Below are 52,047 nucleotides of genomic sequence, written 5' to 3'. Positions count from 1 at the left end.
TTCGAATGAGATGTTAAACAGGGCTCGTTTATCTGCCAGGTGCACCTAAAAGATCCCATGGCACTATTTTGAAGAAGAGTAGGGGAATTATCCCTGATGTCCTAGTATCCATCAATCAACATTACAAAAACAGATCATCCGGTCACTACCACATTGTGGGAGTTTGCTGTGCACATATTGGCCGCCACATTTCCTACATTAACAGCGATTACACTTCAAAAGTACTTCACTGGCTGTAAAACTTAAACATATGGTTTTCATGAAAAGCATCACAAATGCAGTTGCCTGACGTGAATATTTTGATTTTTATTTCAGATTTTTAGCATCTGTAGTATTTTACTCTGGTATAAGCTGGTACTTTGGAGTATGTAGTAATTGGTGGGACTATCAAACCATTACAGGCCTGTTGCTTCTTGACTATCAATACATTTGGTTTGAATCTGACAATTTTTGAAGAGGTGTCTAAAGTAGTGGATGGAAATGTCTAAGGATGTTGATTATGTGGAGTTCCAGAAGTCATTCAATAAAATCCCTTGTAAGAGACTGTTAGCTAAAGTTGAAGCCTGTGGAATTGAAGGCAAATTGTTGACCTGGTTAGGGAATTGGCTGAGTGGAAAGAGGCAGTAGAAATAATGGGCAGGTACTCTAATTGCAAGGATGTAACTAGTGTTGTCCCACAAGGATCTGGGTTGGGGCTTCAACTATTCACCATATTAACAGTTTAGAATGATGGGAAAGAAAGCCACATACAGATTTGCCACAAGGATAGGTAGCGTAGATGGAAGCTTAAAATACAAAGGTCTATTGATTAAGTGAATGGGTAAACTTGTAGTAAATGGATTTCAATGTAGGCAAATGTGAAGTCATCTTTAGAAAGTACCTGGTTCCATCATTTTTAAGAGTGATAGGCTAGGACCAAAGTGACTTCGGGTTCCAGGTATGCATAGTTGAAATATCATGAACAGGTACAGGTACTGAAAATAACCAGAAAGGCTAATGGAATGCTGGCCTTTAAAGTTAAAGGATTAGTATGCAAGGATGTAGAAGCTACAGTTATGTAAAGCACGTGAAGGACTGTGAGTAGTGCTGGACATTACACCTTAGGAAGGATATAATGGCCTTGGAGGGAGTACAGCATGAATTTACGAGAATTATACCAGGGCTCAAATTAACATACAAAATAGGAGCAGAAGGCAGCCATTCGACCCCTCGAGCCTGCTCCGCCATTCAATAAGATCATGGCTGATCTATTTGTGTTTTGACTTCTATGTTCCCATCTACTCCCGATAACCTTTGATTACTTTGCCTAACAAGAATCTATTTAGCTCTGCCTTAAAAATATTCAGGGACCCTGCTTCCTTCTGAGGCAGAGTGTTCCAAAGTCTCTCAACCCTCAGAATTTCTCCTCATCTCTGCCCTATAAAGATGCCTGGATTCACCCACAAGAGGAAACATCCTTTCCATGTCCACCTTGTCAATACCATTCAGAATCTTATATACTTAAATCAAGTCACCCCTCACTCTTCTTAACTCCAGTGGAAACAAGCCCTGTCTGTCTAGCCTTTCCTCATAAAACTGCCTGCTTATTCCAGGTATCAATTGAATAAACTTCCTCTGAATCACCTCCAACGCATTTACATCCTTCCTTAAAAAAGGTGACCAAAACTGCAGACACTATTAAAGATGCGGTCTCAATAAATACCCTGTATAACAAGCATAACATCCTTTTATGCTCAATTCTTCTTGCAATAAAGGAGAGCATTCCATTAACGTTCTTGATTACATGCTGTACCTGTTAACTTTTTGTGACTCATGCACGAGAACACCTGGGTCCTACTGCGCCTCAGATTCTGTAGTCGTTCTCCATTTAAGTAATACTTTGCTTTTTTTATTCTTCCTGCAAAAGTAGACAACTTCACAATCTTTCACCTTATACTCCATCTGCCAGATTTTTGTCCATTCGCTCAACTGATCTATATCTGTCTGCAATACTTATGTCTTCTTCACAGCATACTTTCCTACCTATCTTTGTGCCATCTATAAATTTAGCTACCGTGCCTTCACTCCCCTCATCTAAATCATTGATATAAATTGTGAAAAAATGAGCCCTTGCGGGACGCCACTAATCACATCCTGTCAACCATACAAAGATCCATTTATGCATATTCTTTTCTGCCAGCCAATCTTCTATCAAGGCTAAATATTACCCCCTACACCATGAGCGTTTATTTTCCACAATAACCTTTGGCACCTTTTCAGAAATTACAGTACATCTACAGGCTTCCCTTTATCCACAGCATGTTACTCCTTCAAAGAACTCTAATGTAGTTGGTTAAACTTGATATCCCTTTCACAAGACCATGCTGACTCTTCCTGATAACCTGGTGTTTTTCTAAGTGCCTAACTATAACCTTCTTAATGAACAACTCTAAGATCTTCCTCATAACAGACGTCAAGTTAACTATAGTTTCCTGTTTTCTACCTCCCTTCCTTAAATAGGGAAGATATATTTGCAACTGTCCAGAATCTCGAGAATTTTGGAAAATTAACACCAACACATCTACTACCTCATTAGCCACCACTTTTAAGGCCCTAGGATGAAATCCATCTGGACCGAGACGTGTCAGCCTGCAGCTCTATTAGTACCACTTCCCTAGTGATGGTAATTTCACCAAGTCCCTTTCTCCCCTCCACCACATCCTGATCTCTTGAACCAAGGTCATCTTTAACTATTGCACAAATGCCATCTTTGATTAACAGTGCTACCTCTCCACCTAATTTCCTATTCTTCTTGAATGTCATATACCCCAAAATATTCAGGACCCAATCCTTGTATCCAAAGTTAAGATACAAAGAGACTGAACAAACTATGGTTGCATTCCCTGAAACTTAGACAGTTAATATCTTAAGGGGTGATTTAATTGAAGCTTAAAGGGAACCAATAGGGTAAAGGGAGAAACTATTTCTGCTGGTGGGGGAGTCTAGATCTAGGGTTTATAATCTAAAAATTAGACCAGGTCTTTCAGGAATGAAATTAGGAAACACTTCCTCACAAAAGGTGGTAGAAATTTGGAACTCTCTCTTGCAAATAGCAATTGATGCTATATCAATTAGTTTTAAAACAGATTGAAAGAAGTATTAGCCAAAGGTATTAAGGAACGAGGCACAGATGGGCAAAGAAGTTAATCCAAAGATTTGCCATGCTCTCATTAAATGGAAGAACAGGATTGGGGACTAAATGGCCTTTTGCTGTTCCCATGTTGCTGCATAGTGCTAAAAACAAAAAAAACTGCAGATACTGGAAATCCAAAACAAAAATAAAAATAGCTGGAAAAACTTAGCAGGTCTGGCAGCATCTGCCGAGAGGAACACAGTTAACGTTTCAAGTCCATATGACTCTTCAACGGAACTAAGTAAAAATAGAAAAGAGGTGAAATATAAGCTGGTTTAATGGAAATCCTGTCGGAGAGAAGGGCAATACTTCTTCAAGGTAGGCATTTCTTGAAGAGAAGTGGCAGTCAATTAAACACTAATAAAAGCAAAAAAAGGTTGATGTTGTTCTGACTGACACCACAAGGTGGCAGCAGACAATGGATAATCACAATTCAATTCACTGAGATGAATAAAGACAAAAGCCTGGAACAAGCATAAAACTCACCTACATCTGGAAATAACAATGAAACAATTGAGGTGGAGACCCCTTGGTGGAACAGAAAGAAGAGCAGGGATACCCTTAAAAGATCAGAACAAAAGTGAGTGGGTGGGGGAGAACAATACATGTGAAGAGGGGGAGATAATGGTTTTAATAGCCTGTAAATAATTTGCAAATATGGCGCTAATGGATTGAATAGAATCATGGAGCACCGAAGGTTGTCATTCAATCCATGAAACTGTGCAAGCTCTTTGAAAAGAGTTCTTCTGTTCTTTCATCCTGCAAATTTTACCTTTAAAGTATATATCTAATTCTACTTTTGAAAGATAGAATTGAATCTCCTTCTTTGCCCTTTCAGATCATAATCACTCTGCTTAAAAAGAAATCTCTCCCCACCAACTCCCTCCACCCCCAGCTCTTCTGCCAATTAACTTAAGTCTATCCTTTGGTGACCTACCCTCATGCCAGTGGAAATAATTTCTCCTTATTTACTCTTACCAAAAACCTTCATAATTTTGAACTCCTATATTAAATTTCCCCTTAACCTTCTCTGCAATGAGTTATGGCCGAACAGAAATTATTTGAATAAAAGCAAGCTGAATAAGGCGAAAGTGCTCAATAAAATACAAAAGATTATCTCAGTTGAGCCACCAGGAGGTATCATGATGAGATGTGGAAAATAGCTCCACAGCAGAAACAGGAGACACTAAAAACCTTCACAAAAACAGAATTACCTGGAAAAACTCAGCAGGTCTGGCAGCATCGGCGGAGAAGAAAAGAGTTGATGTTTCGAGTCCTCATGACCCTTCCACAGACCCTTCTGTGGAAGGATCATGAGGACTCGAAATGTCAACTCTTTTCTTCTCCGCCGATGCTGCCAGACCTGCTGGGTTTTTCCAGGTAATTCGGTTTTTGTTTTGGATTTCCAGCATCCGCAGTTTTTTGTTTTTATCACTAAAAACCTTCAGGTCAGGCTAACAATGGGCAGAAAACAGACAAAACACTTCAAGTACACATCCTGTAGGATACCTGACACTGCTTGTCTGCCTGCACCACAGATAATGTGGTATTTTGCTTATTGTCCAAATTCAGTGGAATAATTGGTTATTCAGAAGCTTTGTTTATCCTCAACTACAACCGGAAGAAAAAAAATAGGAAAACTAAAATGTGCTTGATCAGTTCACTTTTTATTATTGCAAGAATTTTGATACAGATTTCATCTTATGACCAGCAAAGACAGCCTCAAATTAATTAAACAGCGCAGATTCTTGCTCCATTTTCAGTAAAAGAAAAATCCTAAAGTTTAAATTGACAAACCCCTGAGGATAGTAACTGGGACTTGCCCAAGGCACCATATGCAGCATTCAAAAGTAAAGCAATTCACTGAGTTCAAGACTCCTGTACCTTTAAGAGTACCAGGCAATACTACATAATATTGTTCGGTACATAGAATATAATAACAGGGTGATACCCATTTTGACATTTTTTGCCTTATGGAAATCATGTTGCGTTAAGCGAGGTGTATAAGAAAGACTGGCAGGACAATATAAGGACTTGCAGGTTTCAAAGAGATTAGTCCAGTGATTCAGACAATCTTCAAATCTTTCAAATCAGCCTCCAGGGTCTGTGGGGGAAAAAATATAAAACAGCTTAGTGAGGTTTTAAAAATAAAGAGGCTGCCAATGTATCCTTTAAAAAATATTTTTTCTGTGCTGTTTTGTAAGAGGTGAGGGATGCAATAATGTTGGGTAAATGCAGCAATCTCCAAGTTTGGCTCCCGGTGTCAGCAATGAGCAGACTCAGGCTTAGTAGATCACAGGCCAGATACCAAACAAAACTTCTCCCATTCCATTTTAAAAACATTAGAAAAATATCTCAACTTCCAAGAACAGTGGGATTTTTTCAATTTCTCTAACCGGCCTCCAGCCCTATGGCCTTTTGAGTTATCCCAGCTTGTGCCGAGCTGTAAGCAGCTTTGCACTGTAGTCCCAGTCACAATACTAATTTAATACCAGGTGCAGCCCATAAAGCTGGTTGTGAGAGGGGAACTTTTGCTTCTTCAATTGGGAAGATAAAAAAGACTCAATCCACTAGTGGCCTGGTGGCCAAATGGTTAAAGTCAGCAATGTGGCCTGATTTTTAAGGGGATGCTGTAATGAAGATAGCAGGGGTGGTATTTGGAATACATGAGGTTCCAGGGGCCAGTTACACTTAACGTGAATAGTGAATGAACCACAACATAAATAGTTTTATTAAATTCCTGTAACAGTTCTTTTTAAAAATAACGCAACAGCCAGCAACAACTTGCACCTTTAACATAGGCTGCCAACATATGGAATGTTTTTCTATTTCATCAAGAGGGACTCCTTTTTTTTCACCCTACTTGCACGCACATATCCTTCTAGGTGGGAATACTGACTCCTTATTCTTCCATCTTACTAGACCAGGGGTGCTGAGGCAAATCAGAGCAGGTTCCAAGTGCTTCTTTGGCTGAGATCAACTCACTTAAATGAGATCATGGATCAAGTCTCCTGCCCTATGAGGCCCAGTACCACACTCAGCAGCACACTCATGCATTACACTGTGATTCTACAGGCTGTTCCTGAACTTGATATCAGGTGGAGGAAAGAGGTCAGCATAAATTTTACCTTAATATCCCAGAGAGCCATTCCACCATCCATACCAGTGGTGCAAAACTTAGAACAATTCTTCTTTCCACCCTCAATAATGGAGATTTGGCTGTAACAAAAAATGAGGAGTTACGGTCAAAGTTCTGATTTTCCTTTCATATAATTGAAAAATACAGAAACCAGGCGGAAGTTTTGTTCATTGTGACATCCTGTAACTTCCTACATTCTTCACATGGAGCCCAGGGCATTGCGATGTAGTGTAAAAAGGCAGTGGAACAGCACGTTGTGTACCCGAGTGACAGCGAATCATTCATCTCAGCTGAAACGCACCAGTAGATGGTGGTGACCTTGCTGTCAAATAGTAAAGTAGCTGCTTCCATATATGAGTTGTTGGGAGAGACATGACAGTAGAGTCAAGGGGAGGGCGAGACAGTCTGATCTGCTTTCTGGTCTGTTTGTGCACTCAAAACTTCAGCAATGGGCTGGACAGCCCACTCACTAACAGTAAAATAAAAGCAGTAGCAGGATCAAAGGTTTTGAGGCCAGAAGCCAGACTTAAAGGACTGTCTTGCCTTTTATAATAGATAATGCAGTGTTATGGAGAGCTCTGGTTGGTCTAGTTGGTTCTAACCGCTGAACAGAAATCCAGGAATTCAGCCAGTTAGCATTATACCTTAATTTTGTTAAGATATAATTAATGGGCCATCGAGTCAAAAAAACATCCTTGTTTTTAATTCTTTCAGAATTTGTACTAGAATGCTATGAAATTTAGTACCTCAAACGTCAATTGGTTTCTCAAGTGACAAACTGCTCATATGTAACCTACTCAGTGGCAAACTGCAAGCCATAAATTAAGGTAATGTGAATAAATTTAAGGATGTTTGTTCTCATTGCAGGAAGCTAGTTCAGAGGCAGGCAAATAGCAAGGTATACAGAATCAAGGTGAAGAAGGATACTATAAAATATCATGCAACTGAGGAACATAGGAGTAGGTCATTCAACCGCTCAAGCCTGTTCCTCATTCAATTAGGTTATGGCTGATCTGTACTGCAATTCCATTTGCCCCTCTCATTTTCACATATTCTCTACCTTTGTTTCCAAGACCCAATTCTATGCCTTTGTTTTGCTAACAGTGTCTTGCGTGGAACCTTATCCAATGCCTTCTGGAAATCCATAAAGAGGATATCTATAGACATTCCCATATCTATTACATTGGTGACCTCAAAAAATTGAAATAGGTTAGTTTGATAGGATTTATCATTTACAAACCCATGTTAGCTCTCTCTGATCAGTTTACATTTGTTCAAGTTCTCAGTCACTCTGCCCTTAATAACCTTAACATGGTATTTCACAGCCAAATGAATTATATTTGGAGTGCACTCACTTTTGTTAGATAAGCAAACTAAGGAAGGGTAGGATGGTCCTTTGCAAAGGCCCCAAGGACAGATGAGAAGCTTGTTCACTGGGGAATGATTTGTAGGTAAAAGAAGTGCTCAAAGTGGCAAATAAAACATCAAACTTGGGCAAAAATAAAACCCTACAAAATAATGGAATCAATGGAAAATGCAATATTAGACACTACGTAATGAATGCAAGTGGGAACTTGTGCTCAAGCCAGTTTCTGTGGATGTAAAGTTTCTGTGGGTGTGGTGTATTGAGTCACCCAGAATGTTGGAATTCATTACAAGAAAATAAATAAAGTTTAAATCATGTTGGGTGGAAAAAATATATAATCCAGACAAGTTGAAGGTCTCAATATCTCATGAAGTAACATATTTTCATTAGTCTTAGTGATCTCCTGAGCTCATTTTTAGAAAAGTATGCTCAGTATTGCTGAGAAAAAGAGATATGTCGAAGCTTTTCGGCTTGCACTCATCAGGACACTTCACAAGAATACCAATATAAGGAGAAAACAATAATTTATAGTGTGTGAAGAGATTGCTGATTGGTAGAGGCGTTGCCATGAAGAATGCACCAGTGATGGTGAATTCTCCATGGTAACATCTCTACTAGAGTCCACTTGCCAACCAATCAATATTCTCTTCACATACAGTACAAATTGTTTTCCCCTTATATTGGTATTCTTGTGAAGTGTCCTGATGAGAGCAAGACGAAAAGCTTCAACATGTCTCTTTATTCAAGTTCTGTACTACCAAATAACTATTTATATGTTGTGTTGCATAGATAATTAATTTTGTGGTACTAATTTTTCGACTTAAGAGGCACACCAATAACTAAATTCCCTTTCACATGCAAGTTCTGCCCATCTGAGTCAATTTGATTTCATTGTTTCTCGTTTCCAAAATCCAATTTCAGTGACCTTCCCCATTCTTTCATCATTGCTGAACTGTTTCTCTCCCTGTTCCTCCACATCAGTGGCCCTTCCTTTCAGTCCTGCCTTCCACAATTCTCCCTCTAAGTCACTTTGTTTCATCAGACTGATTCCTCGGATGGCAGGATTGTCGTATGAGGAGAAATTGGGTCGACTAGGCCTGTATTCCCTGGAGTTTAGAAGAATGAAAGGGGATCTCATTGAAATGTATAAAATTCTGACAGGGCAGGACACAGATGCAGGGATGATGTTTCCTCTGGCTGGGGTGTCTAGAACAAGGGGTCACAGTCTCAGGATATGAAGTAGGTCATTTAGGACTGACATGAAGAGAAACTTCTTCACTCAGAGAATGGTGAACCTATGGAATTTCTACCACAAAAGGCTGTGGCGGCCAAGTCACTGAATATATTTAAGAAAGAAATTATCAGATAGATTTCTGGACTCTAAAGGCTTCAAGGTATATGTGGAGAGCGCAGGAGTAAGACGTTGAGACAGAGGGTCAGTCATGATCATACTGAATGGTGGAGCAGGCTTGAAAGGACTACTCCTATTTTCTAAGTTTTTGCTACGAGAAACCCTTCTCGTCCACTGCACCTACTGAGCTGCACAACCTTTTCATTCCCTTTTTCCACGCTTGATGCCAACTCCCTTTTTCCCACCTTGCTCAGTGTTCAGAAGAATTTTCTTTACCCTTTTGCTGACTCAGCTGTTCCTTCAACCTCTTGGGTCCTGCTGCGCAGTGACATTTCTCCAGGAAAACTTCTTGAACAACATCTGCTCTCTCTCGCCCAAACTATAAAGATGGGACTGTGGTACAATGGGGTGGGGATCCGTAGTCAGGTGTTGTAACTGGCCACAATGGAGCAGGTGCAGCAGAGAGTGCACATCAGAGATGGGAGCTTTCTGAAACAATATACTGACAGATGAGGAAGGCATATTTATCAGAGAATTATCACCAGGAGCTTTTTTTGAAGTTGTTTGTGAACAACCTACAAAATTATGGGGAGAAGATGGGAGAAAGCCACTAGGCGAGTTGCTCATTCAGAGAGCTAGTGTTGACATGATGGGCCAAATGGCCTCCTTCTTTGCCGTAACAATGCTGTGATTCTGTTACTTGTAAGTTGCAAAATCTCTTTGCTTTCCATTGAAAATGGAAAATGATTCCTCACAGATCACACTGCAACTGAATTTCCCTCAGAAGCAGGTATGGTAGACAGCTGATGCAGGCTTGTTTCATTACGGTGATAACTCTGATGGTTCAACTTTGCCACTTCCATGCGACACAGCTGTAGATAAATATATATTTTTTTTAAACAGTAAAAATGTGTGGGGGAAATAATGGTAATCAAATTGAGTTCAGTGAATAGCTGTCTCAGTGAGCTGGAACAGGTATGATGGGCTGAATGGCTCCCTCCTGTGCTGCATACTTTATAATTCTACATTGGCTGCTCAGGTTTTAGAATTCGAGCTTGGGTCACCTAATTACTTCTTTTCATTGTATCTGATTCAATCTCTCCATTTTTTTTCTTCCCCTCAAATTCCTTCACTTAAGTCTCACACCAAGGGTCAGTTTTAGGCTCGTTGTTCTTTTCAATGTTTATAAATGGACTAGACTCAGGTATGGAGAGAAGCATTATAAAATTTGCAGATGATACAAAACTTGGCCAATAATGGTAATGATGAGGATAGTTGTAGACTTCACAATAGTACATTGGGCAGAAGCATAGTAGATGAAATTCAATGTGGAGAAGAGTAAAGTGGTACGTATTTGGGAGAGAGAGAGCGTGCTCCACTCCTTACCTGATGCTGTTCTTGTGTAGGGTCTCAAGGTTGGCATTGTTGACATCAGCCGATGCATGCTTGTCCAGGTTCCTGAACTTTGCCAAAGCTGACATTCCACGCTGCACGTTCTGCTTGGGAACATCCAGCTTCTTGCCAAATATCACTGTGTCTTTGCTGCTGTCGTAAGTGAACAGCGCTGGGTAGCAGTCATGACCCTGTGAGAAGACAGCAGACAAAAAAGTGAATCCTCAGTCCATTAAATTGCAATTTACTTACATCCAGGGACTGAATGTTACAGCTCACTGCCCCAGGTCATCTTCTGTTGATGTGCAGATATTCAAAACACTACACTCAAGTGATTCAATGTAACACTTAGAAAAAAATTCTGCTAATTTCCTTCTCTCTAAGGCATCAACCCATGTTGGGCTGAGGCCATCAGGTACTAGGAGTCTTTCAGTAATTCCCTCAAGGGCCATCCACCATGTGTAAGCCTAGTCAGCTGGGCTCACTTCCACAGGGTATCAAGTGTGAAACCTGGTCCCGTCTTCAGCTCATGTCTACACATGCACATCAGGGATGACTTGGCAGCAGTCTGGAATGAGCATTCTGACTGATGTTTCCCCTCTTCCTAGCTGGGGTGCTAGGCCAACTTACTTTTCCAAATGCTACCCAAGGTAACTCAGCCTGGGGCAGTCTCTTCAGGTTGGTATCAGCTTAGCACAGGCTATGTGCATACCCACTGAGCCATTTCTTATCTCTCCTGAGCACAGTCTAGCACGTGACTGCAGAAGGCACTGACACATCATGGTCTACACTCATTGGCATGGCTATTCTATTACCCATTACACTCCCAAATATATATCCAATTCCCTTTTGAAAGTTAGTATTGCATCTTCTTCCACTGCCCTTCCAGGCAAATCATAACTCACTGTATAAAAATAAAATTCTCCCCATCTCACCTTTAGTTCCCCTATCAGCCTTGTGTTCATTGAATTAGGTTCCAGTCAAGCAACACCTTGATTTTAAAATTCATATCCTTGCTTGCAAATCTCTCCAAAGCACCCCCCCCCACCCCCACCCCCCACTACCCCACCACCACCACCAAGGGGCAAAGTTTAATATAGGTGACTTGGGTCTTGCCCGCAAGCTGAGCTCTCAGTGGCCACCCTCTCACTTCCCAATGTCGGGTCCGGTTCCCTCGATCAAACACCAAGTGCATTTAGATGAGGCCCCCCCGCCCCCCCCGCCACTCCCCACTAAGCAATCCGGACAGGGTTCGCTTTCTAGGCTTCCTGCATGGAAAATCCACTGCCTGCCCCTGGTTGAATACCAGCAATGCCAGGATGAAGCCCTTAATTGGGCCCACTTAAAAAACTTCAGTTGGCAGCTGGGCAAGAAGGCCACAAACATTCCCACCAGGGATTTAATCGAGGCACAGGCAGGAAGGTGGCGGGCTACCCTCCCGCCCAATTAAATGCACACCCTGTCACCAAACTCACCATGGGGGAGGGCATTAAGAACATAAGAAATGGGAACAGGAATAGCCCATTCGGCCCCTCGAGCCTGCTCCGCCATTCAATAAGATCATGGCTGATTCTTCTTGTGTTTCAATTTCCACATTCCTATATAACCTTGATAATCTTTGATTCCTTTGCCTAACAAGAATTTATCTTCCTCTGCCTTAAAAATATTCAATAACCCCGCCTCCACCACCTTCTGAGACAGAGAATTCCAAAGTCACACAACCCTCAAAAAATTTCTCCTCATCTCTGTCCTAAAGGGTTGACCCCTAATTTTAAAACAGTGCCCCCTAGTTCTGGACTCACCCACAAGAGGAAATATTCTTTCAACATCCACCTTGTCAAGGCCGTTCAGGATCTTGTATACTTCAATAAAATCACCCCTCACTCTTCTAAACTCCAGTGGAAACAAGCCCAGTCTGTCCAACCTTTCCTCATAAGACAACCCACTCATTCCAGGTATCAACTTCCTTTGAACCACCTCCAATGCATTTACATTCTTCCTTAAATAAGGAGACCAAAACTGCACACAGTATTCAAGATGCAATCTCACCAATGCCCTGTATAACTGAAGCATAACGTCCTTACTTTTATGTTCAATCCCTCTCGTAATAAAGGATAACATTCCATTAACCTTCTTAATCACTTGCTGTACCTGCACACTAACTTTTTGTGACTCATGTACTAGAACACCTAGATCCCTCTGCAGCTCAGAATTATGCAGCCATTTTCCATTTAAGTAATATTCTGCTTTTTTGTTCTTCCTGCCAAAGTGAAGAACTTCACATTTTCCCACATTAAACTCCATTGCCAGATCTTTGCCCACTCACTCAACCTATTTATATCCATCTGCAACCTCATGTCCTCTTCACAACATACTTTCCTACCTATCTTTGTGTCATCGGCAAATTTAGCTACCATGTCTTCACTCCCCTCGTCTAAGTCATTTATGTAAATCATAAAAAGTTGAGGGCCCAGTACAGACCCCTGTGGGACTCCACTCGTCACATCCTGCCAATCAGAAAAAAACCCATTTATGCATATTCTCTACTTTAAACACCACCCTCTCTCTAATCTAACTGCAACGTTCTGAGATACCTATGCTCATCTAATTCTGGCCTTGAACATCCCCGATTTTAATTGCTCCCAACATTGGTGGCTGTGCCTTCCATTGCCTAACCCCTAAGCTCTGGAATACCTTCCCTACACCTCTCTAGCTTGCTTTTCTCTTTTAGGACACACCTTTAACCTACCTCTGACCAAGCACTTGGTCACCGACCCAAGATGTGATTGGGCGTTATATATTGTTATTTTACAACGGTGCAGTGAAGTGCCTTGGAACATTTCATTAAAGACAAGTTGCTGCTGGTTCTTTTGCAAATTATCTTAAATCTGTACCCTCTGATCACTGACCCTCCTCCAATGGAGACAGTTCCTCATCGTTTACCAAAACCCTTCATAATTTTCAAGGCCTCCTATAACTTTTCCTGTTCCCAGGAGAAACATTCCTGCTTCTCCTATCTCTCCATATCACAAATACCTTAACCCTTGCACCATTCCAGTAAATTATCTCTGCATCTGCATCTTGACATCCTTGTTGAAGTGTAAAATCACTTCTTTAAATGTTTGAAAAGAATTTGCCTCCAAGCAACTTGGTCCTTTCTGTGGCAAGTGGACACAGGGACACTCTGCTACCAGATTCTGTTGGAGGGACACTGGTGTATTTCTACCACATGACTTACCGCTGCCACTAAACTGCTCTCCGTGATAAACGTAACAGTCAGGAGAGGTAAAGACTCTGTGTCAAGGGTAGCAACCCTGTAGGCAAGAAAAAGTAGCTTGAGTCAGTAGCAAAGCCAGGAAAGAAATATGATTAACACATTATAGGAACATCTAGATGTTGATAAGCTGAGTCAATAGTGTCATTACAGCACAGAAGCAGGCCATTAGGCCCATTGTGTCCATGTTGGTTCTATGTAGAGCAATCCAATCAGCCCCATTTCCCTATTCTATTCCCACAGCCTTGCAAATTTATTTCCCTCAGGTGCCCATTCAATTTCCTTCTGAAATCATTGATCACCTCTGTTTCCACCACCTTTGAAGGCACCAGGTTCCAGGATATTACCATTTGTTGCACAAGTCACATCTCTTCTCTCTGCCCCGCCCCCAATCCCCCCCCCCAACCCCCGCCCACACCAACATCCCCCGCAACTCTTACCAAAAACCTCAATTCTGTGTCCCCCACATCCTCATACCATCTGGTCTACCTCATCTAACCCTGAATAATCTTGTACAACTCTAATCAAATTTGTTCTTAACAAATTGCTTTCTTTTCTCCCCTCACCCACTCTCTTGTGCTGGGGATGAGCCATCCACTCGGACCTTAGCCCGACTGCCATTCTTCACCCACACCTCGACTGCTGCTCAAGTTGAACACATCACAGCTGTGCCCAGTGCCATCCTTCACCAACATCCACTCATACACTTTGCAGCAGAGAGTGCGGGGAAGTCTAATCAAATAGTACTCAGCAAAGGCCAGGAACACCGACGTCTATTGTAATGGTCCTCGTCTCAGCTGTGATTGGTTAACTCAGCAGCGAGTAGTTTTAGGGATTTGGAACGCTCCTAGTCTGTACCGCTCAACACCACAATGGGCTGCACAACTACCAAGAGACCAGGTTTGAGGATAGAACAATGTTAAATATGGTCATAGCCCTTTAAAAGCAGAAATGTGCATCACAACACTTTACTCATCAGTAACTGAAAGGAACACATGAGTTAACAAATCACCAGTGCCTGATTTCAGGCGTGAAAGACCATGACATGCGCCTGGACAAGGAGGCCAGAGGCTGGCCTGAAATTTGGCTTAAGCCTCGTTTAAATAATCTGGGCCAGCTACAGGCACCTGTTGCACCTCCACAGGCAGCTTTTCCGCTGTGTAAGAACAAAATTTGGGCTGGTAGCCTTGTTGGCGAGAGCCTCAGGTGAATGTCAAATGGGAGAGGAGGTCATCTGGAGGGAGGGACAGACCAGAACCAACAGGATTGCTGAGGAGCAGGGAGAAGCAATCCTGCTCTCCCTGGCTCCATGTGAATTTTAAATAAAATGACTAAAAAAAAAAAACTTACCATGATGGTGGCAGCCAGTCCTTAGTCTGTACTCACTCCGGATGAAGCTGAGCAGAATTAGCCTGCAGCCTGCCTGGCTTCTTGGGACATCAATGTTCTGAAGGGTCCCAAAACAGGTGTTAGGCCCTCATTGACATTAAGGGTCCTGAAATGCCTGTTTTAGGTGACTGCTAGGGATTCCTGAGAAATTTTCCAACTCAATTTCAATTCAGAAGTCCTGCAGGCATCTTTGGACACATTATATCCATGGTTACGTCAGAAGAATAGGCACAATGAGGTCCATTTTTTAACTCCATAATTAAATGGTCATTTTCACTTGAGCTGCCGTACGTTAATAGAAAGTTTAGAATATCCACTGGGAGACATTTGATGATATGTGTGTTACCACAATTCAACGGGACTCTCAGCATTAAAACATGTGGATTTTGGAATCAATGCCTCTCACTTTGCTATGACATGCACAAACCCTGCTGAGGGCAGTATTGCAAACATTAAACGTCAAAAGGTCTACTGTGAACGTCACCACCACTGCCAGGTGATCTTTAACCCTGTCACCATGTGACCACTATCAATGTAAGGACAGTAAGGGGCTGCTCACTATTGGCATTTGATGTTAAATGTGACCGGTGAGTTATTTGACACTATGTTCTATCTACATTTTGTTCACAAAATTAAATTAAACCTTACTGCGTTATGTTGTTAGGAATATATTTGTACATCAATGTGTGTTATTGATAAAGTTAACCATATCAAACGCACGTGAATTAAAATGGAGGCTTACGTTGTCTTCTTGTTAGCGTCGGTGACGCACACAGTGCTGTCATGGCTGACCCAGGCCAAGCGGTTCCCACTGTCGGAGAAACAGACTCCATGAACCCAGCCTCCAGTCCCACTGGACTCAAACATCAGCTCTCCAAACGGCATCTTCGAACCCCATGGCGTGGGTGATGGCTTTTCCTCAACTTCCTTAATGTAGGCAGAGAAAATCCTGACGATGAGAGTGCGTTAGTGTTAGAATGCTGGCGACGAGACTACTTCTTACAGCAAGCTACTGCCAAGCATTTTTGAGATTCTAACTGGACTTGGGCTGTGGTAAATCCAAATATGTGGACTCTGGCTCTGCTTCAAAAGAGTTTTCCATCGCAGACTCAATGCTGCTGACATTTGACAAGGTGTTCATTTTAAAACCACAGACAGTAACAGAACTAGGTTAAGAGAACAGGAAAGTTTCAGTGCTTCATTGGACTTACCTCTATGAATTGGTTGCTTTTGGCATGTGACCCGAAGTGGTGAATAGCTCGCCTGTGGAGCTCCACATACCTGTGTTTAACCCCGATGTCCAGTACTAGATACCCAATCAGGAGCAGCTAGCCGAGATCGATTCCACATCCCCCACCCCCGCCCCCCAAACACTACCAACATCCTGCTCCATATGACTGAAATCAATTTTAATGATGTCTTGGCTGAAATCAGGTTAACTTGGTGCAACCGTGAAGATCAAAGCCAATGTGCCATAGCACATGATGTAAAGCAACTGTCCAGAGTGTGGAATTATAGACTTCAATGCACACGCTTATTGTTTTACACACTGCAACCTATTTTTAACCAACAAAACTTGGATGCAACAGGTCAGAGGGAGAGGAAGAGAAAAGAGGGAGTCACAGTGATGAGTGGATGACCAATAGCTAGAAACAACTGATTTGGAAAATCAGAACCAAGGAGGGGGGAGACTGGAGAGCACAGAGAGGGGAAACTTGGAAATCAGGAGCTGGAAGAGAGGAAGCCAAGAGTTATCCCTGATGTCATGGCCAATACTTATGCCTCAAGCAGAATCACAGGAACAGATTATCTGGTCATTCTCACATTAGTGCACACATATTGCCTGTTGTTTTTCCCCACATTACAACTGTGACTATACTTTAAAAGTAATTTATTGACTATAAAGCGCTTCAAGATATCTGGTGGTCTTGAAAACAACTTCATAAATATATGACTCTTTCTTTCAGAGAGGGACCAGGAGTAGGTGAAAACATTGCACTTTTGAGAGCTGCAATCCCAATGGAATTACTGAAGGATTGCCCTGGTCTATGGGAGCACACTCCAACTCCACCAGTTATTGCATTCCCAAATTCCCAATTCCACTGCCATTGAGCACATTGTACTCCTAGTATATTTTGATAGATTATGCAGCCATCTACCTTTCTCCAGAAATAGATTTAATTATCTCCTGAACACACAATACCCACCCCTCCTATGGCTTTCTTTGTTAATTTGTTACTCTGTATAAAAAACAATTTGCATCTCACTTCCAACTTCCTGATTTTCAAGTTTCCACATATATTTGAACTCGTCACATAACGGTTCCTGATTTGTTATTTTGGCCTTGTCTCGTGGTCTACATTTTCTAAATGCTTCCTCAGAAATTGCTATTTGTCCCAACAAACATGAAATTCACATTTCCAGTATAATTAATAATGAATACTCCAATGTAGAACACACGGGACAGAGATGTTCAAGTGTAACATACACAATAAATGCTTGTGTAACATATGCACAATATAGTTTAGTTTTATATATACACACACATGGTATTCTCTAGTATGATGTGTACATGATTTCAGTGGAGGGGAAATGTTGAAAATATAAACTTTAATTATAAAGGAACATAAGTAAGCCATTTAGCTCCTCAAGTCTGTTCCACCATTTAGAGATTATGAATGATCTGCAACTTAGTTCCATTTACCCACCTTTGCCTCTTGATACTTTTAGTTAAGAAAAATCTATCAATCTCAATATAAAATTAATTATTCTTACAATTAATAGCCAATTAATTGTTGTTCCCAACTTCTACTACCCTGTGTGTGAACAAGTATTTCCTAATTGTGCACCTGAAAGTTCTGGCTCTCAGTTTTAGACTATGCTTCCTAGTCCTGAACTCCTCAACCAATGGAATTAGTTTCTCTCTATCTATCCCTTTAGCTCCCTAACTTGGAAACTTTGTTTATTATCTTAAAATTATGAATGCAAGTCAGGGGAAGGTGGCATAGTGGTCATGTCACTGGACTAGTAATCCCGAGGCCCAGGCTCATGTCCTGGGGGCATGGGTTCAAATCCCGCCATGGTAGCTACACAATAAATAAAAATCTGGTATAATAAAGGAGGGGGGTCACGTGGACTTAAAACATGAACTTGCTTTCTCTCTCCACAGATGCTGCTAGGCCTGCTGAGTTTTCCAGCATTTTCTGTTTTTGTTTCTGGTATAATTCAGTAATCTTCTGCTCCTGCATCTTATGGCAATGGTGACAGACCACTATCAATTGTTGTAAAATCCCATCTGGTTCACTAACGTCCTTTAGGGAAGGAAATCTGCTGTCCTTCCCTGGTCTGGCCTGCATGTGACTCCAGACCCACAGCAACGTGGTTGACTGTTAACTGCCCTCCGAGATGGCCTAGTAAGTCAAGGGCAATTAGGGATGGGCAACAAATGCTGATCTCGCCAGCAACACCCACATCCATGAAAGAACGTTTTTTATAAAGGCGTTGTCTAACAAAAACTACTGACTATCCACAGGTGTAGCTACTACAATACAATGTTAGCTACATGCACTGACTGTAGTAGAGACCACCTTATTAACACTCACACAATACATGTCTATTTACTCAAACATCCACTTTCATTTAATAATCAAGGAAGTAAAACACACAATGATCAAAAAAGTCACACACTACTTTTATCACACAAATTTTAAAGTTCATCTGCCTACATTGTGCCACAGGTCCAATTTCTGTGTCCTTTGAATCACTTTTTACTTTACTATAATGCATATAACCATATATGCATTCCTAATTAGCCAGATATGGCTAGCAGCTAACATATTGGACAGCACTGATGCAGACATAGTCCAGACGTGCACCGTGAACATATTCTGTATCAATACCAGAGGCAAGTGATGTGACAGTATGAATTCCTTGCAGGCCTCACTATCTGGTAAAATTCATAAAGCAAGAAGATCATTGAATTACGATTATGAAATCGAACAATTTGTGGAGACTGAATATTAATTTTTCAATTTCTGCAAATTTGCTTGAAGTGATAAATATATCAAATCTTCTGCATGTTACCTGCATTTGAAGTCAGAGGATCCAGCAGCCAACAGAACATTGTTGGGATGCCAATCCAGACTCAGTATGGTAGAACGAATTGGTTTCTTGATGTGTTTGCAAACCCACCTGTAAAATAAGCATATAAGATTAAACCCTGAGGTAATGTGGAGTAGGACAATCCAGGTTTTCTTTAAATGCTTCTTTCTTTCATTCCTTTCCAGACGAGCACACACACACACACATTTCCATCTATAAGTGAGAGTGCAGTTTGCATGGACAATGGGCTTCTCCTCATCTGACAGCAGGCACTAAGTGCCAGCATATTCTCTCAAAATTAGTTTCTCCCCCCTTATCTGGCTGAGGGATGTTAGTGCTGGGAAAAGGAGCAATTTCCTTTTCGGATACCAAGCGCCAGTGTCAGGTTTGATTGTGCTGGATGCAGGGTAAAGCATCTTCTACTCTGCCACTTCAAGGTGGTCCAGTCCCAAACTCAGAAGGGCACCTTCTACTGAACTAGCGCGACATTTTCCATTTTCCCTACAAGGAATCCTTGTAGCTGCTCTAAGTGGCATTCGTGTTAATTAAAAGCAGTGAACCACTAGAACCCACTACAAACTAGGTTCAGCAGCCCAAACCCAGTTGCTGCAGGACCATCAAACAAAGGAGATTGCAATCGAGGCTGCATTTGAAATTCAGTGAAAGGACTAGAAGCTATCCCAGTCCTCCCAGATGTAAACATGCCCATTATTTCCTCCCATAGGCCATTTCCAATCTCCTTGGCTAAGCCAATGGAGAGGAGGCTCCGAGCAATGGCCAGACTGCGTTTGAAGGGGAGCTACCAGTACCACCACCCAACCCCCCATTGCTGATTTAACAGTAGAAGTAGTAGAGACCTTACGGCCAGTGAACAATGCAGAGAAGGACTTTTCACATCACATTTGAAGAATTTCACATTGTGATAGTTTTAGGTAACACTGGACCTCACAATAAAACTTGGAGAGGATAGTGAGAGTTGTCAGGATGAGGAATATTAGTGCTGGGTGATGAAACATGTCCCCATTTCAGACACCCAGTTCTTAGCATCGTGCACTTGTAGGTGGGGTATAACATACTGAATACATTTGAAAGACTCACTTCATACTTCAAGCAACATATTAACCCTACTGCACTGATGTAAATGTCTGCAGTAGCTCAGTGCATAGTGTTCTTGCCTTGGAGTCAGAAGACTGTGGATTCAAGTCTCACTCCAGAGGTTTAAGCAAATTATTTAAGTTGTCACTTCAGTACAGTACTGAGGATGTGCTGTATTGTTGGAGGTACCTTCTTTCAGATAAGATGTTAAACCAAGGCCCCCTTTCTTCTCTAAAGTATATGTAAAAGATCCCAAACCACTATTCAGAGGGGTTCTCCCTGGATCCTGGCCAACAGTTATCCCTCAATGTCATGAAAACATATATGTTAATCTCATTGGTGTCTGCAGGATCTTACTGCGCACAAATTGATTGCCATGTTTCTTACTTTACAATTAGGGACTACACTTCAAAACAGTACTTAATTAGCTGTAAAGAGCTTTGGGATATCCTGAGTTAATGCAAGGTGCTATATAAATACAAATCTTTAGCATAATATTAGCCAGTTCCCACACCAGCCACTGTCTAACCTCTCAGTTTTGCTGATTTACTGATTAATAGAGGGGCCTCTATCCGATATCTACTCTTAGATTAATTTCCTAGTCCAGTCATTGCAAACTCACCAATCATTGTCCTGCTCAAAATAGCAGATGGAAATCAGTCGTGACCCACTGCCCACTGCAAACTTGTTCTCCTTTGGTGACCACTTCACGCATCTGGCAGCACGGTTGATTCTTAGGATGACAAGAGTTGGCTTCCAAACATTGCCCTTCAGAGACCAGACATAAGCATTACGGTCAGTCCCACAGGTCACGATTCGATTGCTCTCCGGAGCCCAGCCAATCCCTAATCCAAGAACAATGGCATTAGATTAGATTGATCGCAAAGCATAAAGAACAGATTCTCAAGAGCGTCCTACAGTTCTTATTATACCTGCACCACAAGAAAAGTAACTAGGACTGACTGAAAGGGATAATTAAGACCATAAGACAGTCACGAATAAATCTGATAAAAAAAAATTGAACAGAAAATTCTTTACCCAGAGTGGCGAGAACATGGAACTCACTAGTAGCTGATGGGAATATCATAGATGCATTTAAGGGGACTCTGGATAACAGCACGAGAGGGAAAGGAATATATGGATACTTTGATCTGGTTCGATGTAAAGCGTAGGAGGAAGCTTGTGGGGAACATAAACACAAGCACAGACATTTGGGTCAAATGGCCTGGTTTTTGTGCTATAAGCTCTATATAATCCTATGAAATCCTGAGCACCCAAGCAGGTTGTGTACAGTGAAGATGTAGCTGAGCTGCTCTGACACTACTTGGCTCATATCAGGTTATTAGGCATTTCTATTTTACAGTTTACTCAAGTGTTTGAATTATAATACAGCAACTACTAGCAAATCCCAGTCTTGAACATTATATGGTTCTGCATTATAATAATTTTATTTTGTATATTCCACATGAAGTATGGAATACCCCATTCTTATAATGGAGTTGTGTGTGTGTATACAAATTACTTAGTGGAATGTGCAGCATGCATTCCTGTCATAAGTAACTCATATAGAAGTAGACTGTGGATATGTTGTACTCACACATGCTTGCATGCCATGCTAGAATGTGGCATGTTTGTGTGTTATACTGAAGTATTTTGTGCATATGTTATACCTGCATATACTTTGTATGTCATACTTGAATATCTCTGCTATGTATGTTCTATGTTGGAGTGTACAATATAGATTATACAGCAGTATACTTGTGTAATGAGTAAACCGGTTAGCTGTGCATGCATTAAGGCAGTAACAATTTAAAAACACTGAAGGAAAACTAGAACTTGGAGAAGGTATAACTATTGGGCAGAATCCTCTGTGGATACTGACAGGTTTAAGGTCATTATTATTTTTTTATTTATTATTTTAGTCTTTGCTAAATTTCCAATATTACAACAATGATTACACTTCAAAGCCAATGATTTACTTTGGAAGAACTTTGGGGCATCCTGAGGTTGTGTAGAGCTCCATACAAATGTAATGTTCTTCCTTTCTTATTTGCTAACACTACAATACTATAATTTATTTTAGATTCATTGCAGCTTCAAGAAATCCATCTACTTTGGAAATAAATATTGCTGAAAAGAGAGACATATTGCTAAAGTTTTAGTTCCTGCACTCACCAAGACAAACACAAAAACGCCAAATTTCAAATGATCACAACAATTTGTACTACAGGAGAAAAGGGTGCTGATTGGTTTGCAAGATGACTCTGATTGGAAGAGGTGCTGCAATGGTGAAAGCAACAAGGAAATATTGGCTCCTCAAGCTCCCAGGTAATTAAAAAAAAGGCACAAGGCTTGAACATACTCCTTTTGTTTGCAGGAGAATATGTTCAAGCCTTGTGCTTTATTTTTCATTAAAGTTACCTGGGAGCTTGGGAAGCCAATTCCCAAGCTCCCTGTTGCTTTCTCCATGGTAACACCTCAGCTAGCATTGACTTGCAAACTAACCAGCATCCTTTTCTCATGTGCTACAATTTGTTGTGATCGTTTGAAATTTGGCAGTCTTGCATTTGTTCTGATGAGTGCAAGAGGAAAAGCTTCAGCAACATGTCTCTCTTTTTAGCAATATTCAAATTCTGTACTACAAGCAACTGTTACTATGAAATCGGCTGCCCTGTGGTGAGACTTCTTCATTGACGAACCATTAAGGTGTGTGTCTGTCCTGAACACAGGGAATGTGTATGACCACTGATGTCTTGCACTAGTTCTCATACAGAGTGATGTACGGTGTCTCACCTGTCACATGTCCACTATGCTCCTTCAGCTCGTGAATCCTGCTCCACTTGGAGCCTTCTTTCTTGTAAATGTGGACCTCATGGTTGTTGGGGCAAATTGCAATTTCTGAGGAAGCAATTAGAAAATGTAAACCATAAGACAAGGCCAAAATTCAAATCAGGAACCCTTATGTAAAGAGTTCAAATATACATGGAAACTATTGAAAAACCTGGAAGCTAAGGGTGAGAAGGGAGTTGTTTTTACACAAGGGGAACAAGTTGGCAGAGAAAGCCATAGAAGGAGTTGGCATCTTGGGTTCAGGAGGTAATCAAATCTATTCTTGGAGATGTTTGAGGGACATGGTAAGAAGGTAGCCGAATGCTTAATCTATCAAAATGGAATTGGCTTGTTGAGTGCAATGTCCTTAACAGTGGGAATTGGGATGGAGTTTGGTAAGAATGGGGGGGGGGGGGGGGGGGGGGGTGTAATTGTGGAGCTGCAAGATTTCAGATCTTGTTTTGTTTATTTTACTATGCTAAGTAGATCTAGGCAAGGAACAGGAAAAAAAATCAAAACAACAAAATAGTAAATGGATCAAAACACAGTGAGGAGTACTCAATAGGGGGAAAAACAACTATTATCTGTGTCTGGGCTGCCACCTCTGGCTGGAATATTGGAGGTTTCATCATGTGATCTCCCACCTCCAACTGCTCCATCCCATCAAAAACCCTTTTCCCTCCATTTGCAATATTATACAATTAGCGAATAAATGGTGTTTAAATGAAGATGAAAACCTAACAATTCCCCAATGGCTTCTCCCTGGTGTTACCTGCAGCAGTGCTGGGGGATTACTTTTTTTTATTCCAGAAAACTTTCCATGTCAATATTGGAGGGTCAGCAACTCTACACTGGTGCCGTTTAGAAAATTTCAACCAATTTGCTGGGTTTTTCTCAGTGCCCTTAATAAACTACACACGTGCAATGAAATACTATGTATTTCTTAGAAAATCCTGGCCATTAATATAGATATTCCAGAGCAGGAGCATGTGAGACTTGGGACTCAAAAGAGGATGGGAAAGGGTTACGGGTAAAATTCCCTTCGAATGACAAATGGCCTCTCAGTCATTAATGAAAGGCTAAACAAATCATACGTTTCAAAGATCTGTGTTTATTCAACATCATTAATGGACCATTAACTACTCAGGAAATCTTCCATTTTGGCTAAAAGAGGAATTCCCTGCCCTTAACTCTTAGCCAAGGGATGTGGGTTTTCTGTGCTGGACTTCCTGCTGTTCAGTCCCTTGTGCCTAGCACATATAGATAAGATTTCACACCCACAAAAGCTGTCACTTGATATTTTAATGCTGGAGCACACAATTTAGGGTTAACCTTTTCATTGGCAAGGCAGCGATTTCCAGAGCTTAAAGACACAAATGCGCGTTGCAGTCCATTTGCTACACTTGTAGAGTATGATTTTACATGAAAGATGGCCTAAATGTGGTTAGCATCCATTGCCAAGGATGCTAAAGGAGCAGGTGTTAAATAATGCAAACATGACCTTTTGGTCGATTGTGCGCGCGAAGCATTTTACATGCTTCATAAAATCATTCTCAAACTGCAAATAAAAGCAGTTGTTTTAAAGGGGTGTAGTCCCTATATTGAGGGATTAGGGTGCAGGTTCCCAAAATGTTCATCACCTTGGTTGTGACTGCGCATAAACAAATTTGTTATTAAACATCAAAGAATTCTGCTGGCAATGAAGTCACCGTTAGGCACCATACTATTTACAGACTTTGTGAAGTATCTTTTAAGGAACATCTATCCATGGATAGATTCAGAGTAAACGGCATTACCCAAAAAGATGTTTTGTTTATCATCTCCTCCCAAGTGGGACTCTGGATGTTTGAATATTCAAGGATCTTGCTAAAAAGTGAAGCCAGGTTATCGAAGTGGTTCATTTTGCACTCAGTCAGCCCCCTTTTCTTCTGTAGTATAAATCGTGATCGTTTGAAATTTGGCATTCTTGCATTTGTCCTGATGAGTGCAAGATGAAAAGCTTCAGCAACATGTCTCTCTTTTCAGCAGTATTCAAATTCTGTACTACCAAGAGGCCATTTAAGGACCTTCTAATTCATGCCTGGGATAGGATCAGAGGTGACCAACAGCCAAGTCGCAACATCCTCCATGTTTACCACCTAGGCAAGATGTGAGTTTGTTGATATATTTGATTGTAAACATCCCAATGCATATTTAAAAATTAGAGAAATTCATTTGGAATATTGGGGTTAAAAGTGCTGTGCTTCACTTTATTCTACAGATCATAAAAGGGACAGTTTAAAAAATATATAGTTTCCAGGATTTCCAACTATTTAAAGCAATAGCAAGCGAGAAAAGCCTGTGATTTCTGCAATGCTCGAGTGTTATATTTTTATATAAAATTTCCTGAAAATAAAACTGACCGAAGACAGGGCAGTGCTGGGGTGCAACACTGGCTTCAGTGCCCTTGGGTTAGGGAAAAAAAAAAAATCAGCCACAGCTTTCATATCCCATCACTGTCCAGTGACACGCGCTGGAAAGGAAGTGAAGCTGTGGCTGTTGGAGAGGAATTTTCCATGTATTTTTCCTTATTTGTTCTGGGGTTTTCTTGCTTTATCTGCCCCTCCCAGAGGTCACCTGTCTGCGGAAGTTGCGATTGGGGGTGGGGGAGAATGGGGAGGGGGCAGGTGGAGGTAGTGGGAGCGTATGGTCTAGGAGGTTTTCCCCTGTTGCCATTTCTGCTTGTTCAGATAACACCAGGTGAGGACAGTTGCTGGTCAACATCCATTGCCAAGGTTCACTTGAAGATTGGATATTTAGACTAGACACACAAGAGTTCCCATATGGCACCAGTCTCATACCATTGCAAAGAGTTAATGTTTATGGCAACAGAGGGAAGCTGGGAAATTGGCAAATTCCATAGCTGTGATTACACAGAAACAGAAGAAATCCACAAGAGTTATTCATGGATTCCTTATTTATTAAATCCCTTAATTATTAAGCAACACCAGTGTAAAACTGATATAAAAACTACCCCTCCCAACTCTTCTAGATTAAAATGCTGACAAAGTATTACAAATATGAGATGTATCAGATTGTTATGTTTTCAGACTGTCTCTTTAATTTTAGATAAAATGGAGGAATGAGGAGAGACATGTGACCTGCTCTGAATACTGCCTGACAACAAGCCTATATGGCTGCATTGTTAAATGTTAAAGCGGAAGAAGGTGCAAAATGTTCACACCTGCAGACAACAGTAAGAGCAGTTGTGCTGACTGATCCAGTTAGTCTTGAAGTCTCATAGGGAGTATTAGGAATGTCAGGTTTTATAAATGGTTATACATTGAACTGTCTCTAATTCCAAGATAGAAGGGAATTGGGGGTCTAGAGGATGGTTAAGCAGCATTTTAACTTGGATATATGGCCCATGTGATCACTTTGCTGTGGAGACAAGCTGTGGGAAGAGAAAAGTCCATAGAAAACCATTATAGTATCAGGTTACAGGTTTTCTAAAATATCCCTGAAAATCAGTCAGAAATCAGTTTGCAAGAATCTGAAAGAAAGAGAGAGAGAGAAACAGCTAATCTTGCACCTGAAGTAGATAAAATGCTGACTCTATTGTTCATCACACAGAGCTCACGCTCAGGTTGAAAAGACCAAGCTCGTGAGGACTTAAACAAGGCTGGAAGATTTGCCTAGCTTGGCCTAGAGGGATGGAATTTCCAGTGTAAAGTTCACAATGTAAGTCAGTTTTGGCATTTGAAGCTACCCAGCTGGGAAAGGAAGAAGGAAGCAAGTTCTTGGGGGCCTGAGAAACTTGGAACTGGTTTCTGGAGAATAAAATGTCAACTTAAGGGACAGCACAATGTATAACTGTGGTGGGAAGATTTTCGGCCATTTTAAAAGTTAAGTGAGGAAACTTTTCAGTAGTTTACAGTACAAGTGACTAAACACTATTTTGTAGGCAAATGTTGCTTTTAGGGTTTATTGCAGTAAAAGTCTTAAAACATGAAATCTTATTGTGTGATCCTTTCATTCAAGATTGCTGGAAATTCAAATATCTTTTAAAAATTATTAATCTCTGTGGGAACTGTGACAACTGTCCTACAAATTCATTGTGGCACAATGCAAATTGCATTTTATGCATTTATTACTGCTTGGGGTTAACACAGGGAGCTCAAAATTTAAATTTAAATGTATCCTTCAAATGCTCACAATATTTTTTTTCACAAATTTGTAATTTTGAACAAGAACAATTTGGACTGGTAGAAATCATAGCCTTTCCAATGACTGACTTGTGACAGCCACAAACATCAGGCGAATCCTAGCTTTTGACAAAGCGCCTAACCCAGAAATCTTAACCCAAATTTTCCCTTTTACAGTGTTGATACACTTGTGTGCCATCCACATATTTTGTTTTTAACCTGAATTTGTTCCCCTGTTTAACTGGTATGAAGCTGAGTGGCAATAATAACACTACACTGACAGCTGCCCTCCTTGAGTTTAAGGAGGGTTGCCACTCTTAACTGCCTGACCTGTGACCCCCATCACTTACTGTCAGGACTCTCATGTAGAACAGCCATTTAAGCCATTGGTACTGGAAGGCAGGAGAAGTCAAAGAATGTTACACTCTTTTTAGGAGAAAGGAGGCGAAAAAGTTGACTGGGAGATTTGTAAAACAGAATAGTGAAGTTTGTAAATGTAACAAAAAGGATTGTGATTGCATTAACCAGTGATAAGTATCAATACTGAGTTTTAATATACTAGTATCCTATTTAACACTGGATCTATACAAACAAAAGAGACATTCATGACCTAAAACACTATCTATGTCACATCCTCATTCATTCTTCACTCCTCTGACATTAACTCCACCTATTCCCTTTGCCACAATGTATTGATTTCAGAATTCTTGTCCTTGTTTTCCAATCTGAAGTTTTGCCTTATCTGACCTAAGTGATCAGCTCCCATGTCTCCACATGCACTCCCTGCTCCTCTTCTCCCCAGGTTTCTCTTCTTTTTCTGCCCCACCATCACTTGTTCAGCCATTGCACTCCCTCCCACTGGAGTTCTCTACCCAGGTCCTTCCATTGGCCCACCTTGCCCCACCTGTTACTTCTCTCGTTGCTTTTGAAAAATCCTCCTTTAATTCCTTTACCTCCTGCCCTTGCCTTTCAATTCTCTGTTCCTCTACCTCCTGCCCATGCCTGCTGTATTTCTTTCCTCATCTTCGCTCAAAGCTTCAAGTATGTTTTCTTCCAACTGAAAGGTGCCCAATGAATGCAAGCTGTTATTGCATGTCCGGTTTGAATCTGACCTGTACATTTAGTAGAATGCACAAGGTCAATCTTTGCAGCATTAAGAACACTGGACATTCTACAAACTTGCCAAGACAAGAACAGTTAGCATTTATAACAGGCGCCAACATTAGCCAAATCTAGGTCCTGTGAATGTTAACTTGGCAAAGGGCCATGGTGAAAGAATTTCAGTCCAAATACAGTAGTTATAAACCAAATCATGCCCTGAACTGACATTTCTATTCTATGAAATGACTGGAGTGTATTTCCACCTCAAATTCCGATTTCCAATTTACAAAGAAAACATTCAAGGCCTTGGAGGCAAACAGTGTGACTGAGCCCAAATTAGCGGACTGGGTTATGAAGAAAAGCATTGGCTCTCAACTTTGAAAGGAGGGGAATTAAATGGGATCTTACTGTGATAGGTACAACATCAAAATAGAAAGGGTCAACTAAGAAAATGGGATTGGTTTTAACTCTATTTGTCTAGCAGTAATTGGCTGGTGGCCAGTTAAAAAATGAGCCATTTACTCAACTGCCAAGAATCAGACCCTCTGCCCCATTTTCAATTTTAACCTGCAGAGGAATGTGGTGCCCATTTAAAACAGGTGGAAGCTTCAAAAATTGGTGCAAATATAACTCCAACTATATTTTAACTGGGTCCTGAGATAGGAAACCTCTACAGACAGAAAAGTCAATCTTCCGGGGCAAATGTAGAACTTTCCATTGTGTTGCCAGCAGGGATCCTCTGCTCCTGACAAGGAAAGTCCTTGGTCTCCTGTCTCTTCAGACCCTCCATAAGACCCCACCCCATCACTCAGCTGGAAGCTGGCCAAAGCCTGCCTGTTCTGCTCATCTCTGCCAGCCAGGAAATGGGCCAGTAGCTTTTAAATGGAGAGCTGGGAGTTATAACAACAGACCTGGGAGGTCAGTTAGTGAGGCCAGAGGTGCGCTGGCCCTTTGCCACCGGTAACCTGTTTGGGATTAAAATTGTGACCTCTTCCATTTTAAGTTAAACCACACCGCATGTGCATAGCTACAAACTGATAAAGGGAAATTCAGGACTAATTTCATGAAACACTTCATGTAGAGTGGCCTTCTGGGTTGGGTATTGGAGACAAAAACTCTGGAATAATTCTAGTGGGGATTAAATGGCGTGATGAGGGGACTATAGATCCCTATGGAAAAAAGAACTAGGTAAAATGAATGGCTTCCTCATTTGCACTTCTGATTCTGAGCATCATTGCCTTTATTTTTTGTCAATTTAATCTAGTAATGTGGATACTGAATTATATCAAATCGAAGCCTATTCTCCTTTTGTTAAAAAAAATCTGTTCTGGAGGTGAAAACATGACTAGTCTGACTGCCTGATTTCTGTTGTTGTCAAACAGCTTGGACTTTTGATCTGAATGCTTCTGGTTGTTTCTAGTTAATGGCCTGGATGTATTTTATTCCCCACAGGTCTTCAGTACAAGAAAGAGATACAGTTGCTGTGTTATTTACCTTCTAATATCCGTTTGGTGTGTCATACCAAGTCAGTCATTATAGAACAAAGACATGGCATACTGTAATTGCAAACAATGAGTTAGCTATAGGAAAGAGAACTGGAAGTCAATCTTATTTCCAAATAAGGGCAACTTGCTTCAGCACTGAAGCAGGAACTCGATCTTGACCAAAGATGAAAGCAATGAGTGAGGTTGTTGAGAGAAGTTTTAATCATAAAGAAACTGAAGGTCGGTGTGGCTGCCAGAATACAATTTGCTTGAGGTTATGGACCAGAACTTTCGCCAGGGCCCTGAAAATTTCAAACGCCATGTTGGCAGAAATCAACATTATTTTCAGGTCAAAAACAAAAACAGAATTACCTGGAAAAACTCAGCAGGTCTGGCAGCATCGGCAGAGAAGAAAAGAGTTGACGTTTCGAGTCCTCATGACCCTTCGACAGAACTTGAGTTCGAGTCCAAGAAAGAGTTGAAATATAACTCTTTCTTGGACTCGAACTCAAGTTCTGTCGAAGGGTCATGAGGACTCAAAACGTCAACTCTTTTCTTCTCCACCGATGCTGCCAGGCCTGCTGAGTTTTTCCAGGTAATTCTGTTTTTGTTTTTGTTTTGGATTTCCAGCATCCGCAGTTTTTTTTTTTTTGTTTTTATCTCATTATTTTCAGGTGACCTGCTATTTTGCTGGCAACTCAATTATGGATTAATTCATTTGAATAAACTACCATAGGGACTTTTTTGCCACTGTTAATGCAGAGAAAGCATTTTTTTAAAACTCAGAAACGTATTAAATCTTTGAAATAATCTGTTAGGCAGGACAGCAGAAGCTAGAATCATAGTGTCAGGAAAATTCCAGCCTCTCTCCTGCCAACACAAGATGGCTGCCAATACCCATCTTTACTGGCTGGATCTTACTCAGATTCTGCAGGAAATAAAAAAAAAATACAGTTTAACTTGGAAGGTGCATGCTGGCCTCTATTGCACAGTTTTGCAGTGCATAATTGTATAGTTTTAGCAAGAGTGCATTGTGACAGAGCGCCTTACCTTCACACTCTCATCTATATGTCAAACATCCCCACTTGCGAAATCTACGTGGAGCTGAACGCAGGGGATTTCAATCTTTAATGTGGTTCATAAAAACTGAGCTTCACCTGAATGTTTTGCTCCCCCTCCTCATCTTGTTTCTTATTAAAACCACCACATTCCTTTTGTCCAGTGATACCTTATTAAACTGTACTTTGTCTTTCCTTGTTCTGTCTTCATAATGTTATGGAAAGTGCGAGTTAAATTTTCACACAGCAATCATGTGCAAAGTTTGAAGGAACATTAATGCATAATCCATAGAGCAGCAATTAGTAAACAGAATTCAACTGTCTGAACGAAGAGGAAAGAATAACCACTGATTATTTATAACCGCCAAAACATCAGATTCTTTATTTTTTTTTCTGGATCCCCCACAGAGAGAATATTTGAAATATGCATAGCATTTGAATCATTACCAAACATTAGAAGACTACTCAGAAGTGTCAGTCTGAAGTTAAATAATCATGATAACACAAAGGCTGTTATGAAACTTTAGTTTGAGTGAATTTCCTGGCTGCTGCTTACTCCGTTGCTCGCAATGATGTCATGGGGTAAAACAGTATGACAAAGAATGCATGGCACTGGCAGCAAACGCAACCTTTTGGCAACATAGGGAGAGTCCTCTTGATGGGACTGTACATGGGTCCCTGAACCTGTTCTGGTGGTCAATGTCACGGCGGTGGTAATCTTCCTGCAGGAAGCCGATTACAAAGCTCTCGGCCCTCTGCCCAATTAACAATGGAGGGCTGGCAGTCCATGCTGCAGGCCCAGAGGGTTGGCAGCTTCAGAGCCTTAGCACCATCACTGATGGAGGTAGCCGCTACTCATGCTTCAACGAGACCAGAAGGGCATCTCCATTTTGAAGCATCCTTGGAAAAGAAAGTAAAAAAAAAATGCCCCTGTGCTGGGGCCAGGCAGGCCCCTGGTGAAACCTCTCCAGTGCCAGCGTCAGGGCTGTGAGTGCTGCCATTGTCACCGGGGCCTCCCTCCTCGGACAGTGGAGTCTCGGGATGCGAAAGCCCACCAGCAGGAGGAGAGCTATGCAGCTGGCAGCCTCCCCACACATCAGGGAGGGGCTGCTCTATTTGCCAGCAGCCTGGGAAAATGACTGTCAATTTACTCTTTAATTATCTAAATTGGCAGCTAGACGCCAGTTGGTGAGCAACCAAGCTGCTACTCCTGCCTCTCAGAAAATGGTCTTGCACAGGGACTGCATTGGAGAGCCCTTCTGACTCAGCCCCCTTCTTGCTTCCTAGCCCATGTGCGCTGCGCGTTTCCTATGTTACAGCAGTGACTACACTTCAAAAAAATACTTCATTTGGCTGTTAAGCCTTTTGAGACATTCTGAAGTCATGTAAGGCACCATACAGATACAAGTTCTTTTCATCTTAAATTAACTAACAAACTTTCACCACAGGCATTTACCAGGGGCTGCTAAAATCTGAGAGTCATTCAGCATAAAAGGAGGCCCTTCAGCCCATCATGACTATGCCAGCTCTTTGATAGTGTCAAATTTATCCCACTTCCTTGCTGTTTCCACATTTTAAAAAAAAATTCTGTACATTTTAATTTAGCCAATGTTGTGCAATTGGGTTTCATGATAGTATCATAGCCAACTGTTTCCTCATTGGTCTCAAGTGCAAGACATTTTTTTTTCCATTCGTTCATGGATGCTAGGCCAGCATTTATTCCCATTGCTAATTGCCCTTGTTCAGAGGGCATTTAAGGGTCAATCACATTGCTGTGGGTTTGGAGCCTCATGTAGGCCAGAGCAGGTAAGGACAACAGATTTCCTTCCCTAAAGGACATTAGCGAACCAGATGGGTTTTTAATGACAATTGGCAATGGTTTCATAGTCATCATCAGACTTTTAGTTCCAGATTTTTTTCTTATTGAATTCAAATTTCATCATCTGCTGTAGTGGGATTCAAGCCCTAGTCTCTGGAATACTAGTTCAGCAACAATACCTCTATGCTCCCCCCTGCCCCCGCCCCCGCCCCCAACCTAATGTTGTGTCCTATGGTTCAAATTGGAGGATCGAGGTAAAATATACAAGAGGCCTACAACATATGAAATGCCCAAAACATAGTTGGATGTTGGCTTAGAAAGAAAACTGTATTTATATAATGCCTTGCCAATGAAGCACTTTTAAAATGCAGTCACTGTTTTAATGTGGGAAACAAAAGAAGCTAATTTGTACACAGCAGGATCCTACGGACAACAAGTCTGTTTGACCTTTGCACAAAGGTTAAATGTTCGCCAGGGCGCTAGGAAGAACTCCTCAACTCTTTTTCAAAATAGTACCTTAGAAGAGCAGATAAGCTAAGCCAAGCCAAGAACTTTTTGCCCCCCATATTAATTTACAGGATGTGAACTTCACTGGCTGGGACAGCATTTATTGCCCAACCCTAATTACCCTTGAGAAGATGGTGGTGAGCTGCCTTCTTGAATCGCTGTAGTTCCTGTGGTGTAGGTACACCCACAGTGCTGGTAGAGAGGGAGATCCAGGATTTTGACACAGCATCTCACCTGTTAGAGAGGGAACCTCAACAGTACAGCAGTATTGCACTGGAGTGCCAGCTTAGATTATGTGCTCAAATCTCTCAAATGGGCTTAAACAGGTAAACTTTAGACTCAGAATTAAATCCACTACAAACAGAACTAAGCTTAACACCCAAGTGTACTGATGATAAAATGCAGTGATGGCTCTACCATTCTAAATCTCTAAAATGTCCTACATCATCTAAAGCAGAGAGAAAACCAACTACATTAGCACTAGAATAAAGTATGCTTTTTTAGAAAAACATTGAAATTCCCAAACAGGTCCCTTTGACTTAACACAGTTAATATTCCTCCTCCTACTGAAGTTTTGCAACTTCAAAACAAAGCCTTTCTTTGAACAGTATTCCCGGCTGCATGAATCACTGCAATGCCTTTTATTGCAAACACCTTTTGTGCCCTGTGCACCTAATTATTTATCTGTTTCAAGATATTAAAGAGTTTACTAAGGGGATTTTAAAGGAATATGAAATTATGGGTGTAGTTTCTGCCACTTAACCAGATTTTTGGATTCCTGGGGGAAAAAAATTAAAAATTAATGAAATAATTGACAAGTAACTAAAATATAGTAATCATATTAGTCCAGTATCTACACAAATATTCATGAGATTTTCCCACTGACTCAGTCAGAAAAGTAGTAAACTAAGGCTTCTTTAATGCTCAGCTGGCTAATACAATGAGTAGTTGAGCCTTATAGAGCAGGAAGGTGTGAGGTTCAGCTAACATCACTGAATAATCTGATCATGATCACATTCCTGTTTGTGGAAGCTTGCTGTTTGCCACGTTTCCTATGTTACAGCAGGGGCTACACTTAAAAGGTTTAACAGCTCAATGAAGTTTTTTTTGAGATATTCTAAATTAACGAAAGGCACTATACAAATGCAAGTTCTTTTCTTAAATTAACCAACATTTACCAGAGGCATCAGAGCCATTGCCTTTAGCCTGTTCTGGTTTTACCAAGGTCAGTCGGAGTTCCTGCCCCTGATTGCCCTCCCATTGACCCCAGCTAAAAGTGTGACTATGTGGACATTGGATGAAGATAGGAGTCAGCATCATCCTTATCAATCTTCTCCATCACCACACCCTCTACCTTCACTCACATTCAGCTGAGATACCAGAAAGTTCCTTCTGCTCATTGAGTTCCAGTCCTTTTGGTAGAGGATAACAACAGCGATTTGAATTTATATAGCACCTTTAACCTAGTAAAATATTCATATGTGCATTATCAAAGTCTGGTGTTGAGCCTTGAGAAGACATTAGGACAGCTGAACATTAGTTTGAACAAAAGGTAGCTTTTAAGGAGTGTCTTAAACGAATAGAGAGGCAGAGGGAAGGAATGGAGAGGAGGGAATTTCAGAGCTTAGGGCCTAGGTAGTTCAAGGCATGGCTGCCAATGGTGGAATGACCAAAAATCAGGGATGTGCAAGAAGTCAGAATTGGATGTGTGCTAAGATCTCAGTGGATTGCAGGGCTGGAAGAGGGCAAGGAATAATTTGAAAACAAGGATGAGAACTTTAAAATCAAGGACTAATAATAGGGCTTGTTGCTGTCTCACTGCCACACACTAAACCCTTTCCATTCTGTATGCAGCATTAACAAGAGTAAAAAGAATTCTGTCAGCTCAGCAAACAAAACTGTACATGAAGCTAGCAGGGAGCTGGTTATCATTTCCTCTACCCTGACCAGGCAGCCACAAGCTTTGGCCCCGGCTGCTGTATGTCATCATTCTGCAGTTTCTGCAGAAACTGAAGTTCCCCAACATCCTCTGAACGGCTGCAACCGTGCAGAGATAACGGCTTGCACTTTGCAGCTAATGAAGTATTTTTTACCCTTAGGCACAGTTGTAACATAGGAAACATGGCAGCCAAAATCAGGCACAGCAAGGGTCTCACAAACAATAATGCAACAACAACAATTTATGTTTGTACAGTGCCTTTAATGTAACGAAACGCTCCAAGGGGTTTCATGGAAGCGTTATAAAACAAAATGTGACACTGAGCCACATAACGAGATACTGTATTAGGTTGGACGGTGAAAAGCTTGGTTTTAAAGGCATACAGTAAGGTAGAGAGTCAGGAGGTCTAGAGAGTATTCTAGAGCTTTTGTGCAGGCAACTGAAGACACAGCCAATGATGGAGAAATTAAAATTGGGAATGCACAAGAGACCAGAATTAGACGAGAGCAGATACCTTGGATCAGATGAATGACTATAAGTTTAGTTTTGTTGGTTAAGGGATATAACTTCTGAAGGAGCACCATGGGGCTTTTGGCATCCAATTGAGAGAGCAGATGGGGCCTCACTTAACATCTCATTCAAAACTGAAACAATGCAGCTCCTTCTCACTATTGCATTGAGTTGTCAGAGTGGGAGTTGAACACATGGCCTTCTGACTCATGAGTCCAGAGTGGTACCAATTAGCTATGGTTGATATCCTCTGAAGGGAATCTTCTACATGTTTGGCCACGTTCATGTTCTAGTACAACTGCCCAGAGAAAAGAAAATAAGCAGGCATCATAGATTCCTCCATATCAGTTGCAGGTGGCCTTCTAGCAGTCAGACTGAGTTTATTTTCTGAGCACCACAGATTAAAATTGACCATGGCTTTCCATTGTTGCTAATTAATATCAGGTACTTGGAAGATGAGTACTCACCCCTCTGGCCAGAACCTAATAACACTATTTACATTTGTATCACACCTTTAATGTAGTAACACGTCCCAAGGTGCTTCACGGGAGCGATTATCAAACAAAATTTGGCACACATCCACATAAGGAGGCATTAGAGGCAGGTGAGCAAAGGCTTGTCCAAAAACTATGTCTAAAGGGGGTAAGGGGAGAGAGGGATAGAGAAGGTGGAGAGGTTAATGGAGGGAATTCCAGAACTTAGCCTAGGCAGCTGAAAGCCTAGCTGCCAATGGTGGAACAATGAAAATCAGGAATGTGCAAGAAACCAGAATTAGAAAAGCACATAGATCTCGTAAGGTTTTAAGGTTGGAAGAGGTTACAGAGATTGGGAGGAGCAGAGTTCAATGAAAGGATTCGAACGCAAGAATTAATTTTTTTTTTAAAAAACACGGTGTTACCAGCTGGGAACCAATGTAGGTCAGTGAGCACAGGGCAATAGATGAACAGAACGAACAGAATGGACAGGCTCAAGTTTAAGGAGACAGAGGGGAGCTATTCAAGAGATTACTTCGCTCATATCATCAGATTTCTTTAGTCTGGGATGGGGACAGCCAGCGGTTTGGCAAGTGATTGACGCAAAGTAACGCTGTTACAGTAATGAACAGTTCTAACATATTTGCATTCCAACATTTAGCTACTGTTTTGAAACAATTAGGAAACTCCACTGACACAGATCTTACAAATGACTGGGTCTCCATGAAGTTTGGAGTCATTTTGAAATGGTTCAATGACACAGTTATAATCCGCACGACAAATAAACAAATGACGTGGTTTTTACAAGCAATAACCAATGCTACGTTATTCCCTCAGGTGGGCATAAAAGATCCCATGACACCATTTTGAAGAGAAGGAGGGAGTTATCTCCAGTGTCCTGACCAATAGTTATTGCTCAATGTTACTAAAAACAAGTTATCTGGTCATTGTTAGAGTGCTGTTTAGGAGAGCTCTGAGTGTGCAAATTGGCTGCATCATTTCCTACATCACACCAATGATTATACTTCAAAAAATATTTCATTCATAGTGAAGGCTTTTGGGGCATTGAGGCTCTGAAAGGGGCATTATGAATGCATATCCTTTTCCTCACCTCTATAATAAAATCTTTTTGTAAGAATCTTGTGCTGTAATCAGCGGCCCAGATATTATAAAGTGATCTCTTTAATTGTCCTCCATTTAAACATTTAAAATTGGAAACTTAAGGAAAGAAGTTGCAGGACCTTAAAAGCCTAATAGATTGCTGGATTTTCATGTCTATTTGCATCCCACAGGTGCTGGGAGAATAATTTTTCATTTGCAACTCCAAGCTGAGTTTTCAGTCAAATAAACTCACCATCATAAAGACCACAACTTCTCCCTCTGTAACATCACGTATGAGCCCAACTGCTGTTGAAACCCTCATTGTCGCCCCCAGACTGTCCTAATCCAAGGTGTTCCTTGCTGGCTTTCCATCCTGCATACTCACCCAAAGAAACTATGCTGCCCATTGGAAGAATAGATGGAACAGCCACAAGAAGTTTTGCTTAATATATAAAATACATGGGCATATATTAAAGACTAATTCTGCACTAACTGCAAGAATATGTTACAAAGTGGAGTGTGGAGGGCATTACCTCACCAACAGCACATGCAAAAGAGCTGAGAAATTTAGCCAGATCGTTACAAGAATGCCAGATTAACCAGCTTGAAGAGTTAGTTATGGATGTTTTTGAAGGAGATAAGAAAGGAAGACGATAATGGATAGTTTCTCATTAGTGAGCACAATGAACAAGAAACACACAGCAACCCATTGAAGGGAGGTTAATCGAATATAGGGGGAATGCATTGACATAATGGCATCGCATTAGGAGGGTGTGATTAATCTTATAAAGATACTGGAGTTCCAGAGAGACTTCAATCTAGTTTTTCTGAAGCTAGTGTGAGCAGCCAAGACATATTCCTGATGGGTCAATTGCATGTGAGTTACTATCTGTGCCAGTATCTGGAAGGTGCTCTATAAAAAGAATATTGACATGACAGAATATTGAAGGGACAGGGATCCTGACTACAGTATGAATTTACTCATGTCTGCATGCAGAATTGTTTTCTTATTGGACTGAGAGCTTGTCTCCTTTGCGTTGAGTGGAGATGGTGGGCTCAGTGGTTTTAAAAAAAAAATTGGGAGTCTCACCACCCTAAAATAGATTACCAGTGAAGCTTAGGTATGAGTTGTAACTCCTTCAGACTTTAACTTGTAAATAACAACTTTGAAATATTGGATTTTGTCCTCCTCTCTGTACTGTTTTCTCGTCTACTGTACTAAGCGCATGCAAGAATCCATCTAGTGAATAGTTCATATTGTTTAGAAAACATTGAGCAGAATGTGCCTCCCCAGGTTATTGAGGTGGAGTTGTGGCTCCGATATTATCATTCAAACATGTTAATACATTAATGTGAAATTCTATTGACTGCAATTCAGACAGGATGGTAATGTTCAGCACACAAGGTAGGCTGACACTTCAGCACTGCACTGTCAAACGTGCTGCCTTTAGGCTGATTTGTTAAACCAAAGGCCCTGTCTGTCTCCTCAGGTGGCCCGCAGCACTATTTCGAAGAGGAGCAGAGAAGTTCTCCATGGTATTCTGGCCAATATTTTTCTGTCAAACAACATCACTAAGACAAATGATATGGTAATTACCTAATTGCTGTTTGTGAGACCAAGCTGTGTGCAAATTGACTGCCACACTTCCTACAACTGCAACAGTAAATGCACTTCAAAACATACTTAATTGGCCATAAAGTGCTTTGGAATGTTGAAAGGTCATGAAAGGCACTATCTATATACAAGTTCTTTCTTTCATTATTTTCAACCAGATTTCATACAAACGTGCAACATCTTTACATATAATTATGATGCAGTATGATTTCACCCCACACCTATAAACAGTTTTTGGGGTCAATCTCAGCATATTAATTGGTAATTATCCCATTTATAGTTTGATAGCAACAATGTAACAAAACAAAAAGTAGTACATGGTTCTGATGGGAGAAATGAAAGCCTACGGATCTGCCAAGCCACTGAAGGTGGGAGAAAACTGGGCAAAATAGGCAGGTAAGGCATCTTAATCACTGTGTACCTGCAATTGGCTGACACATTGGCATAGGCACATGAAATAAGAGTTGCCAATGCTCCAGGATTGTCCAGGTGTCTGTGATGTTGCTGTGTGCAACCAAGGGAACAATCATAACGGCATTAAAAAATGGTTTAATTTTCTTTGAACACTTGTTTATTAGTTCTAAAAAATATTGGAGGAGATGGACAGTACGGGGTTGTTGCACTGGACTCTTTAATGGCTGCAGGAGGTGGAAGGTCATGTGTTCAAACCTCCAGGACTACACCCAACCAGAGTTGGCAACCCTAATATGAGTAGGTCAGCTGTGTGCCCTCTTAGATGTCAATTTTTTTTTGATTCGTTCATGGGATGTAGCCATTGCTGGCTAGGCCTTGTTCAGAGGGCATTTAAGAGTCAACCACGTCATTGTGGGTCTGGAGTCACATGTAGGCCAGACCAGGTAAGGAGAGCAGATTTACTTCCCTAAGCGACATTTGAATGGTGGATAGCCTTTGGGAAGACCTAAACTGAGAAAGTAGAACACTTTCAAAATCAAAATTCAGGGGGGGGGGGGGGGGGGGGGGGGGGGGTCAGGGGAGGGGAGAGGAGAAGAGGGACGCCCTGCAACTTTAAATCAGCTCCATCTGAACATGTTCAAACTACCTTCTATTTATTTATTTTTGTGAATTAGCACTGCGAGACCATACAAGCCTGGGCTAGAACAAATGCTTCCGTAGTTGCCTGAGCAATCCTTCAGCATACCAGTGCCACTCAACAAGTCAAATGCAAGCCGAATTGCATGCTGCTTTCAGACAAGCTCCAACATTGCTGAGGGAAAATATGTTTTAAACTTGGAATAGAAATAATTGAATGTGCCAAATAAAGCCAGAGGGATGAGAACTCAACATAGAGGGGTTTAGAGAGGTTTTTAGGGGCTCTCTCTTTAAAATTATTTTGAGGTGATTATTTTAAAATATGGATGCACCTTTGTATCAAAGTTGGTTTTTCCTATGCAAAAAGTTCACTGTAAAAACTCAAAAAGCAATATGGAACTTTTCAACTTCCTCACCAGTAAAATTAGCAAGGGTTCACGAGGCTCCCTTCACCGCAGCCACAAAGGGAAGTTGTGGTTCGTTAGGCACTCACTGCAATGGGATTCTGTCAAAATGCAGCAGTATTATGTATTGGGAAAGGTAAAATTTAGTGGGCCTGAGCAACTGTTGAACTGAGTTACTGTTGTTTCCTGCTGCAACAGTGTTTGAGAGTACAAGCGGGACAAAGATTAAAAATCCTGGTTAGCATCAAGTACCAGAGTGATCCTTGATCCATCTGCATTTGATTTATTGAAGCTGTAATCTTTCTCTTGCGTTTTACCCATCTGGATTTTACATTACTGCACAGGTTGTTTCCATGAATTTCAGTTAAATGCATACATTTCTCAGTCTGTGAATTCAACAGCTTCCTCCATAAGGGTCTTTTTGTTAGGAGCTGTCAAATAGTCTCCAGTAATTGAACAAAGCAGGCCTTTGAAAATTTTGCAAGCTGCTGCCTATAGCATGTAACTCACCAACTTCAAGGCGCTTGGACTGACTTGTCAGTTAAAATCTCATGTGGGCATCTTTGATTAGTCATTACTGTTCTCAGTTATGTTGGAGTGTACATCGCAGAGCCAATCAGAGCACAATTTTTCCAAACAGAGTGATCAGACACCCTACAAATGATATGCTGGGACTAAAGGCTAATTTATGCTTAACAACCTAGTGACTAGGGCTCTAAACTGTACATTAGTTCTGCCTAATGGGACAAGTTCCATTAAATCACACACATGTTTAGGGTCTTGTCTTAGATATTCTCTTTGGTATAGTAATGCTCATTGCTCTCATACTTGATCTGAATGCCTTATATTTAGGCCTGTACCTATATTGCCCAACATCTCATTGTCTGATAATGTAGCCCCTGCTTATAACCATGAGGTATTCTTGTTATCTGAAGTGGATACTCGTCTTTAACCTTTTCAAAGGCAAACTGAGAAAATATTTGGTCAGACCAAACCAGGTATCAAATTGTTAAACTGTTTCATTTCACAACATGCAAACTACAGAGCAACAGTTATATTCAGACTCAGTTCAATCAGTACAACCGGTTTTTGAGTGACAATTTAAAATGTCGAACACGCTATGTGACACCACATCAGAGCACTGTTATATTTGACTTAAACAAAATCAACTTCCAACTAGCCCCCTGAAATCTCTTTCTGAGCCTAGCTCTTGCAGTGTTCGGTTTAAAACCTGACTTTGCAGCCTTAGCTGGACCGAACTTTCTTTGCAGGATTGTTAAAAAGCCCCTGTGTCTCTTAGTTATTTATCTCCATTGGTTCACAACAAGAAGGGATCAGCCACAATGGGTGTGACATGCTTATCAAGTACTGAGGCAGGCTAACAAATTTCATATTAGTTACAGTCTATGGCAAAACAATATCTAGGTTTAACTCATTCTCATTTTAACTATCGTCTTAGCAGCTCTTTTACAAAGCATATGAAAGCACAAAGCTTTAACAACACATTTAAATGGAACACTTTTTTCCAATCCTTTCTGTGGAATCAATCAATTAGCAGTATTGAGGCTATTGAATTCTGGAGATATGCAATGATGTTAAGAAGCACTGAAGTTGGTCAGCATTTGAAACAAGGACATCTGGTTGCAATCACTTTATTTCCGGGGAGTCAGAACTGTTTGATCTGCACTTGTTTGTAAAATAAATACTCACGGGTCCTGTCTTTATTCCAGGCATGACAACTGATTGGTTCGAGGAGGAAGCTGTGGTAAGACATTTCTGTTCTAGAACTAAAGCAGATGGAGGGAATTAGTAGCTACCGGAGCCATGCATTGATACAGAAATAGAGCAACATGAAGTCATTGGTTATTGTAACAACTCTAGCATGCACTAATGGGCTTTTCATAGCTTTAGATAAAATATTTATATCCAGCTCACAGAGCACAAAAGTGGTTTGCTACACTCCCAAAGCCATCACTTGGATATTTTTCAGGAATGTCTGGTTACAATTGTGGGACATTTTTAAATTAATATTTCCTATTGGATGCACTATTTCTTTCCTTCTGCTATGACTCCTAAATGGGTGCCCGGTCCTCTGTGTTAAATGCCTTCAATCCACACCCCTGATGGGGAACATGTAAAACCCCTAAGAGGTTAACCCACTGCCGCAATAGTGTATTTAACATATTTGATCTTGTGGTCTTACATCTGAACAATAATCTTTGACCTTTAGTTGGCAGCTCGGTTGCACTCATCATCCTAAACATGACCTCTGTACTCACAGCTGTGACCTACATTAGCCTCACTAGCAACATAGGGTAAATTTGGGAAAAGTGCTTTTGTTTTCAAAGCTACATCCAGTTTTTAAATAAATACCAATCATTAATATGTATATTTAGTTTGCAACGATAGATGAATAACGTACTGAGCATTAACATTTCATTTTAACTTTATATACAAGCAGAAAGATGCCATTTAGCCCATTGCTCCCATGCCTGTCCTTTGGGAGAGCTATCCAATTAGTCCCACTCCCTTGCTATTTCCCTATAGCCCTGCAATTATATATTCAAATATGTTATACATATTTTTCTGACCAATTTTCTTTACCTCCCCAAGACTGTGACATCTTGTGAGAGTATCATCCGAGGGATGCTATCTGAGATGGGGTTTGACAGGGTTGATGCTGACAGGATGATTCTCCTCGTGGGGCAGAGTTTAAAAATAAGGAGTCTCCCATTTAAGGAGGAGGTGGAGGAATTTCTTCTCTCAGTGGGCTGTCTTTGGAATTCTCTTCCACAAAGAGCAGGGGAGGCTGGGTCATTGAGTATATTCAAAATTGAGTTAGATAGATTTTTTGATCTACAAGGGAGTCAAAGGTCATGGGGCAGGCAGGAAAGTGGAATTAAGGCCATAATCAGATCAGCCAAGATCTTACTGAATGGTGGAGAGGACTCGATGGGCCCAGTGGCCTACTCCTAGTTCTTATGATCTGAAATGCCATTCAGAACCTCACCAGTGAATATTCAACCGCAAAGATTATCACAGCTGAGTTTCACCCTTTTCATAACCAACATTCGGTGTTACTGGGTACTGATCAGGGATGGAAACACTGACCAGGTTTCCCCACCCTAACCTAGCAGCATTACTACCAATTGTACCTGGGGTTGGTTAACTTGAACCTGGGGATAATTGCAGAATGTATGGCTCAGCTACTCACCTAAGCAACATGCTAAACCATTAGGTTAGCCCCAACTTCTGTGCCTTAAAATGATCTCACATACAGGATTTGTTATTAGTTTAGCAACTATCCTAACTGCTGGAACATTTTGATCTGACAGTTGCGAAATGAAAGTATCAAGATATTCAAAATATACATCAGCTAGAGAAACAAATGCATTCCATATTATTACTTCTCTCCAACAGAATCAGCAGACCAACTTTTTGAAGCTTGGACCAGTACAAGCCAAATTTCATATTTCTCTCATTAAGCAAAAAAATTTAGTGAACAATGGGATGGACCCCACTCATTGAGTTACATCAGAGAACTCACAAAAATTGTATCCAAAGCTTCACTGTCTTACTTAAGAAGATAAAGTCAGTATCTCGATGGCTTCAACACAAGGGTATTGTGTACTTAACAGAAGGTTTGAGTTTAAATTTTAGTCTTGAATTCCAAGGCTTCTTCAACAGAATTTCCCAAATCTGTTGCCTCTCAACACCTAAAAAAGGACAAAGGCAGCTGGTGCATGAGGATAGAATCACCTTCAAGTTTCTCTCCAAGTCATGCACTGTATTGAACTTGGACATATTGCCATTCCTTCAGTGTTGCTGGGCCAACATCCTGCTACCCCCTACCTAACAACACCTTGGAAGTGTCTTCATCACATGGACTGCAGTGGTTCAAGAAGGCAGCTCACCACCATCTTCTCAAGGGCACCAGAGATGGACAACACATGTGACACTCAAATGCCAGGAATTTTTTTTTTATAAACATATAAAAGTACCCTGGCTTTTCCCTAATAAAAGAGATGAGCCCATCAGCTTAGGGGAAAGGGGAAAGCTATCTCACTGAGAGGCTCCAAGGGCCTTGCACAGCACTTTTGAGCAATACTTCGATTGGTGAACAAGGAACAACATTGAGTGTGTTGATAGGTTTATTGCTGGGTTTTTTTTTTAAAAACACCCTCCTAACAAGGAAAGTGAGCATTGTAAGCAGGGAAAGACTGCAGCCTCTGAAACAAAGAATTGCAGAAAGTTAAATTGAGGTGTAATTTTCCATTGTATTATCTGGTAGAAAAGAAAGTCTAGAAAAACAGATTTTGTCAGGCTTTGCTTCAAAATCTTTTCAAATTATGGTAGGAGATAATGATCAGATCATTGAGACAGGCTTCAGATCAAGAATAGTTTAAAACTGTCGCCTCAAAATATTACATGTCAATGTCCCTAAGGAGCTAAGAATAATTCCCATCAGAATTAAAAGATGACCTGACTGAATGCACTCATTAACAATTATATGTTTTACTGTCAATAGATGAATGGTATTGCCAGATCTGGGTTGATGACGTAAGGAACATTGGAATTACAGCTGTACTGGCTGTGTACCCACAGCGACAGATGCAGAGAATGTACTAGCTGAAGTTGTGCAAAGAAAAGAGAGGGCGGAAACTCATACAGTGAAATGTTTCTTGCTAATAATGCACCAGTAAGAGCCTGAAATAATGGGCACACAAAAACTCTGCCAGTAATCACCAGAACCAACCAGCCAGGGCAGACCTTAAGACTATTAATCATGTCTGACATAATACAAAACCGTGAATACTGAAACTCTGAAATAAAACATAAATGTTGGAAATGCACAGCAAGTCAATTGGTATCTGAGAAATATCGAGTGCAATCATGAATCAGGACAACAATGTTCTTGGACAGATCGCACCTGGGATTTCTCTTATTTTTCCCCTCCAGATGCTGATCAGCCTACTAAAAATTTCCACCATTTTTGATTTTACTTTCAAAGTCTTGCATTTTTGTTGGGTTGCCAACTCTGGTTAACTGTATTCCTGGAGGTTTTGTCACATGACCTCTTACCTTCAACCACCCTGACCCTAAGCATCACCATTGGTCAGTCATCTGCAATGTTCCGCCTTCCCACGTCAACTGGGAATTCAACAGACTCCTGGCTACCCATTTGGGTGACTCTTAACTTTCAGTCCAACAGCCTTTTTATCCCCCTTCCCCAATATTCTCATTGGACATCATCACTTATTATCTAAGAAAAGGAAAAAGAAAACCAGCATTTTAAAAAAATCTTAATGCCTTTAGGATTTTTCTCCCTGGTTGATCTCAGCAGTGGCCTGGGGACTAATCTTCAATTCCTGGAGACTCCAGATCAATACTAGAGGATTGGCAACTTTATTTGTATGGCACCTTTCACAACCCCAAGACATCCCCAATGAAGTACTTTTGAAGTCTGCTCACTGTTGAAATCTAGGAAATGTGGGGGCCAATTTGTGCACAATAAACTCCACAAATAAGGTAAATGGCTAGATAGCTTTATTTGTGATGTGGGTTAAGGGATACATATCTGCCAAGGCACTGGGAGCAGAAGACACTTCCTCTTCTTTGACTTAGTGGCACAGGATATTTTATGACCACCCGAAAGGGCAAACGGAGTCTTGTCTTAACACCTCAGTCATAGATGGCAGTTCAGGCTCCCTCAGTGTCAGTCTCGATTTTGTGCTTAAATCTCAGGATTAAGAGCAGAATCCACAGCTTTCTAACAGCTGAGTGTGCTACAAGCTGAGTGATGCTGTAGAATATATAAAATGTTGAACAGAAACACACATTAACAAAAGTTTTTTTTTCCCCACTGACTAATACTTTCCATTTATACAACCCACTGCTGGCCACAGCAGACATCTCTATAACACCCGCCAGTAGATCGCTCCTGCTCCTTCAACACTCCACACTTACGCCATACTTTCCAAAGAAATCCTATCCAGGTTCACAGTGCTGGTTAATAATTCTTTCCTAATGCTCCACGCCAGAGCAAATAGAAACTTGCCGAGCACCGAAATTTCCATTTCCATCCTCCAAAAGATCAGTTTAAAAATAAAATGACTGCCAGCTTTAAAACTGTAACGTAAAATTACACAATCGTGCATCGCTAGACCACACAAACAGGCAACTGGCAGGGACTGATAGCTCCTTCAGCACACAAAGGGTTAAGACGACATATTTCTCAAGTGCTTCCAGAGTAGCACATAGAAAATTTCAAAAAAAAAAGTGTCATAGCTGGTAATAGTTTCACCTCTGGATCGGAAGATTGAGTTGGGACCCACCTTCTATGGGTTCTAGGGTTGCAATATGGGACACTGTCCTGGTTAAAGTGACACCTTAAACGAGGAAATATTAAATTGCTGCCTACCATTTGATCGGATTCCTCCAATACCAACAGTACAGAAAAATGGCTCATGGTATACCCTCTCCCCAGACACAACTGAGCAAGATGTTGCTTCCACTGAGATAACTTGTGGTAATTTCTTGGAACTAACTACAGATTCAGTTTAAACAGTTACAAACACTTCATGACAAGCTCTACCCTACTCGGCTGTATTGAAAAGCTTCACCGAAAGAAACTTTTACACAAACAAGCGAACTATCCTCGCTCTGAAAGGGGACATCCAAAATAGCGAACTTACCTGCAAACAAAAAAAATCACAATGAAGCAGTTGAAAAGAAACTTAAATGTTCTTTTTCTTTTGAAAGGAGTTGCTTCAGTTCATGGACTCTGTTCCGTCAACATGAACGGCTGAAAGTAAAGAAAAGGGCTGCGAGACTGCTTCTGAGAACCTTCCCCTACTTCCCCTTCCTCTCAGAGAGATCCGACCACTTCCTGATGTGGGCGGCTGGTTCGTTCAGCAGCTGCTTTCACACACTGCTCTAACTGCAGCGCCGAGTTGTGCAAGTCCCCTCCCCTCCCTCTATACAACTGCAACAGCCACTCTAAGGAGAACAGACTTGCTGTAGCAAACCAATTAACCCTCTGTGGGCCACAGTGGAAGCGTTACAGCAAATTAAAATAGATATAACATTCTCCTTTTATTCAGCGGTTACCTGTTAATCTTAAAAGTTGTTTTTGTTCTCTATATTGCTTCAGTTCCATAGAATCCTACAGCAATAGGAGGAAGTCATTTCGCCTCTACTAGCTCTTTGAAGCTGCTACCTAATTAGTCACACAGTCCTGCTCCTTCCATAAAATCTAACAGTATAGAAGGAGGCCATACAGGAATGAGTGGCCTCCCTCCAGGCTTTTGGATTCTATGGATAAAGCAGGGGAGTGGGACTAAATGGATACAGGAGTGAGGCGCCTTGCATATTGGTGTTGTACTTGGCTTTCTGCAACAGGAGGAAAATCCAATTCATGCTCCGTGCTGACTTTGCAGATTTTAGTCAGGCACTGGTGACATGGTTTACCATTCCTGGACTGGTGGGGGGAAGAGTTCTTGGCCCTGATTGTTCTCCAATGATCCCCACATCAACTAACTGCACAGGCATTGGTTGGGGAGAAGATGGTTTCAACTGTGACATCCTGTGTGGTCAAATTCAGTTAATGCTCGCTGGTGACAAACTTGATGACTATAGGTGCTTGTCAGTTGTCAGCTCTGGCTCAATTGGTAACATTCTCGCCTCCGAGTTAGATGATTGCCAGTTCAAGTTCCACTTCAGGCACAACATTTAGGCTAACTGAGGGAGTGCTGCACAGTTGGGAGGGTTTTTAGAAGAGAGATTCAAAGTGCAGGACTGTGCTGATTGAAGACACTGATGCTGAACTGGATTTTGGGGGTGTAGGGCCGCCAGACATAATAATATTTCCAAGAAGCTTATGCTGCATTTAATAGTTAAGATTGCAGAGATGGGATGAAAACCATGGGACAATTTGGAGAAAGGGACCCAGCTGAAATCAGTAAAGACAGCTGGGTAGGGCAGAATACAAGTGGTAGTGTTTTGAATTAATTTATATTAATGTAGAGTGGAGCTCATGATGCCAGTGCAAAGTCAAAGCATAAAGAAAGAATGAATGTGGATTTCAGCAGCAATGAACTGGACTGGGGGGTTGGGAAGTAAGGGTTGGGAGGCAAGAGTTCTCAGTCCTCATTGTTCTCCAATGATCCCCATATTAACTAACAGACAGCCAGGGCAGCCAATTGACGACCGCCTATAGTCATCAAGTTTGTCACCCAGCGAGCATTGACCGCATTTGACCACAGACATTGGCTGGGGAGAGGATGGTTTTAACTGTGACATTCTGTGTGGCCGAATTCCGTCAGTGCTCGCTGGGTGACAAACTTAATGACTGTGGGACACAAGTGAATAAAGGTGCAGAGATGGAAGTCGATGGCCTTTGGCAACATAACAGAGAAACTCCAGGATTTGAAGTGTGTCAATGCACAGAAAAAAGTAGTCCTTTTACATGTTTAAATTTTTAGTATCATTGTCCAGATACAACTTACCATATCACTTAAATGGCTCACTAAATGCTGTTGAAAACTATGGGCAATAAATTTGATACTCAGCCTCCAGGTTTTGATTGAGACACCAGGCATGAGTGCACTGCAGACAGAGCAGGTTGTAAGGATAGCACAGGTGCCAGCTCACTAGAATGGGTTTGTTCAAAGTATTCAGATGAGGACTTCGATGGGGCAGCCTACAAAAGAATGCTGATGGGAAGCCTGCCAGAATGCCTGCATTCAACGTCAAGGAGCATGAAGGAGCCCAGCAGCAAGTTGGCACATGGCCCTGAAGAAAGCATGGAGCCCACCCTTCCTGGCATGGAAGTGGTGGCTGACTCCCTTTGTATACTTGTGGACCCAACTAATAATGCAGCTTCTGATATTCCAACTACCACTGTAGCACAAGCAACAGCTACTGAGATGCATTGGTGCCTTTTCCAACAACACCTCAATTTGAAATTTCTCATCTTTGTTTTCAAATCCCACCATGTCCTGGAGGAGAGCTCATAGTTCAGAGGGCTCTGCTCAAAGTGTGTGCATGCATGTTGGATGAGGATGGAATTGGCCTTGTCTGTGATGCTCACTGTTACCGTCTGACCAAGAGTCTCCAGGAATTGAAGATCAATCTCCAGGACACAGCTGTGTGCAAACCTGGATAAAAATCATTGGGATAATAAAAAATATTTTTTCATTTTCTTTCAACATTTCTCTTTACCAGATATAAAAATATTGAGAATCAGAACAAAAGGGTGTTTGGCTGACAGTCAAGCATCATCCAATTGAGTGATGAGACTTTTTGCTTTCCAATTGGCACAGGAAGGCAGCACATCACAAGGATGGATGTATTGGCCGACTGATGGCTCGAGCGTGGGGGCAAGTCATGTGATGAAACCTCCTGAATACAGTAAGCGCAGTTGGCAACCCTCTGTGGGTTTGAGTTTGGTTGAGGGTGAGCCTGGAAAATCGTGCACTCCGAAGGCATCTCAGGCTTCTGACGCCTTAATGATGTGATTAGGTTTTCAAAAGGAAGGTGAAAAGGGAAGAGTCAGCAAATGGCACGGGTTCAATTAATTGCTTATTGAGCTCATTGTAGAGCTGGTTAGGAGGATGGGGAGCAACAGTTAGCAATTTTCAACTGGCTAGCATAGGGAACATGAAAGGTGTGAAATAAGTTTGAGCATAGTTGATGGGAGCACACAGGGTGCCATTAGTGCTCATGACTGCAGTGTGACAAAGTTATATAAAAGGGCCGAAGTTTTTTTATATTCATAGATGGGATACGGGTGTCGTTGGCTAGGCCAGAATTTATTACTCATCCCTAATTGCCCTTGAGAAGGAGGTGGGGAGCTGTCTTCTTGAAAGGCCACAATCCTGTGGTATAGGTACACCCACATTGCTGTAAGGGAGGGAGTGCCAGGATTTTGACCTAGCGACAGTGAAGGAACAGTGATATATTTCCAAATCAGGATGGTGAGTGGCTTGGAGGGGAGCTTCCAGGCAGTGGTGTTCCCATGTGTCTACTACCCTTGTCCTTCTAGATGGTAGTGGTCGTTGGTTTGGAAGGTGCTGTTGAAGGAGCCTTGGTGAGTCCCTGCAGTGCATCTTGTAGATGATACACACTGCTGCGACTGTGCTTCGGTGGTAGAGGGAGTGAATGTTTGTGAATGGGGTCCCAATCAAGTGGGCTGCTTTGTCCTGTATGATGTCAAAGTTCTTGAGTGTTGTGGGCGCTGCATTCAGCCAGGCAAGTGGTGAGTATTCCATCACACTCTTGAAATGCCTTTTAGACTGTGGACAGGTTTTACGGAGTCAGGAGGTGAGTTACTCATCGCACGATTCCTAGCCTCTGACCTGCTTTTGTAGCCACAGTATTTATAGGGCTAGTCCAGTTCAGTTTCTGGTCAATGGTAATGCCCAGGATGTTGATAGTGGGGGATTCAGTGATGGTAATGGCACTGAACATCAAGGGGCGATGGTTAGATTCTCTATTGTTGGAGATGGTCATTGTCTGGCACTTGTGTGGCATGAATGTTACTTGCCACTTGTCAGCCCAAGCCTGGATGTTGTCCAGGATTTGCTGCATTTGGACATGGACGGCTTCAATATCTGAGGAGTTGTGAATGGTGCTGAACATTGTGCAATCATTAGCGAACAACCCCACTTCTCACCCTATGATGGAAAGAAGGTCATTGATGAAGCAATTGAAGATGGTTGGGCTTAGGACACTACCCTGAGGAACTCCTGCAGTGATGTCCTGGAATTGAGATGACTGACCTCCAACAACCACAACCATCTTCTTTTGTGCTCGGTATTTAAACTCAGTTGCTATTGTGGAGGCACAGGGTTGCAATTGCAATAGCTCAGAGGCTTGATTTTGCGAGGAGACTGTGTTTAGACTCAAGGGGAACAACGGACATCTGGTAGTCATAGCCGCCTCTAGTCATGCCTGTTTGGTCTGGCTCGCTCAGATGGTGTTTCTTCCATATGGAGGGAAGAGCGCAGCTCTCCTGTCCACCACAGCCTCAATCGGGGCCTCAAGGGAGGCATCAGAGCTGGCCCTCTGCTCTCCCTGCTCATCCATTTTCAAAGGGAATGGCAGGCTCAGTCATGGTTGCTATTTGCCTTTTAAATTATCCCTCCATGCTTAGCTCCTGCCTGTGCCTGATGCCCTTAATTGGGCACTGAACTTGGTTCTGAGCCAATTAGTGGCTGACATGGATACTGTTCAGGGTTGGGATTCAGAAATTTTCCAGTCATTGGATTCCTGACCCTGGAATGAAAATTCACCCCATAAAAGTTCATTGCTACAGCCAAATAGCCTCCTTCTGTGTTGTAACAATTCTGTCATTCTGTTGTGGCTGCAGCAGGTGGAAGATTTCAGTGATAGTAACCATCTTGAAGCACAGACATCTCACATGCTGTTCCTCACTGAGGTTCAGCTAGGAGAATTGTTCCCTCTGCCCTCCTGCTGACAGCCCTTCTCCACCCCCAATCCCTCCCCCTCTAGGGACTTGCCCTGCTCTGCTTGTCTTATGCTCACACTGTATTCCAAGAGAAATGCCTGCTAGTACACTCGTGCCAACTGGTATGTGAAGGAGCCTTGAATTCAGTGAACAGGCCTTCCAGCACATGCCATACCTCTCTTTGTGGGCCATTACAACTTGATGGAACTTTGAAAGTACTAAAC

At 41.5% G+C, this 52,047-nt stretch overlaps 1 protein-coding gene across 2 annotated transcripts; it reads right to left on the bottom strand.

Annotated features, from left to right (window-relative positions):
- Window positions 1–4,820: 4,820 nt before the first annotated feature.
- arpc1b (actin related protein 2/3 complex, subunit 1B) lies at window positions 4,821–47,360 on the bottom strand. 2 transcript variants are annotated; one of them, XM_041207060.1, is made up of 11 exons: window positions 47,049–47,242; window positions 45,436–45,616; window positions 42,064–42,140; window positions 23,073–23,177; window positions 20,902–21,124; window positions 19,167–19,274; window positions 15,826–16,032; window positions 13,659–13,734; window positions 10,415–10,611; window positions 6,301–6,391; window positions 4,821–5,276 (listed from the first exon to the last, which is right to left on the bottom strand). In XM_041207060.1, the coding sequence occupies exons 3-11, from the start codon at window positions 42,125–42,127 to the stop codon at window positions 5,238–5,240; spliced, it is 1,110 nt and encodes a 369-aa protein (XP_041062994.1). In that variant the 5' UTR covers window positions 42,128–42,140; window positions 45,436–45,616; window positions 47,049–47,242; the 3' UTR covers window positions 4,821–5,237. The 2 variants fall into 2 exon arrangements, with proteins under 2 accessions (XP_041062994.1, XP_041062992.1); XM_041207058.1 differs by lacking the exon at window positions 45,436–45,616 and having other exon boundaries at window positions 47,049–47,360.
- Window positions 47,361–52,047: the final 4,687 nt, after the last annotated feature.

This window comes from Carcharodon carcharias, chromosome 15 (assembly GCF_017639515.1).
Source record: "Carcharodon carcharias isolate sCarCar2 chromosome 15, sCarCar2.pri, whole genome shotgun sequence".
NCBI lineage: Eukaryota > Metazoa > Chordata > Chondrichthyes > Lamniformes > Lamnidae > Carcharodon > Carcharodon carcharias.
This window is presented reverse-complemented; position numbering and strand designations above follow the sequence as displayed.

Excerpts from the sequence above, each read along its gene's own strand:
- arpc1b (XM_041207058.1), bottom strand. The coding sequence starts at position 42,127 with ATGTCTTACCACAGCTTCCTCCTCGAACCAATCAGTTGTCATGCCTGG. Across the intron at positions 21,125-23,072 it reads GCATAGTGGACATGTGACAG|GGATTGGCTGGGCTCCGGAG; the intron begins GTGAGACACCGT and ends TTCTTGGATTAG. Across the intron at positions 19,275-20,901 it reads TTTGAGCAGGACAATGATTG|GTGGGTTTGCAAACACATCA; the intron begins GTGAGTTTGCAA and ends CTTATTTTACAG.